This window comes from Ruditapes philippinarum, unplaced genomic scaffold (genome assembly GCF_026571515.1).
Source record: "Ruditapes philippinarum isolate M1 unplaced genomic scaffold, ASM2657151v2 ctg5004_1_1_1_1, whole genome shotgun sequence".
In the NCBI taxonomy this organism is placed as follows: domain Eukaryota; kingdom Metazoa; phylum Mollusca; class Bivalvia; order Venerida; family Veneridae; genus Ruditapes; species Ruditapes philippinarum.
This window is the reverse complement of record NW_026854255.1, coordinates 1-63,694: the sequence shown is the minus strand read 5'-3', so window position 1 is coordinate 63,694 and position 63,694 is coordinate 1. Positions and strand designations below refer to the sequence as shown.

The 63,694-nt window shown below is 34.2% G+C and overlaps 1 protein-coding gene across 1 annotated transcript; it reads left to right on the top strand.

Moving 5' to 3' along the window:
- The first annotated feature begins 21,664 nt into the window (after nucleotides 1-21,664).
- Nucleotides 21,665-61,911, top strand: LOC132739543 (uncharacterized). Its single transcript, XM_060727257.1, has 4 exons — nucleotides 21,665-21,808; nucleotides 37,408-37,598; nucleotides 56,293-56,353; nucleotides 61,807-61,911. The coding sequence occupies exons 1-4, from the start codon at nucleotides 21,725-21,727 to the stop codon at nucleotides 61,909-61,911; spliced, it is 441 nt and encodes a 146-aa protein (XP_060583240.1). The 5' UTR covers nucleotides 21,665-21,724.
- Nucleotides 61,912-63,694: the final 1,783 nt, after the last annotated feature.

Sequence of the window (63,694 nt, the reverse complement as noted above, 5' to 3'; positions counted from 1 at the left end):
ACATCCTGTGCATATCTTCCCTACTGATTTGTTTTAAGGTTCATTTAACAACACAGTGCCAAGGATAAAAACTTGCTTGCTAGATAACACTTATCCATAATGCCCCCATCTCAATCTAAAGCTTTCGTAAACGTGCGTATTTTGTGACTATGGCACCCTTGTTTAATATTGTGATTAGGCAACATTTCAGACTTTTTTCACCATACATATTACGTAATTAAAGATAATTAAGTCGCTGATTGAGCAAACAACAATCCCTGACACTGTTCCCTCCATAATTGAATTCCCGTTCATGTTCTTTAAACCACATGTTATATAATTGCTTGTTTATTAAAAAAGTTATGCCGATTCAAAGTGAATCTGACGCGCATCAAACGAAGTATCATAAATCGGCTGTTCTCTCTCAGAGTTAAATTATTGTATAACACGCAAATATCACACCAAAGGGGTGACACGATGCGGTAACATACTCTAACAACTTTTTATGACCCAGTTATATCTGACCAATTAAAAAGTTGCTGATAAATATCATTTCATAGCAGAATTTCTTCAAATCTTTACATGATTTACTGTCCGCACATGTTATCGGTAAAAATTGAGGCACTCAGTGGGGTAAAATGGAACGCATGCTATCAGGTAATCCAATTGTTTCACATTATAATTATCTAGCATCATCATCATCATTATTAAAATATTATATAAATGTATTCGTGAATACCTGTATATTCGTGTATGCAATTCCGTTAAAATAAAAATTAAAATAACGAAAAACTGCATGTGCTCCTGACAGACTTTTAAAGTCTGTGCATGGTACGTTGTACAAATAAGAACGGGATATTATATATTTTTGTACGATCAGTTCATATAAATGCTTGACACAATTAAATAGAAATAAAAGGTATTTCTCAATCATTATGATCTGACATTCTTGACTTTTATAATCCCGAATTTTACGGCATACATAGATTCAGTTTCTTCTGGGATATACAATAAATTGTGCTCGATTTACTGGTGAACAATATATTCAAAGCGTTCACTGAAAAAATATTTTTTATTGATTCATAAAGAATTAATCATCCGAAGACAGTCGTAAAAATATTTTAGAAATTTGTAAAGGACACCTGACCACCTGTCATATTTAGGCGTTCACATAAAAATGTTGTCTGTTTCTTTTGACATTGTTAGAAAACGAGGTTGAATGTAAAGCAAGCTCTTGAATCCGTATTTAAGTTCATAAACTCAATATAATGTCTATCGGATTACGGGATAAATAAATAATTATTTCACACATAATGGATAAAGGCAGCTACATTGTTTTAACCATCTCCACGGTCGTGCGATTTACCGCTATGCTAAATTATTTGTTACATATTGGCCGACAATTTCTTCATTTATAAAATGGCTACTTAAAATTAAGTTAAATGGTAGACGATATAATGTTGAAATATTCATAAAAGATGTACAGTATTTTTATGATACATGCATTACGAGAAGTATCGACTAATAACAAGTAAGCCGGTAATTCATGGATATATGGAACTACCGATTTCCCTCATTGATGCCTCAATAGGGGGCAGCGCGTTATCGATAATTGACAGGTTACGCGTATAGCAGATAAACAAGGTATAGGTATCGTTTAAAAACATAGTTTCTAGACTAACTGCTTCCAAAATTAAATCATGAATGTATTCAGAAAAGATTATTAAATCTACTTAGCAAAAAATCTCATTTTAGGTATTTTTAGTGATAATTGACTCCGTTGTCACCTTAACTGAGAGTTATGGCCCTTGATTAGTTATGCAGTATGCATATAGAGCAATAATCATTTCAGCCCTTCTTCTCTGCAACTACTGGCTGGAATTCAATGAAACTTTATGGGAACCTTCAATACCTTGCAAGAGGAGATGCTCATATCGTCGCCTTGTTCTGATCAGACACTTTAACTCAGAGTTATGACCCTTTATTAGTTATGCAGTATGCATATAGAGCAACAATTGTTTCCGCGCTATTTCTCTGCAACTACTGGCTGGAATTCAATTAAACTTTATGTGAACCATTAATTGAACCATAATTTGTTGCCTAGTTCAGACCAGACCAATCATCACAGAGTTATGGCCCTTGATTAGTTATGTAGTATGCATATAGAGCAATATTGCTATTTCTTTGCAACTGCTGTATTAATTTCACTGGATAAATGATATAAATAAAATATATTTTGACTTCATATGGAATGCTCCATCTAGAATAGAAAATAGCATTGTTTTTAAAGATCATATAGAAGGTGGTTTGAAAATGACTGATGTATTATCATATATGAATAGTTTATCACTAGGAGGTGATAATAAATGTTATGCATTAGCTAATGTTATTCAGGGTTCCCACGGTCAGGGAAAAGTCAGGGAAAAATGATTTTTTTTCAAGGTCAGGGAAAAGTCAGGGAATTTTGAAATTGGTCAGGGAAATTTGAAAAATAAGCAAAAGTCAGGGAATTTTGTAGAAAATAATGTTTGTCAAACAGCAAGAGGCAAAATCAGTAAAAGCTAAGGCAGTTTCTTCCATTATTTTGGGTATCTGTATTGTAATTTCTGATTATTATATAATATTCTTTGACTCTTAAAAATGATTATTCTTCTGCCTGAAGATTTTGTGATTAACAGTAACTATCTTTTAAAGAAAGAAGCTAAAAGGAGTTTAAGCATCCCTTGCCTCCTGGGCTATTTATGGTTTGTTCTTGTGAAAGAGGCTGATAATCTGCTCAGGAGACTGAAAAAAGATAAAAATGTGAAAGATAAAAATGGACTTCCTTGTGAAGTCAAATGCCAAGTGCAATGCCTTCTGGGTCAATGTCAAAGAAAAGTAATAAAAGAATCCAGTAAATATATTGAGAAACTTAAGAAAACACTAAGTGGACTTCGATTAAGTACCAATTATTTTAGTGCCATGTTGTGTTTTTGCACAAATGCATTAAACCATAACTTTGAGATACTAACTGTCATAGCTATTTTTATTAATAGTATTATTTGCTTTTACTGCATTTTGCTTTTTATGTAGCCACTTCATTACCATATGAGCACCGAGCCCCAGCTATGAAATAATCTGCAATATTTCAATTCAGTCATTTTACATAGTCACAATAAAGACATCTAAACATAATGTAATATTTAAGTTGAAACCAACCTTCATGTTACTGTTTCTTGTTTAACACTAGTTTCCATTGATTACTTTCATATATTTTATTAAAATGCAGGCCTTTTAGTTTTAGTCAATCCGCCATTGATAACACTGCTTTGTATTTTTAAGAGAATGAAACATCTTTTAGCATGACATGTATTATCAAATACTTTACATTTTGGATAAATGTACTCATACTTGCTGAAAGTTAACAAGACAAGTAGCTTAAATGACAATTGCTCGCTTATATTCATGCAGTTTTTATCTTGAATAATTAAAAATAAAGAATTGGAGAAAACAGGTTGGCTATTTGGGGAGGAGGTCGAAATACATGTATAAAAAATACATTAAATGCTCTAAGATTGTGCAAACTCAACGCTGTTATTGGTCAGGGAAAAATGGCTTTGGTCAGGGAAAAGTCATGGAAAAGTCAGGGAATTTTGATTTCTCTTTTTTGTGGGAACCCTGTTATTATAAATACTGAAAAATTGGTCATAAGCAGAAATGGTATATGAAAACTTAAACATTTCTTTTTGGAAATATGTTACATTGATTTTATAAACATTTTCCACAGGTTCTGTAGTATGCCATTGTTTTATATTAATATCTTTATAATGGATGATAAACATGTGTTTTTTAAGGATTGGTATGTAAAGGGGATTAGATATGTCAGAGAGATATTGGATGCTAGGGGAAATTTTATAACAAAGCATGAATTTGTTAGAAAAACTGGCTTAGATTCAAATTTCTTACAATTTGAAGGCTTCATTAGAAGCATCAAATACTTTTTAAAAGACAGAACAGAATTAATCAGTGACAAATCTATTCCCCACCTCCCCTTGATACCATATTCAATATTTAAAACCTATATTACTATGTAAACAAGGTACCTCTATTATTAACAATATATTAACAACCAATGATGAAAAAGCCTACCTCCCAAGCTGCAGAGTGTAGTTTTTGATATAGCTCCTTTGCAGCGGAAACATTTATACAGTTGAATTTTTACACCAACAAATGATACTTATTTGAAATGGTTCCAAACTAGGCTTTTGCATAGAATTTTCGCTACAAATACTTTGTTGAAAAAAAATGAATATTGTGACTGATGAAAAATGTTCTTTCTGTAAAATTGAGAATGAAACACTGCTTTACTTGTTAGCTCAACTGTTTTGTTTTTTGAAAAAAAAAGTAGAGATATTGTTATAGTCTTGGTGGCATTGCCGTTGCCATCCGCAAACTTGTACCTTGGTCATAAGTTCTTGGTGTATTGTTAGCTCACCAGAACAGAAGGTTCAGGGTGAGCTATTAGTATCAAAGGGGGATGCTCCGGCATCCGTCAACATGCGTCAACAATCGTCTTCTTCTCTGAAACTGCTGGGCAGATTGACTTAAAATTTGGTCTGTAGCATCCTTGTGACAGTCACACTTGAATTTGCTCATGTCATTTCAATTGGCCCCTTTTAGGGGTCAACAGAGCTAAAAATAGAAAAACCTTTAAACATCTTCTACTACAGAACTAATTGATGGATGATCACTAAACTTTGTCTGTAGTATTTTTAGGGAGTCTTTTATCAAATTTGCTCATATTAATTTGATTGGCCCCTTTAAGGGGCCGCTAAAGCTTAAAAAAGAAATATTTTTAAATGTATATTTCTACAGAACTAATTGATGAATGATCACCAAACTTTGTCTGTAGCTTTTATCAAATTTGCTCATACATTGTATTAATTAGATTAGATTGGCCCCTTTTAGGGACCTCTTAAGCTACATAAAGAAATATCTTTAAACATCTATTTCTACAGAACTAATTGATGGATGATCATCAAACTTTGTCTGTAGCATTCTTGGGTAGTCTTATATTAAGCTTGCTCATATTAATTTTATTGGCCCCTTTTAATAGGGGCAGCTAAAGCTAAAAATAGAAATACCTTTAAACGTCTATTTCTACAGAACTAATTGATGGATGATCACCAAACTTTGTCTGTAGCATTCTTAGGTACACTTTTATCAAGTTTGCTCATATTAATTTGATTAGCCTCTTTCAGGGGACACTTAAGCTAAAAATAGAAAAACCTTTGAACATCATCACAGGGGAGAATCACGCCGTTCGTTACCCAAACAAACAAGATGGCGGATGCAGCCAAAAAGTAGGTTTTCCCTTTTTTCTCTGAAATTCATGATGTTCTAATGTAAAGGTACATATAATAACCTTCTCCACAATTTTCCTGGCACACAGGATTTTATTTCATGATGTTTGTCCCATACTTCATCTGAAATGCGCGTCACTAGATTCGAAGCGAGAGAATTTTCCACCAGTTTGATCCTGGTAACGTACGGCTTCTTCTCTAAAATTCACTGTTTCATTTACATATATGTATATCAACTGAAACCACTGACTTTAAAAAATTTGTAATATGTCGTCATCTAAGCATTCATGCCAATTCTGTCTAGAATAACTTCTGAAAATATTAATATCGGTGCATTTTCCGGAAATGATAACAAAATATCAATGATAACGTACGTAAGCAAAATTGTGGAGAAGGTTATTATATGTACCTTTACACAAGAACATCACGAATTTCAGAGAGAAAAGGGTAAACCCTACTTTTTAGCTGCATCCGCCATCTTGTTTGTTTGGGTAACGAACGGCGTGATTCTCCCCCTTGATCATTTCCTACTGAAATAATTGATAGATGATCACCAAACTCTGTAGCATTCTTAGGTAGTTTTTTTATCAAGTTTGCCCATATTAATTTGATTGGCCCCATTTAAGGTAAAGCTTAAATGCTCCAGATCATGGCATTTCTTCAAATTATTGTTTGAACATATTCTATACTCAAATTTGATATTAGAAAATATTGACAATGGGTAATTTCCAACACTGAAAAGCAGTTGTTTCTGGTGAGCGACTCAGGGCCCTCTTCTCTTCATACTTGGCCACAACAACCCTTGGAACAAGACCTTTTAGTAGACCAGACTAACCTTGACCTTCATTCATAAATGACTTTGACCTTCAAGGTCAAATGTCCAAATTTTGCTTGTTCTTGCTGTTATTGGCTATAACTTTGTTATTTTAAGCTCGACTATTCGATAAAAATAAGTAGAGCTATTGTAGTCACCCGAGCGTTTGTGTCGGCGTCTTTGTAACCACTTATGTTAAAGTTTTTGTAATACCTCAAATATTTTCAAAGTCCATTGACATATGGCTTTGAAACTTTGCACACTTGTTCACCATCATGACCCCAACCTGTAGACAGGAGGAGGTAACTGTATCAAGTATTTTGACAGAATTATGCCCCTTTTTCGACTTCGAATTTTTGTTTAAGTTTTTGTAATACCTTAAATATTTTCAAAGTCCATTAACATACGGCTTTTAAACTTTGCACACTTGTTCACCATCATTACCCCAACCTGTAGACAGGAGAAGGTAACTCTTTGAAGCATTTGGCAGAATAATGTCACTTTTTCAACAGAGAATTTACATTTAAGTTTGCATACCACCTATTTTCATATTCTATTGAGATCTGGCTTTGAAACATGTTGAAATTTTATACTCTTCTTTGAGAGCATAATTATAGGACTCTCTTCAAGGCCTATAACTGTAACAAGGATTTAAAAAAAAATGCCCTTTTGTTAACTTAGAAAATTTTACATTATCAAGGCTTTTTTAGTATCAAGCACTAAGAATAGTCGAGCTTTGCTGTCCTACCGACAGCTCTTGTCATAATAATCTTCAAGGATATCTCTTTAAATTAACCAGACAGACGTTGACCTTCACTCATAAATGAACTTGACTTTCAAGGTCAAATTATTCAATATTAAAATTGTTTTGTTAAATTGTATTACAGTAACTACTTTTATCTGAATTGTACAATACATGTATATTGATGTTACATGTATATGACATGCATTAGTTATATAAACAAGAAAAATATTACATACATTTGTATGTATTATAGGTACACTTGCATACTACTTTGTGTGAAGACTTTTTATGTTTGCTGCATAAAGGTGTAATGTTAAATGAACAAACATGTCATGAGATATTTTATATCTTTAAACATTTCAATGGAATGTAATTAATGTATCATCATATTAAAGTTGCATGCCTTCAGATGACAAAATGATTTCAAGGAAATCAAAATATGAAAAGAAAATTCACTGTCTATTGACTGCTTTGAAGCATAATCACAAAACAAAATTACAGGAAATTAAAAACCTTTTCAATACATTAAAGGTAGATTTTCATTGTTAATCAGATTTGAGATATGATTATTTATTCATATGTGTCATGGAATGCAAAAATGGGGTTTCTTAACCAAATTTTGGATTTTCACTTTTTTGAATTTTCTGAATCTATGAAATATCAGAAGTAATTCCTGAAAATTTGAAGGTCATGTCTTTCTTATTTACAAAGATATACATAATTTTGTGTGTATGGTGTCCAGTAAGTAATTAGAAATAAACATAAAAAACTTTGATATTTATTTGTGATGTTTAAAGGTGCATGGGGAAAACAACTTATGAAGCTAAAATGAATGTGAAAGTCATTTTATGTTATTAAAGTTAATAAATCTTGTAGAATATTTCTGGAATACAGCCACCATAATTAAAGCATCATTTACATTTTGTTGCTTAGCAATGGACCTATTCCTGGGTTCTTCCTGGGCTTTTTATGTAAAAAGTCATGTGCTAGGTGTATTTTATAACACGTGCAACAATCAATACCAAATATATTCTTCTTCCACATTTACAAATGGGTCTATTGCATTTCTACAGAGTTAACAGGTCATAATACTGTTGAGAGATATCATAATACAACTCTAAAAGAACTAAACACAGTGTCCATTTATCATTCATTTATTAACCTTATTCAGACATTTACTGTGACAGTCAGACATTTACTGTGACAGAAGACAATAGTTTAATACAACAGTAAATGAAATATGACTAAAGTGTAACATCATAAAAGGTAGTTGTACCAAATAAAGGACATCATTACACAATCAAAGCACTGAATGTACTGATGGGGAGGCTATGACAGAATGTTTCAGACTTATAGTTTCTTTTCTTTTTGCTTAAAATGTGCTGTTAAATAAGAAGATATGCACATTGCGCCATTTATCGTTCAACCATTCATAAATATGGTTAATATGGTTGACTATTCATTTTGTTAATATTCCAGAACATTTTCGGACTGTTAATCATGCAAATTTTGAAAAACCTAAAAACCATTTATAAATGACATACCAGCAGGTATGACGACTGTTCATTATAAGACGTCCCCGATGCTATAATCTCGGACATATGGTTATTCCGGCGCCGAGAATAAATGAACTTAAAACACACACACTTTTGTTGAAAACAAAACAAAAAAAAACAACAACATATTTTCTGTAGTAATTTTTCAAGTGTTGTAAAATGAAAACGAAATTCGTCTTATGCCGCCAATTATTTTTAGAACACAAACATATAAGTTCTTTTTATTTGATTTATTCAAATAAACATTAATCACTTCAGCGCGCGCAAATATCGTTTTCAAATTAAAATTTCGTAAGATATGTTGATGAATTTCCGATGCTCGACTGTAAGTCATTCGTATATATATGCGTTTTTTTTTGTTTTGTTTTTTAAAGCTTCTTATTCTTTAATATTTTTATGTATCTCATAATCTGTATTGAAAATTTTATTACACATGGACTATCAAATTATGATTCGTTGCCCTAGAATTGAATAAACTTTCTAATTACACAATACGGAGTCATTCATTTGATTGAAGACTGATCTTTGCGTCTTTCTCTGAAATAATTATTTCCTTGTTAAAACATATTTGACCACATATTTCTGTCATTTAACTGTTCACTTTGCTTCCGATTTTTGTTGTACCGAAACACATGTTTCAATTTGTGTTTTCTATTCGAATCTATAATCAGTTTAATGGGATCACCACCGGGTAAAAGACTACTAGGTACTTTGGTCATGTTTTTACCCCAAATATTTGAATGTTTCTATTGGGATTAAAATGAGCGTAGATAATAACTAAACAACTGGTTGTATAAATCTCAATGTCGTGAATTTCCTTTTAATTGTATTTTATAATCCAAGACATTGGAAGAAAGAACACATTTCCTTCTTGAATATTAATTTAATTTATAACACAACACGTTTTAATCCAATTAAACTATTTTATTAAATCATCACAAATATAATCCAATTATTTGACTTATTTGACTTAAACAATTTCATTTAATAATCACAAATATAATCCAAGTATTTAATTTAACAACCTTTATTAACAAATCAGTCTAACTTATTTTATTTCACCCACAATTAACTATATTTATGTCCCTATATATATAGCAAAACTTTCCCGCCTTTATAATTAAGCATGGCAAGAAAAGCATGTAAAACATGAAAACATAAATATCTCGTGCACAATAATTCACCGTCGGAGAACTAAAACAATAGGTTGCACCTGAAAAACCTTGAACTGACTGATAAAACACGTGCAAACATGAATACATAAATATATCGTGCACAATAATTCACCGTCGGGGAACTAAAACAATAGAATTACTAAATGCACGTGAAAAACATTGAAGTAGCTGATAAAATACGTGCAAAATGCTACTATATCTTCACCGTCGGATAACTTAACAATAAACTTTAAAGACACGGTGATATATCATGTAACTTACAAAGAAAATATTTCTTGATAAAAATAGTAGTATATTAAAATACTTGTATATCGCAATATCTGCGACACCCTGACCTGTCTAATTCTAATTATGAGATTTGTGGATATATTAAGACTTTCACTACTAAATGATCAACATTATTTTTTGTCCAATCACATTGTAGTATTTTTCAAATTTCTGCTAAGTCTAACTTTAGTTAATGTGTATTAACTAAATAAAATTTACTTAATCTGTCGTCTAACCAGTCTAACAAATTTCAATAATGCATTATATTAGGGAAGAGTTAGAGGTGTAGTTTGCACTCTGAATTGTAAAATGTCAAGGTTAGCAAAACAATGCCAACGTAAAAAAAATAAGCGAGGTCAGGTGTTCTAAATGTGAGGATACATTCAATTAATTTATTACATAGACAATACATGTGGGGCACGCAGAGACAAATGATTACATAGCAACTTTTTATATCTATTTAACTCTTAAGAAAAATGCCTGTTATAAATTGCTGACTGATTTAAACTTTATATTTTCTAGAAAAGTAACCAAAATATTATTTTCTTTCGGTCGATAGTAACTGCATTAACAATCCTTGATATTAAGAATACAATGTTTACATTACATTTTTGGCTAGAAAACTAATTGTAAATGGACCCCCTCCACCTGTAAACCTAAATTGACATACAGAAAAAAAGGTCAACTGTTTTTCAAATGAGCAAATAAATAGGGATTTAAAATGTTAGTGAATAACTTGAAGCTAACAACGAATTTGTCTCACATTTTCCATTTATTTTAAAAGGATTTACACATTTCATTAACTCCATTGTTTTTACCTAATTGCATTTTTTTCCTCGCTGTTTTTTCCCCAGATATTTTATAGAAACATGATAGTCTTACTGTAGATAAAGGTATAAATTCTGTGACATTTCAGTAAAAAATGTGCCTAATTATATGTTGAAAAGGCCATTTATTTAGCTTTTCTAAATGTGACATGTTAGAAACTTGACAAGGTGTAGACATCTTTTAGAGCGAAAGGGCGGAGCTATCGGTGATTTAGAGAAATGCCTTGTTTTTGGTTGAAAAAAATAATGTTGATCATTAAATAGGTTAATGTTTAATAATACACATTAACAAAAATAACTGGTCGCCTGCCTGCGGCAGGCTTGACCAATTATATTTGTTAATATGTATTATTAAACACTAACCTATACAATATATTCCTAAACAAAAGAGAACATGTTTAAATTTATTCCTTTACAAATAAAAGATCAGAGTAGGGATCTGTCAATTGCCAGACATATTTTTAAAATATACTTTGATGTTAAAAGTTTGATTAATGAATTATGTAAGATGAAAATATAAGTATTGATTTTTTTATTTTGCTAATATTAAATGTAATCTTGTGGTGAAATTTTTGCCATAAATATGTATTGCTCTGTATGTTATTGTTTACAATAACCAATAAGCATTTGATCAAATGTTAATTTTCATATATTATAATAAATATATCTATCTGCTGTATAACTGGTTTACTTAATACCTGAACAATTAGAAAAAATCAATCAGTGTTGCCAAGCAACCACAAAATATTCCATAATTTTCTTTTAAATTTTACAAATTTTAAGTGCAAAACTGGCAATTTGAATAAAAAGATCTCAACATATGATGAACAAAGCAGCATGATTACAAAAACAAAATTATTAGAACTACAAATGCAATCTTAACATTAATTCTTGGATCAAAGTATCCTTAAACTCACTTTACCGTAGGTTTTGAATTTGTAAAGATAATAAACATATTTTCATAAAAGTATTTTCAGGAACATCTGGTGTTAACTACACTGTGGTTTCACAACAAAGTAAGGACTTTAAATTGACTAGCATAATTTTAATGACATAAAGAAATTCCTACCAAAAAAAGGTTACTTACTGTCTCTGTATATAATTAGGTTGCTTAGCAACCAATGAATAATTATTATTTTGTTATAAATTTCTAAATTTCCAAATTTTACAGGCATATAGGAGATTAAGTTACAATGAGATCAAACATATTTTTATTATGTTGCTCCTGTTAAAAATCCTTTCCAACTGAAGGGAATTTTGGTCGCCTAGCTACCATGGAATATTCTTTGATTTTGATGCTTCTTTTTCAATTTTCAGGATTTGTGATAATTTTATAAAGTGATTCAACTGACCTATCATTGTGATAGATAATATAGATTTCATATTCTACAACTATAAAATGTTTGAAACTTGACAACAAGTACTGAAGCTTATTACTTCACATTTTCATGCAGTCATTTTCAATCTAGGACACAGCTTAAGATCTGTTTATTAATCTTAAAATCAATACTATAAAAACCTGCAAAGACAGGATTACAGTTGATGAATTCATAAAATGCATAGGTTCAATGCAATTCTATAACTTAAAGTGAAATAACAAATGTTGTATTACACTAAACTCAATCACATGAAATTTTTTTAACATGATGGAAATGAGTAAATGGTAAGCTGACATCCAAAAATAATTAATATGTATACATCCATGATCCACATACTTTTTAATATAGCATTAGTCCTTAGAGCAGCAGTTATGCAACACCACACCAGCAGCCTTATCTTATGAAGCATAAAGACAATCATCTCACTTCTACTTGTATCATAAGCTATATTTGAAATGAAGAAAATAATGACAGTCCACACAGTATTTTAGCTATGTCAGATTTGAAGAACTGCCCAATTTGTTCAAATAAATACTATTGTCTTGCTGCATCATTACTTTACTTCAGGCAAGGCATTTGTTTGAGTTAATACATTTTTACCTCCTTAGAGTTAATATAGTCTTTACAGGTTATAACACCTGGCTTCATTGCACTTGCACAAAAATGGTGGTATTAGGGTAACTGCTTGAGGGGTTTTACTCAAGAAATGACTTCCAAGGGCTTTTTAGATCATCTATAAGCTGTGAGATATTGTGCCCATGTCTTGATGACTGCAGGACAGTACTGGCAACCTGCTGCATTGTTTATACAAAAGTGCCAAGCATGTTGAGACTGACACTTCCATGAAATCCTAAAATACATATAAATTCAGTGTTTTTTGTCCACCAAAATATTCGTCGAAATTTGGCCCCATTTCCCCCTCAAAATAGTATGTTTTTTCCCCCCTCAAAGCCTAAATTTCTCCCTTTATGGCAGCCCGAATTTGCCTGCAATAAATATCATTTTTAGCTCACCTGTCACAAAGTGACAGGGTGAGCTTTTGTGATCGCTTTTCGTCCGGCGTCCGTCCGGCGTCCGTCCGTCTGTAAACTTTTACTTTAAATGACATCTCCTCATAAACCACTAAGCCAGTTTCATCCAAACTTCACAGGAATGTTCCTTTGGTGGTCACCTTTAAAAATTGTTCAAAGAATTTAATTCCATGCAGAACTCTGGTTGCCATGGCAACCGAATGAAAAAACTTTAAATATCTTCTTTTAAAAAACCATAAGAGCTAGAGCTTAGATATTTGGCATGAAACATCTTCTAGTGAGTGTCTACCAAGTTTGTTCAAATAAAAGCCCTGGGGGTCAAAATTGGCCCCGCCCCAGGGGGTCATTGATTTTCCCTAAATGCATATATTAAAAACTTAAAAAATCTACTTTTAAAGAACCCAAAGAGCTAGAGCTTAGATATTTAGCATGAAACATCTTCTAATGAGTGTCTACCAAGTTTGTTCAAATAAAAGCCCTGGGGTCAAAATTGGCCCCGCCCCAGGGGGTCATTGATTTTCCCTATATGCATATAGTAAAAACTTAAAAAATCTTCTTTTAAAGAACTCAAAGAGCTAGAGCTAAGATATTTAGCATGAAACATGTTCTAATGGGTGTCTACCAAGTTTGTTCTAATAAAAGCCCTGGGGTCAAAATTGGCCCCGCCCCGGGGGTCATTGATTTTCCTTAAATGTGTATAGCAAAAACTTAAAAAATCTTCTTTGAAAAAAACCCAAATAGCTAGAGTTTAGATATTAAGCATGAAACATTTTCTAGTGAGTGTCTACAAAGTTTGTTCAAATGATAGCCCTGGGGTCAAAATTGGCCCAGGGGTGTCATTGTTTTTAACTATATGTGTATAGTAAAAACTTAAAAAATCTTCTTTTAAAAAACCCAATGAGCTAGAGCTTAGATGTTTAGGATGAAAGATCTTCTTATGGGTGTTTACCAAGTTTGTTCTAATAAAAGACCTTGGGTTAAAATTGGCCCTGCCGGGAGGGGGAGCAGCAGGGGGGATATCATTGTTTTTCATTATATGTGTCGTAAAAACTTAACATCATGAAACATCTTCTAATGGGTGTCTTTCAAGTTTGTTCAAATAAAAGCCCTGGGGTTTAAACTGGCCCCGCTACAGGGGCCTATATACAGGTGAGCGACCTCAGGGCCATCATGGCCCTCTTGTTTTTTGCAACTAGCTGCCGAAAAATGTTTTATTTAATGTCTGTAAGAGTTACTGTTAAGCAAGGTTGTTTACAAATCGTTCTCTGGCAGGTAAGGGGAGCTACTCCCGGCGTCCCAACAAGTTTAACATACGACACATCAAATTTTAGATCCGTGTATTAAGAAAAAGAGACATATTTTAAACTTGTGTTGCAAGAGTTGCTCCCCTTTTCCACCGAAAAGAAAACAATATACAATAAGTAAACAAATAAAATTTCCCCTCCTATTGCATTTTTCCCCCTTCAAAGGGCACCAACCCCCTTCCCCCAAAAGTGAAAAAAACCACTGAAATTAGAAGTTTAAAAAAATTGTAAAGGATATAAATAGTACTTAAAATTAAACTCAAAATTAAGATAATTTTCACTGAATATTCTTTTCGCAACTGAGAATACCATGGCATAGAAGAATAATAATAAAATATATGGCAAAGGAACACATTTGACATTAGAAAATTACAAAAATATACCTTTATAATATTCAAAATATTTTTTTACAATATGCTCATGAAAAAATATGTCAAAAAATGTTATTGGCAAACTAACCTGATCCCTCTGCACAAACACCAAATACATGGAACTTTCTTGGTGTCTTAAAACATATGGGACCAACCTGTTGAGAATGAGGGGATAGTGCAATGCTGGGCATAATCAAAAGGGTTGGAGTACTTTACATCAAGGTAGTTAAATTTATAAATTATGTATATCTTTTGATATACAGATTTTACAATTTTATATAACAGATTTTCCTGAAGTCCTCAAGTTTTGCTAAACAGGCATATGCCAATATTATTCCTTTAATAAATGTCCTTTCTACTAGAAAGTTTGCCATAGGGACTTTTTTTATCAAAATATTAGTTAAAATTCAGGCTTAGGTATTCATGAATGTGCTTCTAAGTGTGAACAAACATTTTGATATGACATCATATGCCTCGTACAAACATAGTGCAAATACATAGTGTTTCACTAAGTTGTGTCAATGAAAAATTATTCTTTTTCGCTTTAAACAGTCTTAATGTAGGATATGTGATTAATAGAATATTATATTAGTGTAGGTTAACTTAATATTTTACTGGTTTGAGACCACCAAAACCGGACAACCACCAAACCCGGACGACCCCGAAAATGCTTAATATATTTTTAAAATTTTTGTTCATTGGTTGTCGATCTCTCAGACATTTTTTATGCCTCCACAAAGTGGGGAGCATATAGCGTTGCACTTGTCTGTCCGTCCGTCTGTCTGTCCATATGTCCCTAAATCTTGTGAACGCAACTCCTCTTAAACTGGATGGCAGATTTTGCTTAAACTTCCAGGAATAAACAATCTTATTGTGTAGATGGTAGTAAAGGAAGGGATTTTTGCTGCGACCAAATTTAACAGAATTATGGCCCTTTGTTGATTTTTTCACTATATACAATGTACCATATAGAAATTTTGTGAACGCAATTCCTCTTAAACCGGACGGCAGATTTTGCTTAAACTTCCAGGGATGAACAACCTCAATGTGTAGATTGAAGTAAAGGAAGGAATTTTTGCTGCGACCAAATTTAACAGAATTATGGCCCTTTGTTAATTTTTTCACTATATACCATATATATGTTGTCAGTGGGGGCATCCGTGTCCTTTGGACACAGTTCTAGTTTAAGAACAATAACTGTATGTTTCTTTTTTAAGGAAGTAATTAAATTTATTTCAATGGTGATATTTTAATATCTATTTCAAGAATGCTGATGTTGAAAATTTGGGCGTTTAGAGTGCAATACCTGACCTGATATACCAGCTATAATCATTTGCAGAGTAAATAATAGAATATCCAAAACTTTAGCATTTGTTGCTAAAATATTGTTTATCATGTTAAAAATGAAAAATTAAAATACCAAAGCATTTAACAGAATTAAATCACATTATGTACATATCTGTCAGGACACACGGTACTGTAGTGTAGACAATTAAGGTAATTTTGACACCCTCCTTGACGAGCCTCAGATATAAGTGTCAATATATTCAGAAACAAGAGGGCCATGATGGCCCTAGATTGCTCACCTGACACATCAAACTCATCCCAACAATTACCTAGAATGTTTCATGACAGGTGAGTCAAAAATGTGACCACTAGAGTGTTAACAAGGATTATCCATATTTGTTCAGTGTGACCTAGTTTTTTACCCAGGTGACCCATATTCAAACTTGACCTAGAAATCATCCAAACAAACTTTCAGACCAATTTAGGATACTTGGATCAAAACAGTAGCCACTAGATTGTTAACAAGATTTTTCTATTTTTAGCTCCGGTGACCTAGTTTTTCATCCGATATGATCCCTGTTCGAACTAATTCAAGCAATTACCTAGACAAGCATCCTGATCATTTTTGATGATAATTGAGTCAAAAATGTAACCACTTGAGTGTTAACAAGGTTTTTCCATATTTGGGTGGTGTGACCTAGTTTTTCATCCAAGATGACCCATGTTCGAACATTACCTAGAAATCATCAAAACAAATTTTCAGACCAATTTACAGGATACTTGGATCAAAACAGTAGCCACTAGAGTGGTAATAAGATTTTTCTATTTTTAGCTCTGGTTTAAATCCGAGATGACCCATGTTCGAACTCATCCGAGCAATGACCTAGACAAGCATCCTGAAGTTTGATGATAATTGAGTCAAAAATGTGACCACTAGAATGTTAAAAAGGTTTTTTCCATACTTGGGCAGTGTGACCTAATTTTTGACCCCAGGTGACCCAGATTCGAACTTGACCTAGAAATCATCAAAACAAACTTTCAGACAAATTTACAGGATATTGGGATCAAAACAGTAGCCACTAGAGTGTTAACAAGATTTTTCTATTTTTAGCTCCTGTGACCTAGTTTTTCATCTAAGATGACCCATGTTCAAACTAATCTGAGCAATTACCTATACAAGCATCCTGACCAAGTTTGATGACAATTGAGTCAAAAATGTGACCACTAGTTTTTCTATTTTTAGCTCCTATGACCTAGTTTTTCATCCGAGATGACCCATGTTCAAAGAAAATTTCCTTTGGGAAGAGGCCTTTTATTCTGTCATATAAGAAGGAAAATCACCGGTGAAAAGTCCTGAAATATTTACAATGACCATGTCAACATTAAGGCACCTTACCATGATAGTCATACATGTCAGTAGAGTAGAGAAAATTACTAAATCGAAAAAAAATCACCGTTTCACCAGAATGAGCCAACAAAAATTAATAATACTATGACCACAGGAGATTTCGTACAGAAAAGTTATGACTTTCTGCAGCAACCATTGAATTCCATAGCACACAGTGACTTCAAATAGCAATTAGTGACTGTAATAGCAACCATTGACTTTAAAATTAGCAAACGATAACTCCCATAGCGACCGTTTCTTTTTCATAATAACCATTGACTTCCATAGCAACCAGAGACTTAATAGCAAAGTTTAAATTTCCATTACAAACAGCGAAAATCTTCTATTAATCTGCATGAGCTAAAGCTTAGTTTCCATAGCAACCAATGACTTTATAGCAGCCATTGACTTTTCATAGCAACTGTAAATTTTCAAAGCAAACATTAACATGCCATAGCAATGAGTAAATCTACTATTGAATTTCATAGCAGCACTAACTTCCAAGGAAACCATTTATTTTGTATAGCAAACAGTGACTACTTTAGTAAATATTGTTTTCCTTTAGCAATAGGAACCATTAATGTTTTTAGGCATGCACTATTTCAGATACAAAAATTAATTTTGTTATATTAGTCAACCAAGGAAATATGAATTAACGAGTAATACACGTCATATTAGTTTAAGATTTAGATGATATATCTGCTTTCATTTAAAGTTTACAGTATTACTTGTTCTTTCTTGTAGAGAGGGTATTATATTCAGCTGAGTGTATAGAGGTCATCATGGCCCTCTTGTTGAAATCATTTGTGTTTCAATATTCATGGTCCTGTGCTCGGTTCAATGACAATTTTTACTTTCTTGATATTTCAGATCTGCCGAATCCAACTGGAATTGGTTCAGTAATGCCAAAGGGTGCAGGTAATTTTCATGCCCACTTCTAGGGGGCTCTAGGGGTGAATATATATTTGCCCTTGTCCATCTGTCTGTGTGTGTATGCATCCATGTGTGCGTTCTCATGTGGTGTCACAAGTAACTCTAAAAGTGTTGAGCTAGAATCAACAAACTTTACAAGAATAGTAATCAGCATGTAAAGCTGTGCACCTGTGGTTTTGTGTGTGGATTAATTTAGTTTTGTCAGAGTTATTACCCTTAACTTATAAAAAATTTAATTTTCAATTTGTGTTGTGCGTAGCTCAAAAAGTATTTGACCTGGAGTCATAGATCTTTACAGAAATGTTAGTAAGCATGTGTGGGTTGTGCACCTGGTGGGTTGCTTGTAGTCATGCAGCTTAAAACAGTATTTGACCTAGAATCATGAAACTTTACAGATATGTTGGTCAACGTGTGAATTTGTGCAGCTTTGGGATTGCTTGTATATTTATTCAGAAATGTTGAGTAATTTGAGCAAAGCCCTAAATGAATTTGACTTTGAGTCATGAAACTTTACAAGAATGTTGCTTCTGGGGTTTGCTTGTGGATTTATTCAGTATTTGTAGAGTTTTTGTCATTGACTTGGTAAAAGATTTTCAGTTTTCAACTTGTGTCATGTTTAGCCCAAAAAATATTTGACCTAGAGTCAGAAGATTGACAAAACAGCGGAGTGTGGGGGCACCCCTGTCCTATGGACACATTTCAAGTTATTTTTAGCTCAACTTTTCTTAAAAAAAAACTCGAGGTATTGTTATAGTCCTGGCGGTGTTGCCGTTGCCGATGCTGTTGCCGTTGCCATCCACAAACTTGTACCTGATCATAACTTTTTTATTTCTTGGTGTATTGTCTTCATACTCGGCCACAACAAGACCTGTCAGTAGACCACAATAACCTAGACCTTTATCCATAAATGACATTGACCTTCCAGGTCACAGGTCCAAATTTTGCTTGTTCTTGCTATTATTGGCTGTAACTTTGAAGGTCAAATTATTAAAATTTTCATTTTTTGGGCTGTAACTGGCTGATCATTTGCCCTGATGATCATAAGAGAAACCGGTTGGCAAATAATTAAATAAGTTAACTCATGGACTGTTTTTTTGTTTTATTTATATGTGACTTTTTTCCGGCACTTGTTTTCATTTTTTGTGTGTATATATATATATATATATATATATATATATATATATATATATATATATATATATATATATATATATATATATATATATATATGCATATAAATGCGTATATATGTAAATGCGTCTATATATATACAATGTATATATATATATATATTTATTTATCTTTTTCATTTTTATATGCCCGAAAGAATTTCGGGCATATAATGCTATACCCCCTGGTGTCCGTCTGTCCGTTCTTACCAGAGCTACATTATGGGGTTTTCTTTTGTTATTTCTTTTTCTTCTTTTTAACCCCACAATGCAGAAAATAACCCCACAAGAGAAACGGAATGAATGACATCAAAGACATCTATTGTTATGAGAACAATAGACCAAACCCCATAATGTAGCTCTGGTTTGTACGAGGGGACTTTAGGTTTACCCTCCGTCCGTCTGTCAGTCCGTCCGTCCGTCCGTCCACAAAACTGGATCCCGCGATAACTTGAAAAGTACTGAAAATATTTTTATGAAACTTAATATATGGATAGATGGCAGTATGGAGATTATGCACGTCTTTTTCTTATCTTCCTATGTTCAAAATTCTGGTTGCTATGGCAACAAATAGGCTGAAAATTAAATATGGCAAATTTTAGACATAAACTGGATCCAGTGTATGTTGAAAAATCTGGTTGCTATGGCAACACATAGACTAAAAATATGGCAAATTTTACACATAAACTGAATCCAGTGATAACTCAAAAAGTACTGGAAATATTTTTATGAAACTTGGCATATGGGTAGATGGCAATCTGGAAATTATGCATGTCTAATCCTTTCTTCCTATTTTAAAAAAAATTGGTTGCCATGGCAACAAATAGGCATAAAACATGGCAAATATAACACTATTTGTGATTAGTCAAAAAGAGCTGAACATTTTTATGAAATTGCAATTTTAATTCAAGACTTATCGCCTCTTTAAGAATTTTGCTTTTAAAAATGTTATATTTTGGTAACAGGGATGTTTCAAATATTAACTTTAGAGTGTCCTTCAGTCCGTCTGTCTGTCGGGAAACGGACAAAAGCCCTCCCGGACAAAAGCCCTCCCGTGAAAATGACAGAGCGGACAAAAGCCCTCCTGTGAAAATAACAGAGCGGACAAAAGCCCTCCCATAAAAATGACAGGGCGAACAAAAGCCCTCCCGTGAAAATAACAAGGCGGACAAAAGCCCTCCCGTAACAAAAATAAATATGTATGTTGAATATCTGTGTTTTTTTTCAATTCACTCAACATATTAAAATTGTTACATATATTTCTTGTTGTTTTCAATTGGCCTAAGTATGTGTATGAGCTAGAACCACCTTTTATCCTGAAATGTTTAACTTTTTACACGAATGTCGTTAAAAACAAAGTCACTTTTAAAAGTAATTGACTCATTACAAGGCACATTATAAATGTCTTTAATTTTTAAGCTTCTTTTTTGTCATTTATTACTCTATTAATATTAACTTCACATAGGAGTAATCCTTCATATCTATGTGAATAAATATGCACTTACAGATTTTATAGCACTAATTATTCAGATGCCTCTCAGGAATGTGCTCAAGCCCATACCATACAAACACGGTTATGCCAATGGAAAACAAAAATATTCGTGATTACATTTTTAATATGTTGAGTGCATTGAAAAGAAAATATAATCTATTCAACGTACATATATGTATTTGCTGCGAGAGGGCTTTTGTCCGCCCTATTATTTTCACGGGAGGGCTTTTGTCCGCCCTGTCATTTTTACGGGAGGGCTTTTGTCCGCCCTGTCATTTTCACGGGAGGGCTTTTGTCCGCCTTGTCATTTTCACGGGAGGGCTTTTGTCCGCCTTGTCACTTTTTAACGGGAGGGCTTTTGTCCAGGAGGGCTTTTGTCCTACACTCCTGTCTGTCTGTTCATAAAAACTGTTTTCTGTGATCACTTTTAAAGAACTTTTCCAACAAATTTACTTGAAATAGAGAAAAATTGAAACATTAGTGAATGGCCAATGGCCCTTCAGAATGTTGATGGGGTTCTAACCGGTAGGGGACTTATGGATTGCTTGCAATACTATGATAATTGCTTGTTAATTAATTTATTAAAGTTATTTACGCAAAAAAGAAAGCAAATTTAATCTTGTTTCAGATACTAAATATCAGGCAACAGTGATTAGAACTCACCCGATGATTGTGATGGGTTGTCCTGGATATCAGAAGACTTTTGATGATTGTGATGGATATCAAAAGACTTGTGATGATTGTCTGAAGGTATTAAGCTTAGAACTTTGATATTTGGTACATAATATCATCTATAGGTCATAAAAATTGTTCAAATTTTGCCCCTTGTGTCAAAATTGGCCTGGCCTGGGGGTCATAGGTTTTTCTTATATGTATATATTTAGCATATAACATTGTGTGGTGAACATATAAAAAAGATTGTTCAAATTATAGCATAGGGGTCAAAGATGGCCCCGCCCCAAGGGTCTTTGATTTTCATTGTGTACATAAACTTTAAAAATACATTTTTCTTGTCTGAAGGGAAACAACTTATATTGGAATTTCCTTTTTACATGTTATACAATTCTCCTATAAAAAAAATCAATAGCTGGGAGTTAGTCTTAAGGTTATGACTTCTAGCAAGAGAAATTATATTTATGAAATGATTAGATATCATGAACACTAGCAAGAGAAATGTTTACTTTGCAGGGATATTAAATGAAACAATTTGAGCACATTATAAGGACATTATGATTCACACCATGTTTATAATGATGATTTTAAATTGTAAATATTTTTTATGTTTTTAAAAATTGGTAATGCTTGATTGAAAAGATAGTATTTAAGAAAAAGGAACTTTACCTGCATTTCAAAGTAAAATACAGCTATGTTATACAGTTAATACCTAATTTTTGTCAAGTAAAAATTCACTTCTTTTTGAATCAATTACTGCACTATGGCACTTGTATCTGAACATTAGACACATCTGCACTTTGTCTTTCATTTGATATGCTGAAATATGATTTGACCCCCAAATTCACTATTCCCTTCTGCATTATGATGGCAATATTCCACTGTATAGAAAAAATCTACTTCTGTGGCATAGCATTTTTTAGCTCACCTGACACAAAATGACAAGGTGAGCTTTTGTGATCACAATTTGTCTGGCATCCGTATGTCTGTCATCCTTCCCACCATCCGTAAACTTTCACTTTAAATGACATCTACTCATAAACCGCTGAGCCTATTTCATCCAAACTTCATAGTGGAATATTCCTTTGGTGGTCACCTTTGAAAATTGTTCAAAGAATTCATTTCCATGCAGATCTCTGGTTGCCATGGCCACTTAAATCAAAGGGCTGCAAGCTCTGTGGTATTTTCTGATCTTTGCAATCTAAATCATACTGACTATCTGTATGTTTTTTCCTATATAAGTTTATTTTTATATACTATAATTCATCTTACGCAGCGACTGCGTTAAGATTTTTTTCCTATAACAGTTTGAGATTGATACATATGGAATTTTGCATGACTAGAGTTGCATCAAAAATCATTTTTTATTACAGCCACACTTTATCCTTGCATATCGAGGCTACTTCCTTAAAAAGACACTTAAAAAAAAGTTGCCTCGACTAGGATTTGAACCTTAGGCCTCTCACACCCTAAACGAGCGCGATACGAGCGCGATACCCCTGCACCACGGTGAAGTAATACGTAATATGTAGCCTGAATAAAAACAAATACATTGTAATTCTAAATTGAGAATTTCCATTTCGTGTTTGTAATCCTTATCAATTTCGAGGTATTTTGTTCACGATAAACCTGTTTAACACTGATAAAAATAATTTAGCCAAAATCTTCTCGCCAAAACAGTCCGACATGTATATATTCCACTACTCGGCAGTCAGATTTATTTGTGTACTATGCCCTGGAGTATTCAGTAATCGACATAGCTAAAAATAGCATTTTCATTGATTAAAATGATATTCATTCGCGAAATTTGTGATTGTAACCTCATATTTCTATTGACTAATCTGAACTTTCAATGCACTGTAATTCGTTAAATGCCTACATTAAAAATTACTCTGTCTTTTAAATTGCTGGTTTTTAAGCAGTTTTGAGTGAGAACTACTTTGCGTTGTTAGGTCTGTTAGGAAATTTTGTGTTAGACCGTGGATGTTAGCTATGTATTTACTGATCTTGCGATCAGAAAATACAAAAATCTCCTATTACAAAACCCAATATATATATATTTATATTATATACATGTATATATAGCAAAAAACTTGTTTAAAAAACCCAAAGAGCTAGAGCATAGATATTTAGCATGAAAGATTATCTAATGGGTGTCTACAAAGTTAGTTTAAATAAAAGCCCTGGGGTCAGAATTGGCCCCGCCTCAATGGGTCATATATGTATATAGAAAAAACAAAACAGACAAAATCTTCTTTTAAATAACCCAAAGAGCTAGAGCTTAGATATTTATCATGAAAAATCCTTTAGTGGATGTCTACCAAGTTTGTTCAAATAAAAGCCCTGGGTCAAAATTGGCCCAGCCCCAGGGGTCATTGATTGATTTTCCTAATATGTATACATATCTTTTGGAACTGTTGTTTTCCCTTAGCAATAGCAACCAGTAATGTTTTATACAGGCACTATTTCAGGGGAGGGCCATTAATTTTCCTTATATGTATATAGTAAAAAAAATCATAAAAAATACCCAATGAGCTGAAGTTTAGATATTTAGCATGAAACATTTTCTAGTGTGTGTCTACCAAGTTTGTTCAAATAAAAGCCCTGGGGTTAAAATTGGCTGCACCCTGTGGGTCATTGATTTTCTCTATATGTGTATAGTAAAAACTTATAAAATCTTATAAAACACCAAAGAGCTAGAGCTTAGATATCTAGCATGATATCACATTTAGCATTGTTCAAATAAGAGCCCTAGGGTTAAAATTGGCCCTGACTCATGGGGTCATTGCTTTTCCTGATAAGTATACATTAAAAACTTTAAAATCTTCTTTTTAAAAAAAACCCAAAGAGCGAGAGCATTGATATTTAGCATGAAACATCTTCAAGTGAGTGTCTACCAAGTTTGTTTAAATAAAAGCCCTTGGTCAAAATTGGCCCAGCCCCAGGGGCCATTGATTGAAAACTGTTGTTTTCCCTTAGCAATAGCAACCAGTAATGTTTTTATACATGCACTATTTCAGATACAAATATGGACTTTGTGATATCAGTTTAAGATTAAGATTTTATATCTGCTTTTGTTTATAGTTTACAATAATACTTGTTCCTTCATAAAGAGTTTTTATATTCAGGTGAGCGATTTCAGGCTCATAGCCCTCTTGTTTGACTGATGTTTTCATAATTGTAGAATAGTAAGTTAAATGGTCTTCTTTCCTTTGGATTGAGTCAGTGGTCAGTTTGGTCAAGGTCTCAATTGCTAAAAATATATTTTTGTGCCCCCACCCCTTTGAAGAATAGGGGGTATATTGTTTTGCTAATGTTGGTTGGTCTGTCTGTCGGTCTGTCCGTCGGTAGACCACATGGTTTCCACTAATTATCTTGAAAACTATTTATCACAAAGTCTTCATATTTCACATAGTGATTGCTCATAACTAGAAGCTGACCCCTATTGATTTTGGGGTCACTAGGTCAAAAGTCAAGGTTACATGTCAGAATGGTTTCCGCTCATCTCGGTTACTTTATATCACAGTCTTCATATTTCACATATTGATTGGTTATAGTTAGTAGATGATCTCTATTGATTTTGGGGAAACTAGGTCAAAGGTCAAGGTCACAGGCGTCTTAAATGTCAGAATAGTTTCTGCTCGTTATCTTGAAAACTATTTATTACAAAGTCTTTTTAGCTCACCTGAGCTTGCTCAGGGTGAGCTTTAAGGATTGTTGAATGTCCGTCGTCCATCCACACTTGTTCGTTAACACCCTAGCGGTCACATTTTTGCCTCAATCATCATCAAACTTGGTCAGGATGCTTATCTAGTTGATAGCTCAGATGAGTTTGACCATGGGTCATCTCGGATGAAAAACTAGGTCACCAGAGCTAAAAATAGAAAAACCTTGTTAAGACTCTAATGGTGACATTTTTGCCTCAATCATCATCAAACTTGGTCAGGATGCTTGTCTAGGTGATAGCTCAAATGAGTTCGAACATGGGTCATCTCGGATGAAAAACTAGGTCACAGGAGCTAAAAATAGAAAAACCTTGTTAACACTCTAGTGGTGACATTTTTGCCTCAATCATCATCAAACTTGGTCAGGATGCTTGTCTAGGTGATAGCTTGGATTAGATCGAACATGGGTCATTACAGATGAAAAACTAGGTCACAGGAGCTAAAAATAGAAAAACCTTGTTAACACTCTAGCGGTCACATTTTTGACTCAATTATCATCAAACTTGGTAAGGATGCTTGTCTAGGACATTGCTCGGATGAGTTTGAACATGGGTCATCTCGGATGAAAAAGTAGGTCACGGGAGCTAAGAATAGAAAAATCTTATTAACACTCTAGTGGCTACAGTTTTGATCCAAATATCCTGTAAATTGGTCTGAAAGTTTGTTTTAATGATTTCTAGGTCAAGTTCGAACATGGGCCATTACGGATGAAAAACTAGGTCACACCGCCCAAATATGGAAAAACACGTTGATAACACTCAAGTGGTCACATTTTTTACTCAATTATCATCGAACTTGGTCAGGATGCTTGTCTAGGGAATTGCCCGAATGAGTTTGAACATGGGTCATCTCGCCTGAAAAAGTAGGTCACAGGAGCTAAAAATAGAAAAATCTTGTAAACACTCTAGTGGCTACTGTTTTGATCCAAGTATCCTGAAATTTGTCTGAAAGTTTGTTTTGATGATTTCTAGGTCAAGTTCGAATATGGGTCACCTGAGCAAAAAACTTGGTCACACTGCTCAAATATGGATAATCCTTGTTAACACTCTAGTGGTCACATTTTTGACTCACCTGTCATAATACTTGGTCAGAATGCTTGTCTAGGTAATTATATGGATGAGTTTAATGGGTCAGGTTCCATGTACCAATTTATGGCAAGTTTTATAACAAAATTAACAATTGTGTGAGTCAAGGGCTAGAAAGGGGGGGGGGGCATATGTGTTGTTTGACATTTCTTGTTTTTTGTTGAATTGTATTCAAACTTTGAGAAAGAAAATTTAAATTTATTTTGGAATAAATATTTTTGTTGTCCCAAACTGTTGACTTCAAACGTCTACATCTTACATATTTTGCATGTTGCATTTTGTGTATTTATTCAGAAAAGTTACAAAACAAATTGGCCCATCAACATAAACCCCTGCTTTAGTGATCATTTTACCCCCCCCCCCCCAAAAAAAAAAAAAAATAAAAAAATAAAACAAAAAAACAAAGTTGGGGGGGGGTATATAGGAGTAAACCAGTGATCGGTCGGTCCAGCGGTCCGTTGCATTTTCCTTGTCCATAGCATAACTTGAAGACTAATGGCTGGAATTCAATACAACTTCATACAATGGTCAAGCACATTGAGAGGAAGTGAGTGCACAAGAACCATAACTCCATCTTGACTAATTACAGAGTAATTGCCCTTTGTTACTTTTCCTTGTGAAAACTACTGGTGGGAATTCCAAACAACTTCATACAATTGTCAAACACAATAAGGGGAAGTGCAGTGCACAAGAACCATAAGTCTTTCTGAGAAATTACAGAGTTATTGCCCTTTGTTACTTTTCCATTGCTTTTTTTGTCCGGAGCATAACTTGAAGACTAATAGACTGAATTCAATGCAACTTCATACAATGGTCAAACACAATAACAGGAAGTGCAGTGCACAAGAACCATAACTCTATCTAAACTCTAAAGTAATTACAGAGTTATTGCCCTTTATTACTTTTCCTTGTGGCAGAGCATAACATGAAATCTAGTGGTTGGAATTCAAAACAGTTTCATACAATGGTCAATTATATTGAGAGGAAGTGCAGTGCACAGAAACCATAACTCTTTCTTGACTCATTTAAGACTTTTTGCCCTTTGTAACTTTTTAGTGTCCAGTGCATAACTTTAAAATTAATGGTTGGAATTCAATGAGACTTCATACAATGGTCAAGGGCAGTGAGATGAAGTGCAGTGCACAAGAACCATAGCATTATTTGGACTATTACATAGTTATTGCCCTTTGTTACTTTTTAGCTCACCTGTCACAAAGTGACATGGTGAGCTTTTGTGATTGCTTTTCGTCCGGCTTGCCGGCTTCCGTCCGTCAATCTGTAAACTTTTACTTTATAGACATCTCTTCATAAACTACTAAGCCAAGTCTACGATTTCTGTTCAAATTAGGGTCCTGGGATTAAAATTGGCCCCGCCCCGGGGATCATTGATTTTCCTTATATGTATGTAGTAAATCTTTCCTGTTAAAAAACCCAAAGAACTAGAGTTTAAATTTTAAGCATGAATAATCTTTTAGTGAGTGTCTACCAAGTTTGTTCAAATAAAAGCCCTGGGGACAAAATTGGCCCGCCCAGAGGAGGGGGGGGGGGGGGTCATTGTTTTTTCTCTATATGTGTAAAGTATAAAATTAAAAATCTTCTTAGAGCTAGAGCTTACATATTTATCATGAAACATCTTCAAATGGGTGTCTACCTTCGGGCATATTATGTTATACCCCTCCACTGTCAGTCCGTCCGTCCCTCTGCTCTCACGGGACAGTAATAATGTGGCTAGAGGGACAAAAGATAACTGTTCTTTCTCTTTGATGTCATTCATTCGGTAATGATTTTATGTGGCTATTTCCTTTTGTGTGGCTAAAAAGAACAATAGAGAGAACAAAAGAGTAGTCACATAATTACTGTCCCGTGAGAATGTCCGTCTGTTCGTTAGCAATTTAGTTTTTGGAACATAACTTAAGTTCCATTTGGCCCACAATATTAAAACTCCATAGGATGATTGTCCATATTAGGTAGAAGATCCCTTTTGATTTTGGGGTGACAATGACAAAGGTCAAGGTCACTATTACCTTAAAACTGAAAACAGTTTCTGAAGTATAACCAAAGTTCCACTTTGCCCACAATATTCAAACTTCATAAGATGATTGTCCATATTGGGTAGAAGATCCCTATTGATTTTGGGGTCACAAAGTCAAAGGTCAAGGTCACTTTTACCTTATAAATGAAAATAGTTTCCGCTCAATTACTTAAGTATTAGTAAAATTTCATAGGATGAACAGCCAAGTCCAAAACATGACCAATATTGATTTTAGGGTCATAAGGTCAAAGGTCAGGGTCACAATGATCAATGCACTGATAATTGTGCTTTCTAGAGCAAAACTTAAGTTCTATTTGGCTTACAGTGTTCAATTTTCTTAGGATGATTGTCTATATTGAATAAAAGATCCATATATATATAAATTGGGGTCAAAAGGTCAAAGGTCAATATTAAATGACCTTAATACAATTTAACAACTGTCAAACTTCATAGGATGATCACTTATATTGAGTACATTAATTATTTGCCCTAAAAATTTGCTTATATTATGTAATACCTCTGGCGTCTTTCCGTCTATCCGTCAAAGCATTTTTATTTACAAGATAACAAAGATGCTTTGGAAACAGCAACTGTATATATATGAAGGTTTTTCAGGGCTTTTTGAAGGAGGTAATAGTTTATATAATTCCCATTTCTTACAAATGCTTCATCCTTACTAAAAAAACCACTTTCAGGCATGTAAGGCTCTGCTTAGTGGTGATCTTGTTTGTTCAGTGTATTACTTGAAAACTAGTGGTTGGAATTCAATATAACTTCATACAATGGTCAAGCGCAATGATAGGAAGTGCAGTGTACAGTTACCATAACCCTATCTTCAGTATTTGTAGAGTTATTGCCCTTTGTTCCTTTTCCTTGTCCGGTGCATAACTTAAAAACTAATGTTTAGAATTCAATGCAACTTTATACAGTGGTCAAGCGCAATGAGAGGAAGTGGAGTGCTTTTTTCTTTTATATATTCTTTTGTTTCCTCCAATATTTGAAGTGCATAACATATATACATACAAAAAATACAAATATTTACATGAAATGAACAAAACATATTATGAAACACAGTATTAATAACAAGTGAAGAGAGGAAAATCAATCTTATACAACAGGAGTTATATTTGCTGTCAAATTATCTAGTATATCATATGAGCATGTTTCTTATAGTGTCACATATACTGTGACATTCGCAAAGTGCAGTACTTATCGAAACTAAACACAAGAACTGAACAGCGGATGAGACATGAAATTACAGTTTCATTTTTGTTTTAACACAGTCTATTTTAATGCAATATCGCGATGTATTTCCCTAAACTCTAAAGCTAAGACAATGCTTATCTTGAGATATCTGTAGTCACTTACAAAGCCTAAACAAATATGTGAGACATGAACATAGCCGGGCATCATAATCAAACGCAGAGTTATAATCTCTAAAACCTGACAAAATATCGCACAGTTGGTTTCTCTCATCTTGTAGAATATAGTCTAGATAGGCATTTATTCCGATACAATTCAAAATATATAACCACATATTACATCAATTGTATGGTTAACAGCACAATAAAATATCTTATGGAGAGTAATACTACTGGTTAAGAAATTACATTTGCTACAACACTCTATATCTGTATATGAGTATAATCTTCCTAGAATATAAACAGCATTGTAACATGCATCTTTCATTGAGCGATTCCCTTTACATAAAGACCAAAAGAGGCAAATATTCTCTCCCTGAAACACAGTGCTAATATGCTGATGTGACCTGAGCCCTTGCAAAGTTTCGTTTCTTTCATTGACATACCACTCATGAACTTTCCTTTTAACAGTGTTTTTCCAAGCTTGTTTCTCTGGGAATGTACCACATAAGGAATACACGTCTAGTACATGGAGCAAATTAAATTTATTTAATAGCTTATACATATCAGGAATATATCCAATTACTTGTTTATCCCCGTTCAAATACTTTATAAGTCTGCATACAAAGAATTGTTTTGCAATATATTTCTCTGGGAGTCTGCAAATCTGAGGCCCGCATGGAAGATCGGGAAACCGAATGTGTTAGCCTCATTAAATAAAGTCGTTATTTACTTTCTTACTTACTAACTTACTTACCAAAGAATATCAGTTTGCGCTTTGCAATTTCAGCTTCAATGGGAAACATACCTAATGCACCAAGGGAAATAACTGTCAATGTATTGCTGGGTATTTATTGTATACACTTAATACATTCTCTGTGGGCTCTCTCCAAGCGTAACATTGCCGATGACTGAACAGAATTCCACAGCTCGCAGCCATATAAAGTTTTTGGTAAAACAACCGTTTGATAAATGGTCGTAAGCCTCGGAGATATTAAACCATCTGGGTGAAGACCACAATTGAGAATACCATAAAATGTTGTCCTTAATTTACTAACTGCTTCGTCTCTGGAAGGATTCATGCATAGATTATTATCACAAAGGATTCCGAGACTTTTGTATTGGCTACCATATGGAATAGGTGAATTCCCTAGTAAGAAAGTTTGTTCGTTCACATAATTGTCGGGGGCAAAGTATTTCAAAACATAGCATTAAGAAGCATTGTATTCGAATGGCCATTTTGACACGTATTTGTAACATATCTATAGCATTTGTTGTAAATCTTTCCGAGAGAAGGAAACTAGCATCATGTCATCTGAAGCCGTTGGCGAACTTATCGTAAAGTTGTAAACACAGATCCCGAGACCACTTCGTTCTAATTCCATTATCAAGTCATTTATGAATAAGATATATAGCAGCGGTGAGCTTTTACTCCCCTGTCTTGTGTCTTGCAGTGCTCAAGAAGCACAACTCTTTCTGGAATAATTAAAAAGTAATTCAATAACAGCCATAACTCTATTTCAATTCTTTTACCAGGTATTCTGTCACTAGTAACTTTCTCATTTCCGAGGTAGTCTTGCGGGGGTATTAATCACATTTAATGATAGTTCTAGTTTATTCTGCATTTATTCTACATAGTCTCATTGGAACACACTTGAAACATATGTATTTTTAACAAAGCCTTTCCAAGATATTAGGACAAAAAATTTCAATTCATATAGTGAACAATGAAATGATGGTTCAGATGAGTGATCTTGGCCCTATTGTTAATATGAAGAAAAATACAAAACAATCATTGTTGTGTGATCTTGGCCCTATTGTTTTGCATGAAGAAAATGTACAAAATAATCATTGTTGTGTGATCTAGGCCCTATTGTTTATATGAAGAAAAATACAATCATTGTTGTGTGATCTTGGCCCTATTGTTTTGTATGAAGAAAAAATACAAAACAATCATTGTTGTATGATCTTGGCCCTATTGTTTTGTATGAAGAAAAATACAAAACAATCATTGTTGTATGATCTTGGCCCTATTGTTTTGTATGAAGAAAAATACAAAACAATCATTGTTGTATGATCTTGGCCCTATTGTTTTGTATGAAGAAAAAATACAAAACAATCATTGTTGTGTAATCTTGGCCCTATTGTTAAAATGAAGAAAAAAACAAAACAATCGAATGTTGTATGATCTTGGCCCTATTGTTTTGTATGAAGAAAAAATACAAAACAATCATTGTTGTGTAATCTTGGCCCTATTGTTTATATGAAGAAAAAAACAAAACAATCGAATGTTTTATGATCTTGGCCCTATTGTTTTGTATGAAGAAAAATTACAAAACAATCATTGTTGTTTGATCTTGGCCCTATTGTTTATATGAAAAAAAAAAACAATTGTTGTTGTGTGAGCTTGGCCCTATTGTTTTGTATGAAGAAAAATTACAAAATAATCATTGTTGTGTGATCTTTTGGCCTTATTGTTTATATGAAGAAAAAATACAACACAATCATTGTTGTGAAACTATATAACTAGAAGCCCAAGGTGAAGTTAAGCTTGACTTGCCTTTTGACAAGTTCTTTAAAAAATATTTTCTAACACTAGAAAACAGTTGTAACTGCTGAGCAACTTAGGGCCATTATGGCCCTCTTGTTTGACCAAGAATTTATGTTAAGGTATCCATACCACCTCAAATATTTTCAAAGTCCATTGACTAATGGCTTTGAAACTTTGCACACTTATTCACCATCGTGACCCCAACCTGTAGACAGGAGGAGGTAACTATCAAGCATTTTGACAGAATTAGGCCCCTTTTAGACTTAGAATTTATGTTAAAGTTTGCATACCACCTGAGATATTTTCATATTTCATTGACATCTTGCTTTGAAACAAGTAAATTATTTATACACTTCTTTGAGAGAATAATAAGACTCGCTCCAAGGGCTATAACTGTAACATGGATTTGAAAAAAATAATGCCTTTTTGTGAACTTAGAAAATTTTACATTATCAAAGTTCTTTTACTACCAAGCACTAAGAATAGTTGAGCGTGCTGTCCTACCGACAGCTCTTGAAAAATATTATTACTGACAAGGGGCATTTGTGTGTCATAAACACGTTCTTGTTTTTATATGCCCTAAAGAATTTCAGGCATATTATGTTATACCCCCTGGCGTCTGTCCGTCCGTCAGTTAGCAATTTGGTTTCCGGAGCATAACTTAAGTTCCATTTGGCCAACAATATTCAAACTTCATAGGATGATTGTCCATATTGGGTTGAATACCCCTATTGATTTTGGGGTTACAAGGTCAAAGGTCAAGGTCACTATGGCCTTAAAACTGAAAACAGTTTCCGGAGCATAACTTAAGTTCCATTTGGCCCACAGTGTTCAAACTTCATAGGATGATTGTCTATATTGGGTAGAAGACCCCTATTGATTTTGGGGTCACAAATCAAAGGTCAAGGTCACTATGACCTTAAAACTGAAAACAGTTTCCGGAGCATAACTTAAGTTCCATTTGGCCCACAGTGTTCAAACTTTATAGGATGATTGTCCATATTGGGTAGAAGACCCCAATCGATTTTAGGGTCACAAGGTCAAAGGTCAAGGTCACTATGACCTTAAAACTAAAAACAGTTTCTGGAGCATAACTCAAGTTCCATTTGGCCAACAGTGTTCAAACTTCATAGGATGATTGTCCATATTGGGTAGAAGACCCCTATTGATTTTGGGGTCACAAGGTCAAAGGTCAAGGTCACTATTACCTTAAAACTGAAAACAGTTTCCGGAGCATAACTTAAGTTCCATTTGGCCCACAGTGTTCAAACTCCATAGGATGATTGTCCATTTTGGGTAGAAGACCCCCATTGATTTTGGGGTCACAAGGTCAAAGGTCAGGGTCACTATGACCTTAAAACTAAAAACAGTTTCTGGAGCATAACTTAAGTTCTATGTGGCCCACAGTGTTCAAACTTCATAGGATGATTGTCCATATTGGGTAGAAAACCCCAATCGATTTTAGGGTCACAAGGTCAAAGGTCAAGATCACTATTACTTAGAAATTAAAAACAGTTTCTTGAGCATAACTTTAGTTTCATTTGGCCCACAATATTCATACTTAATAGGATGATTGTCCATTTTGGGTAAAAGACCCCTATTGATATTGTGGTCACAAGGTCAAAGGTCAAGGTCACTATTACTTAGAAATTGAAAACAGTTTTTAGAAATTGAAAACAGTTTCTTGAGCAGTTTTTGGGGCATAACTTAAGTTCCATTTGGACCACAATATTGAAACTTCTGCTATGCAGTGGCATATAGCGATTTACCTGTCTGTGTGTGTGCGTGCGTGCGTGTGGTCTATAGATTATATAGTGAACTTAAAAAACCACTAGTCCAATTTCGACCAAACTTGGCAGGTGAAGGGCTTCCAAATTTGTTCAAAGAATTTCATTCCATGCAGAAATCTGGTTGCCATGGCAACAAAAAGGAATTATAAGAATAAATTTAAAAAATCTTCTTGTAGAGACCCAAAAGGTATAGAGCTTAGATATTTTGCATAAGGCATTGTCTGGTAGACTTCTACAAAGATTGTTTAAATTATAGCTATGGGGTCAAAATCGGCCCCGCCCGGGGTCTTGATTTTCACTATATGTACATATAGTAAAAACTTAAAATACCTTCTTGTCTGAAGGTACAAGGCTTAGAGGTTTGATATTTGGTATGTGATATCGTCTATAGGTACTCTACCAAACTTGTTCAAATTTTTCCTCTAGTGTCAAAATCAGCCCCGCCCTGAAGTCTTAGGTTTTCCTTATAGGTATATAGTAAATCTTAAAAAATTTTTTTCTAGCAATGGACAAATGCTAGAGGTTAGATATTTTGCATGAATCATTGTGTACTAAACCTCTAGCAAGATTGTTCAAATAATAGCCCTGGGGTCAAAATTGGCCCGGCCCCGGGGATCATCGATTTTCACTATGTACATATACAGTTAAACTTTGTTCGTTCGAACTCAGATCGCTCGAATACCTCCCTTCGCTCGAACTCATCGCCCAGTCCCGGCAAAATTCCTATATAATAGATATTGTTCTACCTCGAATCGCTTGAACACCAATCGCTCGAACTCTCGAACCTGATCTCTGGTCCCTTCGGCAGAAATATAGTGAAAATCACACCTTTTCGGTCGAACAAAAAAAGTCAAGTCGACATGTCCTAAATAAATGACAGTCAACGACACATGTTTTTAACACCTAGTGATCGTGACAAAGGTAATTAAGGTTAATTGAAACAAAATAAGAGGTGTTGTAACGGATTCGTTTGTTATGATAATATTGTTGATTTGCCATTTTATGGTAACTATAAAAAGAAAATAACTCGTGAAATAAATTAAATATGCAAAAGTCAATAAAGAATGACGTTTACATGGACGGCTTTAATTACAATCGTGGTTCATGTAACGTGAATTGTAATAGTGCTATCTATATATAGAATGATACTTGTACGTGTTTATATTTTAGTAAATGACTACAAATAGATGCTGCTGTAAACGTTTTTTTTAAACTATTTATTAATTCATTTTTTAAAATAAAATTCATCCCATAATAAGCATATAAATATATTTTGAACATTGTTCAACAAGTTTGGTCTGATTGCCCAATCGAACTCAACCAATTATAAAATGCATGAATATAGATTACCATATTTAATTGAAAATACTGGGAAAATAATTTTGAATATGACATATTCGACGAACAGATGTATTAACAAACAATTATATTGCCGTATTTATCATTCCACCGGTTTGAGCTAGAAAACCTTTAGGCCTATGATCAACGTAATTATAGTTCAACCTTGGTTGGCTCGAACTACCGATCTCTCGAACTAATTTGCACAGGCCCTCCGAGTTCGAGCGAACACAGTTCGACTGTAGTAAAAAATCAAAAAATCTTATTGCCTGAAGGTACAAGACTTAGAGCTTTAATATTTGTTATATGATATCATCTATAGGTACACCTATAGGTACTCTACCAAAGTTGTTCAAATTTTGCCTCTAGTGTCAAAATTAGCCCCGCCCCAGGGGTCATAGATTTTCCTTAAATGTATATAGTAAAAACTTAAAAAATCGTCTTCTCTAAATTGACAAAGGCTAGAGGTTAGATATTTTGCATGAAACATTGTGTAGTGAACCTCTAGCATGAATGTACAAATTATAGCCCTGGGGTCAAAATTGGCCCAACCCCCTTGGGTCATTGATTTTCACTATGGACATATAGTAAAAAATTAAAAAAATCTTTTTGTCTGAAGGTACAAAGCTTAGAGCTTTGATACTTGATATATAATATCATCTATGGGTCCTCTACTAAAGTTGTTTTAATTATGCCCCTAGTGTTAAAATTGCCCTGCCCCAGAGGCGATAGTTTTCCATATATGTATAAAGTAAAAAATTTTCTTCTTTGAATTGACAAAGGCTAGAGGTTGTATATTTGGTATGAGACTTTGCAAAGTGAACCTCTACCAAGATTGTTCAAATTATAGCCCTGGGGTCAAAATTGGTCCCGCCCGGGGGGTCATTGATTTTCATTATGTACATATAGTAAAAAAAATTTAAAAAAATTTGTCACAAGGCATAGAGCTTTGATGTTTGCTATATTATTTCATCTATAGGTCCTCTGTCAAAGTTGTTCAAATTTTTCCCCTGGTGTCAAAATTTTCCCTGCCCGGGGGCATTGATTCTCATTATGTACACTTAGTAAAAACAGAAACTAAAACAAATGTTTTCTGAATTTGAGAAAGCTACAGCTTAGATATTTGACATGAAATATTGTTGGTGGATCTGTATCAAGATTGTTTTGAATTAAACCCTTTGGTCAAAATTTTGCCTTGCCCAAGGGGACAGTGACCTACTTTCTTGTCCTTTGATGTACAGCAATGAAATTTTGACCATGTGCACAGTTTTAGTTGTAAACTTGAACTTGATATCAGGTGACCTAGATTTTGCTGATGTGACCTACATTCTCGTCTTTTGATGTACAGCTATGAAATTTGAACCATGTGCACAGATTAAGATGTAAAGTGAACTTTGATATCAGCTGACCTAGATTTTGACAAAGTGTCTTACTCTGTTGTCCTTTAATGTAGTCATGAAATTTAGGCTGAAATATGACCTTCACCACCAAATTCACTAGACTCAACTGCAATGATATATTTCTACTCTGACCTTTTATTTGAATAACAATAGATTTAACCACAAATCTGATAATAAGAATTAGATAGGTCGGGGATCTATGCATTATGACAATCTTCAATTGAATAGAAACAAAAAGATCTGTCCCTACACTACTATTTAGTGTTGTATTAATGCGGTGGCATAGCATTTTTTTCAAATGCAATCTTGTTTTATTAATGTATAAATGAATTGGTAAGAACTGTTTTTTTTTAAATCATACATTTTTGAATGAACACAATAAGATTTATTTTCAGGCTAGTGACATTGATAGATGTAAGAAAGATAAAGTTAAGGAGGCAATTTTGACTTGTAATCAGTTAAAAGCTGAACAAAGAACAGTGACCAATACACCAAGAAAGTTAAGTGATGAAACAACATCCAGTGTTATCAAAGATAAGGAGAAGAATAATTTGTGTCTAGAAAGTGGTTCAGATGAATATGTCAGGTGAGTGAAAATGAGCAGATAATAGAAAAATAATTTTTTTAAGTTTTTATTATCATACAAAAGGAATGGGTGGTAGTTTACACTTTGGATCACAGCAGTAAGCCACTTTGAATTTACCAGAGCACAGTTGAGCCACTGCATTGTTCTTGGGCAGGCTTTTAAGCAGTTTGTTTACCGGTTCTAGTTGCCTTCTCTTTTGCAAGGAACTGCTGTACATGTCAGAGAATAGGGAACTTCTATACATGCCAGAGCATAGGTACAATGCGAATGACTGTAGAATGGATTTCATGAAAAACCACAGCAAAAGTAGCATGCACAATCAAAATTTTTGGCCCAGTCTGAGGAGGTTCATTGATTTTCCTATTATGTATATAAAGTAAAAAAAAATCTTGTAAAACAATGAAAGAGCTAGAGCTTATATATTTTGCATGTGGGTGTTTACCAAGTTTGTTTAAATAAAAGCCCTTTGTAAAAATTGACTCTGCCCCAGGAAGTCATTGATTTTCGTTATATGTGTGTCTTGTTAAAACAAAAAAATCTTATTGTTAAAAAAAAGAGCTAGAGCTTAGATATTTAGCATGAAACATCTTCTAGTGGGTGTTTACAAAGTGTCTTCAAATAATTGCTATATACATTGTAGTAAAAAAACAAAAAAAAAACTTCTTCTATTATACTAAAGAGGCTTAAGCTTAGATATTTGGTATGAAACATTGTCTAGTTGACCTCTACCAATTTTGTTAAAATTAAAGCTCTGGGGTTAAAATAGGCTCCACCCAAGGACTCACTTAGTTTACATAGACTTATACAGGGAAATTCATTTAAGACTTCTTTTGCAAACCTAAAACATCCAGAGTTTAGATATTTGACATGTAGAATTGTCTTATGGATTCTCTACTTAAGTTATGAAATTGAGGAACCTTGAATAAAATGTGGACCTGCCCTTTGGTCACTCATTTTATACAGGCTAATATACATATATGCCTTACAAAGCATTCAATTCTGGATTAATTACCTCCCTTTAATAAGATAAAGTTTTGCATTCACACCAAGAAAATAAAAAAAAAATCCAATTATTATCTTTGAATTTATGATGATTTAATGAATCAAAATTTTTTATATCAATAAAAAGAAAAAAAACTAGAGTCACACTAGAGGTTACGATTACTTGCGACCACCGGCGACTTGTAAAACTGACGCTCATCAGCGATTGTCTGCGACCAAAACCATTTTTGCACAGATAAATTTACTTCTGCGACTATCGTAAGACAAGTCATCATTGATAATCGCACGACAGGTCATAAGCAAACGTACGATGGTTTCAAGATTATGTGGGATTACTTACGACTACCCGTGACCTGTCATGCAATCACCTACAAATTGTCCTACGACCATCGCACGATAACTCAAGGTTACTCAAGATTATCAGTGACTAGTGGCAATTTGTAAAGACTGTCGTTAAATTGTCGCACTTCCGAACGACGATCGTGCAACAGCCTAATACCTTTTAAGATCACTAGCGACCTGTTTGATCGCAGGGAGGTTTTTGTGCAAGCTCAAATACCTCTCTACGACTGAAATTGGTCGTGGGACCTAAATAAGATAACCTGCGACTGTCTAAGATCACCGACGAACGTCGTAAGACGTTTTAAAGATTGTCCGCGACCAGAGGTCACTGGTGATCGTGAACTGGTCTTCACTGGTCGTAAGCGCTAATGTTACTGGGGCTTAAATCTGTAATTTTTTTTTACTTCAAGTGACTCAACAAGTACATGTATATACAATATATATATAGCTTGAATATCTCAATGGAATTGAAATGTTACCTAGGATATACTATACAGGCTTCTTCTTAGATATTTGGTATGTCAGGTGGACCTGCACAAAAATTGTTCAAATTACAGCCATTGGGTCAAAATTGGATCCACTCCAGGGGAAACCAGATTTTAATTTTATGCATATCATAAAAACTCATCTCTAAAACTACAAGAGCTAAAGCTTAGGTTTTTTTACATGAAACATTATCTTGTCGAGCATTTAGGATATCATCAACAGGTTTAGTATCATTTGATAATAAATAAAACTAATTTCCCGTATAGACCCAAAGTTTATTTTAGATGCTTTAGTGTAAAAAAATTCTTATGTTTGTATACTTACTTTCTTTATTTAATGCAATAACGTTCTAAAAGTACCAAGACTATGAGGGGCAGTTACCGACAACTGTAGGCATTTATCGACAGGTGAAGTAAATTAAAAAAAAAATATACATATAAAACCTGAAAAATTATCATAACATTTACTTTATTTCATTACTCATAATGATCTATTAGTTTATTTCATTACTCATAATGATCTGTGAGAGCATGTAAGTAACATTACTTTATTTCGTTATAATTGTCCCTTTAAATGCAGTACTCGCGATAGAAAGGATAGTTTGCAAGCTGATTTGCTGGAATTTCAAGAAGCACATGCCACTGTCTTGGGCATTTTTGGCACTTGACCCATTCATTATCATCATCAACGCTCCCTGGTGTTTTACATCCAGGGCAGTGTTTAGATTCATCAAAGGCATCATCAGAATCCATGAACTGCACTCGTACTGTATCACTCTCTGATGAACTACTACTGTCTCTTCTTGAACGTTTCTGTTTTTGTTTAAGATTTTTTTTCCACCTTCCTTTTTGTTTGGTTTCTTCTCTTTTTAATCTTTTTTCTTCTTTCATTTTCTCCTTCTCTAGTTTTTTCTTTTCTTTTTCTTCTTTTCTTTTAAACTTTTCAACCAATTTGATGGCCTTTATAGCCTCTCTTTCCTCGAACATTTTCAGAGCCGCAGATCCAGAAATAGTCTTAGGTAATTTTTCTGAAAATCGATTTACTACCTTCCGTTGCTTTGGCTCTGGAAGTTAGGCACTGAAAGGCTGGCGGAACAAAATTTTGCCTACAAGAAACTGTGTTTGGTAAGTGAACAGAAGATAAACGATTAATAAACGCAGTTTTGTAATTATCTGTAGCTAAGCTATTTGCAGAAGAGGCAGCTGGGCAAGTTTCACTTGTGGTACTTGTTACAGTGGTTGTGGGAACTGTTGCAGCATCTCCGCCGGCGGTGCAGGAAGGATTAGCTACCCTTGACTTCAATTAAGAAATGTCTATGCCATTGGGTTTCAACGTAAATAATCCTGAACGTCGAAAACCATGGGCAGCATTGCCAAAAGTGGTGACAGAGTCCCACGTGGATTTAAACACTCGCGGGAAATTCTTTTTTATAAGGGCTTCTCCAATGTGGTCAAGTTGCGAAAGTTTCACTTGCCTTTTTACAGGACGATTTCATGGGTGTGAAGAAACTGAAATCGCATGGTTGCAAAATATGCGTTGCGTTTGGCAAAAGACAATATAATATTATCCCGTTGTTAGCGCAGAATATTGCTGAAGCACGAGATACGTGTGTGGATTGTCCGTCCACAAACAAGAGAACTGGTTTATTGATATATTTAGCATCAATGAAAGCAGAAAAGTGCTGCAGGAATGCATCAAATAAGTCTGTGTCTATCCAGCCATTAGCACTGTTGCCATAAATTGCTTCTGGAAACTGATGAATACCAGTGTCTCGTAGCCGCACAAATACAAAGAATGGCGGAACATAGTAGCCAAAAGCGTTAAAATATACCAAGACCGTAAGTTGTGTTTTGTTGCTGGTAGTTGCATTATATACGTGACAAGCATCTTTTTTTGGCGAGAACATTTCCCGTTTTGAAACAAAGAGGCAAACCACTCTCTTCCGCATTGAATATGCGACGTGGGTCATTCTTTAAAACCTCGTGATCTGGTATTTCTTTTGCCAGATAATCAAATAATCCTGCAAACCACCCATCAATCATTGCCTTGTTAACGATTGCTCTCTGGTGGCCAAGAGTTGCATGGCGTTCGCGTAACTCTGGGTGTTGCCTCTTGAATGCATAGAACCATAGTCTTTTCCTGGCTTGTTATACCCCCGAAACAAAGTTTGGGGGGGTATATAGGAGTCACTCGGTGGTCGGTCGGTTGGTCAGTCAGTCGGTCGGTCCAGCTGTCCGTTGCATTTTCCTTGTCCAGAGCATAACTTGAAGACTAATGGATGGAATTCAGTACAACTTTATACAATGATCAAGCAGATTGAGAGGAAGTGCAGTGCACAAGAACCATAACTCCATCTTCACTAATTACAGAGTTATTGCCCTTTGTTACTTTTCCTTGTCCGGAGCATAACATGAAAACTACTGGTTGGAATTCAAAACATCTTCATACAATGGTCAAGCACAAAAAGGGGAAGTGCAGTGCACAAAAACTCTATCTAAAGTAATTACAGAGTTATTGCCCTTTGTTACTTTTCTTTGTCAGGTGCATAACTTAAAAACTCAATAAAACTTCATTCAATGGTCAAGCGCAATGAGAGGAAGTGCATGGTAAGAGCTGTTGCCAATTTTGTAGGAGAATATTGACGCCGCTTTTTAATAAACAGTTGGCCAGACATTCTGAAAGAAGTAAAAAATAATATGTATGAAATACAAAAATGATACTAAATTGAAGTATAAAGGTATTATTTCTATTTTATTAGCGTAAATTAATCTCTATTTTTCTTAATAAAATTTTTAAAAAAGCAACAGCTTAAATTAACACCAATAATAAGGATATTTCCATTAGATAGGTATATTTAATGACTTAACTTGGAGGCATACATGTCGGTATTTATCGACAACCGTGCTTATAATGACAAACATAATCTAAACAATATCTTTTCACTGCTTGTCACAGTTAAACGTTCATGCAATCGAATAAAATGACATTTATTGTGATTTCAACACTTTAAAGTAACTTGCTATCGTTGGGCTGTGTTTTCGGTTCTGCAAAAAAATGGCATCGCAGATTTCCAGGAGACTTGATGACATCATAAGTGACGTAAAATAACTATTTTGTACTAAATAATGGACATGATAATACATTTTAATTATTACTGTCCATAAATACCAATTGTCAGTAATACCGAACGTTGCTCTAGACCAATAAATACTAAGTTAAAGGCCTTAGATAATAAAAAGCCGCGATCCAGGGGGTGATTGATTTTTGTGTCGTCTCTACAGAGTAGTGGCGACATGTAGGGATCACTTCTCCGTCCTCTGTTTGTCTGTACAATCCCACGGTACTTGATTGTCTGTACAAACCCAGAGGTACTTGTGTGACATGGAGAACAACTTTTTTACTTGTGTGTCTTTTATTAAGCCTTGTGTGACTAAAAATTACTTTAAAAGATCAAAGGAATAGTCACATAAGTACCATTTCGTAAGTACGTCTTGTCCCTCTGTCTGTCTGTCATAAAAAACTTGTCTGGACTACTCCTCATAAACTACTGATGCAATTTTATCCAAACTTTAAAGGAATGACTAAGTTTTGCATATTGTCAGCATTTTCCGGTTCAATGATTTTTGCCAGAGTTATGGTTTATTTTTAAAGTTTGTCCGGACTACTCCTCTTGTACCACTAATGCAATTTCAATGCAACTTAACAGGATTGATCTGTAGCTCAAGTCCTTGCGCATATTGCACGGGTTTTCCGGTAGAATGATTTTTGGCCGAATTATGGCCCTTGAATTAAAAAAGATTGTTTTTATATGCCCGTTTGAAAAACAGGTCGTATTATAGTTTCCCCCGTGGCGAGGGCGGTCGGTGTGATTTTTCTCTGGAGCATATCTCCTACACCCATGGAGGAATTTTAATGAAACTTCATAGAAATGTTAAGCACTATGAGAAACCATGTCGCTCGTAGAAGTCAAAGTTCAAGGTCACACTTTGAGGTCATTGAAAAACACTTGTCCGGAGCAAAACTTCTACATGCATAGAGGGATTTCAATAACTTGGCACAAATGTTCACTATTGTGAGGCCGAATGTCGCATGCAAAATCTAGGTCCCTGCGGCCAAGATCAAGGTTACACATAGGGGTCAAAGTTCAGATAAAAATTTGAAAATGTGTATTGGGACCATTTAGTCATCATTTATTGAGGGACTGAAACAAAAATGGTCATTTTCATGACTTCTGGTGTGAAACCTGTAATTTAGGTTAATATATTCAAGGTCAATGTCACTAAAGATGATTGTCAAGGTCACTTAAGATGATGAAATATAAATATTTTGTCCAAAGTATATCTCCTACACATACGGAGGGATTCTAATGAAACTTCATACAAATGTTCACCACTATGAGAAGCTCTGTCGCGCGCATGAACCAGGCCTCTAGGTCAAAAGTCAAGGTCACCCTTAGAGGCTATAGAAAAACACTTGTCAGGAGCAAAACTTCTACATGCATAGAGGGATTTCAATATAACTTGGCATAAATGTTCACTATTGTGAGTATTCACTATTGTGAGGCAGAGTGTCAGCGTTCAAAATTTAGGTCCCTGCGGCCAAGGTCAAGGTCATACATAAAGGTCAAAATTCAGATAAATAAATCACTAGAGATGATAATATCCGGATATTTTCTGGATATTGCCCAGAGAATATCTCCTATATGCATATCTTTAATGCCCACATCTCTGTCAAAAGCTTCTGGCGACAATGTTGCCTTTGCTTTTGTGTGCATTGCCAGATACACAAAAGGCTGTCCAGTCACCTTCTCAAAAAAACTACTGGTGCAATTTCATCAAAACTTTACAGGAATGATCAGTACAAAGTGTAGTTGTGAATATCATGGACTTTTTGGTTCAATGATTTTTGTCAGTGTTATGGCCCTTTAATTTTTTTTTTAGCTCACCTGTCACAAAGTGACATGGTGAAGTTTTGTGATCACTTTTTGTTCGGAGTCCGTCCATTGTCCGTCTGTCGTCTGTTAACTTTTACTTTAAACGACATCTCAAAAACTACTAAGCCAATTTCATCCAAACTTCACAGAAATGTTCCTTTGGTGGTCACCTTTAAAAGTCGTTCAAAGAATTTAATTTAATTAATTTAAGCTTAGATATTTGGTATGAAACATTGATTTTCCCTATATGTATATAGTAAAAACTTTAAAAAAATCCTCTTTTAAGAAACTCAAAGAGCTAGACCATGAAACATCTTCTAATGGGTGTCTACCAAGTTTGTTCAAATAAGAGCCCTGGGGTTAAAATTGGCCCCACCCCAGGGGTCATTGATTTTCCTTCTATGTGGATAGCAAAAACTTAAAAAATCTTCTTTTAGAAAACCCAAAGACCTAGAGTTTAGATATTAAGCATGAAATTCTTGTAGTGAGTGTTCACCACGTTTGTTCAAATAAAAGCCCTGAGGTAAAAATTGGCCCCACCTAGGGGGTCATTGTTTTTCCCTATATGTGTATATTAAAAACTTAAAAAATCTTCTTTTAAAAAACCCAAAGGGCTAGAGCTTAGATATTTAGCATGAAACATCTTCTAATGGGTGTCTGCCAAGTTTGTTCAAAAAAAAACCCTTGGGTTAAAGTTAGCCCCACCCAGGGGCCTATATACAGGTGAGCGATTTCAGGGCCATCTTGGCCCTCTTGTTTAAAGTTTGCCCGAACTACTCTTCTGATACCACATATGCATTTTCAATGAAACTTTATAAGATTGATTGGTAGCTCAAGTTCTTGTGTATAATACACAGGTTTTCTGCTTATGATTTTTTTCTGTTTTATGAATTTTGACTGAGTAATGGCCCTTCTATAAGAAGGTAGTTTTTTGCTCACCTGAGCACAATGTTCTTGTTGTATTTCTTCATTTCTAACTTATAGTAAAAACTTTAAAAATCCTCTTTTCTTTTGAAGGTACAAGGCTAAGAGCTTAGATATTTGGCATATAATATCGTCTGTAGGTCATTAACTAAAGTTGTTCAAATTTTGTTCCTATTATCAAAATTAACCGGCGCTAATTTGTAACAAACAGCAAAATTGATGATGACGAAATTTTTACATTGCGTACACATGTGTACACAAATAAAACGTAAATTGACTTCGTTACCATGGTTTTATGTATATTTGCCATGATGATGCTATTTTTTAGTATTTTTATTATAATATATTATAACCTTTCTTGTTCCAGGCTTGTTATTATTTCACCCCTTTGCTTATAATTTAAAGAAACCTATCTCTACATGGACAAGGAAATTCACTGTAATCTTTAAATACTGTTTAATCCAGTAGTAAAATGCATGTTTATTTGAGTTATAACAGCAATAACAAAATAATAAATAGTCAACAAATGAACACAATTTATTTAATGCTTTTCAGTGGATTACTGATTTATCCGTGAAAATTATATTTGTTAATTTCACAGTGAAAATTATCAAAATATAATTTCACACTTTTCAATGACGAAACTACTTTCCTAAGATTTTCCCCATGTGGTACCTCAATTTTATTTTTGCTGACAGTTCTGACAATGTCAGGCTGTTCAGAGAAAAGCAAAGCTGAAATTAATAAATAACTTAAATGTCAAAAGTAATAAAAAGAAGAAAACTTACTTCTATCCATTCAAATAACCAATCACCAAATATCGTCTCTTATTTTTTTTTTCATTTTTACAGGCTGAAAAAATACGTTCCTTCCACACGCAAAACTGCTTTTGATGACATTTGGGCATATTTAAGTATCCTACAAGCAATAACTGCCGTATTCTTTATGAAAACTTGAAAAGCAATGACAGCCATCAGCCCAAAGAATAAGTAAACAACCCAGCTTTAGCAGCTTTTCGAATGTTTACACTTCTGTCAACACTTATTTATTGTCTGTTACAATCCTCAAATAAGTTTTCTTTCTTTTGAAAAGGTGTATGACTAACAAATCCAAATGATATCGTTCTGAATCAAACACAATTATTTTCCTCCCGTGAAATACATAACTTTTAAAAATGGCGGCCACTAACATTTAACAAAGCCAGGTCTAATATAAACTGCAATAAGTAACAAAAATATGGATGGATGGTTGGACTTTTTCTCCTACTAGAATTGTTTGTTTTTATTATTAAAACAAGCGATCATTCATATTTTTAATAAAATGAATAATATCACTACCATTTAATGTTGATTGTCGAACTTATTTTCAGCCCAAGACTTATTGTATTTAATGAGAAATTTGACTAAATGAGGCTCTCAATGGGTAAAACAGATTTTAATATTAACATTAATATTAAGGAAATTTCATTTTAACTTGCTTTTAAGCATAAAATAAAAAGAAAATTTGTTTGTTTATTGTGTAAGATGTAATTTTATTTCATCTAGTGATCTTTAAAAACAGTATACTCACTCATGGCTACGCCACTCGTGAGAATACTGTTTTTAAAGCCAACTCAATGAAATAAAATTTCACCTTACACACAAACAATCAGCAAAAAAAATTCTCTATATATGTACATGTACGCATCGTTCGTCTTCATTTTATCTAGAAAAGTCTTTAAGAAATTTAATTTAAGCGTTTCATTAAAAAAAATACCTTCTCCAATCAGGGATCGAACCCACGCCGAGAAAATTATGTTTTATGTACAGCCTGTTAAGTTATACGGGTAAAAATCGATACAAGTATGAAACCATCTTGTATTTCACTGTTTGTGATTATGTACACCCAATACCCTTTTGTGATGCTCGATAGGTTTATACCACATTTGTCTTAACAATTCACTCAAACAATTATTTTATAGGATCCAAAAAATAATAACCTTTTGTGATGCTCGATAGTTTTCCCACTTTTGTCAATCGATTTATTCAAACATTTATTTTAAAATAAGTGTTAGAAGTGTAAATATGAAGAAACTTTAAACTGACACATGCTCAGTATAGTACCCTATACGGAACGTGATTGACAATAGGCCTACTAGTATTTCATAAACTATATTAAAATGTGGATATTTATTTTGATTGCTATATTGACATAGAGTTATTTTGATATTTATAAAATACATGTAGTAGTAGTTTACTTAGTTTGTTTTTTAATTGCATTATGTCAATATTCATAACAATTCATGACTTCCTAAGAAGCTCTAGAAATAGAACATTTCCCTTCCAAACCCACAATCCCTTGCGTGAAATTCAATAATTAGTCATTTAAGTTGGTGGATATCTGCCACCTTGTTTTACGTAACCGATTGTGTTTATATTTACACTCAATACCAATAATAATTTATGTCTCCGTAAGCTTTATGTTTTTCAGTTCACCTGAGCACAACATGTCAAGGTGTGTTATTTTGATACCACTGTGTCCCTCTGTTGTTCACATTTTAAACAATATCTCCTCCTAAACCCCTGCACCTGGATAGTGATGAAACTATATTTACAGGAATGGTCCTTGGATGCTCCCCTCCAAAAATTGCTTTAATGGTTCTGGTCTAACTGAACAAGATTGCAAGAGCTAAAAATAGAAAAACTTTTAAACAACATCTCCTCCTCTACTATTGGTACAACTTTTGATGAAATTATACAAGAATGTTCTATAATAATTGCTCAAATGGTTCAGGTCTGTTGAACAAGATGGCTGCTAGTGCTTAAATAGAAAAAAAGTGTTAAATAACATCTTGTCCCAAATCGCCCAATATATTTTGATGAAACTCTACAGAAATCTTCATTGGGCAGTCCTTAACTAAAATTGCTAAAAATGTTCTTGTCTGCTGAACAAATTGGCTGTCAAAGCTTAAAGTAATAAAATCTTTTAATGAGATCTACTCCTTGATTATTTGGTAAATTTTGTTTCAACTCTATAGGAATATATTAAATCTTTGGTTGATGGTTCCATTTTACTGAACAAGATGGCTGCCAGAGCTAAAATAGAAAAACTTATAGAAAGATTTTGACGAAACTGTACAGGAATGATCCTAAGATGGGGCTTTATAAGAATTGCTTAAATGGTTTAGGTCTGTTGAACAAGGTGGCAACCAATGCTAATAATATAAAAAAAAGTGTAAAATAACATCTTGTCCACCCCATAATAGATTTTGATGAAACAAGAAATGATCATTGGGCAGTCTTTTTCTAAAGTTGTGAAAATTATTCAGGTCTCAGCTGAACAAGATGGCAGCCAGAGTTTAAAATACAAAAACCTTTAAACGAGATCTACTTTTTAATGATTAGGTAAATTATGATGATATAATACAGGAATGATCCATAAAAATTCTTCTAATGGTTCTGGTCTGCTGAACAAAATGGCCGTAGGAAAAACTTTAAATGACATCTCCTTAACTATTGGATAGATTTTGATAAAACTATGCTGGAATGATCCTTAGATGGGCCTTTATAAAAATTGCTCAAATTGTTCCAGTCTGTGTTGAACAAGATGGCATCAAGTCCTAACAAGGGTGCCATAGTCACAAAATACGCCCGTTTACGAAAGCTTTAGATGGAGATGGGGGCATTATGGATAAGTGTTATCTAGCAAGCAAGTTTTTATTCTTGGCACTGTGTTGTTAAATGAACCTTAAAACAAATCAGTAGGGAAGATATGCACAGGATGTGTGACCTTGACCTTGGTCGCAGGGACCTGAATTTTATGCACGGCACTCAGCCTCACAATGATGAACATTTGTGCCAAATTATTTTGAAATCCCTCTATGCATGTAGAAGTTTTGCTCCAGACAAGTGTTTTTCTATGAGCTCTAACTGTGACCTTCACCTTTGACCTAGAGACTTGGTTTATGTGCAGGGCACTACGTCTCATGGTGGTGAACAATTCTATAGAAGTAACATTAAAATTCCTCCATGCATGTAGAAAATATGCTCCGGACAACATCTGGATATTTAATCATCTCCAGTGACCTTGACCTTGCAAATATTAACCTAAATTAAATGTGTCACACCTGTAGTCATGATAGTTACCATTTGTGCAACAATCCATCAATAAATGATGACTAAATGGTCCCTATAACCATCTTCAAATTCTTATCTGAACTTTGACCTCTATGTGTAACCTTGACTTTGGTCGCAGGGATCTGAATTTTGCATGCGACACTCAGCCTCACAATGGTGAACATTTGTGCCAAGTTATATTGAAAACCCCCTATGAATGTAGAAGTTTTGCTCCGGACAAGCGTTTTTCAATGAGCTCTAAGTGTGACCTTGACCTTTGACCTGGAGACCTGGATCATGCATGGAGCAATACATATCATGGTGGTGAACATTTCCATAAAGTATTATAAAAATTCTTCCATACATGTAGGAGATATGCTCCAGACAAAATCTGGATATTTCACCATCTTTAGTGACCTTGACCTTGCATATATTGACATAAAGTACATGTGTCACAGCCGTAGTCATTATAATGACCATTTGTGTTACAATCCCTCAATAAATGATGATTAAATCGTCCCTATACACATCTTCATATTTTTATCTTTTTTTAAACGGGCGTATAAAAAGTACATGTAATTGTAATTTAATAACTAAAAAATTCTAAGATTTTATTCTAGGGAAATACATTTCATTACAAATCTTAATCTTTGAATGAGCTGAACTGATATTTACTTGAAAATTAAAATATAATTAAATTTCTATGAGAAAGTATTTACATTTGATAAGGTAATTACTGTATGATCTTTATGAACAAATACCAAGTCTACAGAACCCCATAGTTATCACAGTTAAGAATCTTGACCAATGAATGAAACATGTGTAAATAAATGTTACATTCTTTAGAACATACTCAAGTCCAAGAAAGAGGATTATTTCATGCCCTTTGATTAAATTCTATTTTTAGAATTGAAAGTGAAAGTAGATAAAGGGGAGTAATTGTGTAAGTCATTTATGAACAAAGTAATAACTTTGTTGTCGCCCTTTGATTAAATTCTATTTACAAAATCTGGATATTTCATCATCTTTAGTGACCTTGACCTTGTATATATTGACCTAAATTATATGTATCACAGCCATAGTCTTGATAATGACCATTTGTGTTACAATCCCTCAATAAATGATGACTAAATGGTCCATATACACATCTTCATATTTTTATCTGAACTTTGACCTCTATGTGTGACCTTGACCTTGGCCGCAAGGACCTGAATCTTGCACGCGACACTCCGCCTCACAATGGTGAACATTTGTGCCAAGTAATATTGAAATCCCTCTATACATGTGGAAGTTTTGCTCCGGACAAGCATTTTTCAATGAGCTCTAAGTGTAACCTTGACCTCTGACCTAGAGACCTGGTTCATGTGCGCGACACTGCTCCTCATAGTGGTGACCATTTCTATGAAGTTGCATTAAAATCCCTCCATACATGTAGGAGATATGCTCCGGACAAAATTGGACGCCGCCCGTCCGCCCGCCCGCCCGACCGCCCGCCCGGGGCGTTCCCATAATACGTCCCGTTTTTCAAACGGGCGTATAAAAAAATAAAAATTGTTAAATGACATCTTGTTCTCAACTGCACAAAAGATTTTGATGAACTTTGAAAAATTATCATTGGGCAATCCTTTAAGCCTGTCTCACACAGAACACGGTTGGGCACATGGTTTCCATACAGTATACTCGGTTATACATGGATTGATTGGTATGAGTATTTAGCTCCAACCATGCCTGGGAATTAGTTGACATGAGTGAGACTCAAATGTAGCACAATGTACGAATAATGGACAGATATACTCGGTCAAGGGTTGATCATGATTTGCATACAAATATATATGATTGTTGTACGGTTCCAAGTATGGCCTTGTACGATTAAACATGACTTTTACTCGATTTACTCGACTTTCACAGGGTTTACATAGGGTCCTGCCGACTTTTGTTTGAGTTATGCTCAAATTGTCACATATTCGTGTATGTGTTGATATGAATTGACCGAGCCTGATGGCTTGGTCTCATAAATTTTGGACTTTTCAACAAAGAACACCTATATATGTGAATAATAGTTATATAAATCAGAGCCAGATGCAACAGATCAATGACAGGATAAGGGAATTAGAAATCATGATAAGACTGATAGAAATTGGTGGATTCTTGTATTCCTTCTGTGTGAGGGAACCGTCTTCTTTGGATGCATTCTTGTATGAAGCAGCAAGTACTCTGGGTAGATCTAGCAGTTGAGGATGGCAGCAAGTAGTTGTGGTTTTCGTTGTACAGTTCGTGCTGACGTAGAGGCAGTGTAAGACCTTACGAGGCTGAGTGAAACTGTATACCCGTACTATACTGTGTCTGCTATGATTCATACTTGAACCATATTGGTTGAATGGCGATCATATGAAATCGTGTGTGCACTAGTGTGAATCGTTTTGTGATCATGTGACATTTTGGTGTTAAGCAGGTGTTGAATATAGGACTTGGGGACGGTCTCGAACAATTTCATATGATTTATATACGATCTTGGCTCGGTTGGGCTCACTTGTGGAGTGGACTTCAAATACGGTTGTATAAACGGTCTCATACGGTCTCACACGGTCTTTTACAGTCTTGTACGGGCATTTATATGATCATACACGGACATTACATCCGAACCAGTTTTAAAAATCATACACGGCTTACACGGATACACTCAAGTGGCCTGAGTGTAACTTAGATAAACTCATAGTTGGTTCGGTTGTATGAACGGTTTACACGGGTGGCTAACCGTATAAGCCGTGTGTTCTTTGGGAGACGGGCTTTACTAAAATTGCTAAAAATTGAAGAAAACTTAAAACGAAATCTGCTCAGTTTTTATAAGGTAAATTATGATGAAACTCTAAATAAATGATCCTTGGATAGTTTTCTATAAAAATTGCTCATATAGAAAAAAACAAACCTTTAATTGACATCTCCTCTTTAACTATTAGGTAGATTTTGATGGAACTTTACAGGAGTGATCCTTGAATGGGCCGTTATGAAAATTTCTCAAATGATTCTGGTATGTTGAATGCTGTTCAAAGTTTGCCGCTATTTTTAAAATGACCCTTACACTAATAACAGTATGTCTTCAGGTGAGCATTTTGGGGCCAATGGCCCCGTTGTTATTATTATGTCTTCCAAAATTTTTGGGAGACAGATTGCTTTTGCCTTTGCTGTCCATCTGTCCGTCCACATTCAGCTTGTCCGGCTTGCACAGGTCAAATTGCTGACCAATGAAACTTCACATGAGTTATCAGTACCATCCCTAGTTGAGCATATCGCCAACATGTTCCTATAAATAGAAAAATCTTGTCCAGTTTTCACACTGGTTGAACTGCTGCCAGGTTTTAAATGAAACTTCACAGGAATGATCAGTACCATCCCTAGTTGTTCATTTCGCCAGCATGTTACGCTTCACTGCACAAAATTGCCGCCAGATCTATATTTAGAAAAATCTTGTCCGTCTTTCACAGGTCAAACTGCTGGCTGGATTTCATTGAAACTTCACAGAAGTGATCAGTACTATCCCTAATTGTACATATCACCAGCACATTCCACTCTAATGCATGAAATGGCAGCCAGAGCTAAAAATAGAAAAATCTTGTCCGGCTTTTACAGGTTGAACTGCTGGTGGGATTTTAGTGAAACTACACACGTGTAATCAATGCAATCCCTAGATGTGCATATGGCAGGCACATTCTGCTTCACTGCACAAAGTGACAGGCAGAGCTATGAATAGAAAAATCTTGTCCTGCTTTCACAGGTTGAACTGCTGTCAGGATTTAAATGAAACTTTACAGGAATGATCACTACGATCCCTAGTTGTGCATATCGCCAGCATGTTCTGCCTTGCTGCACAAAATGGCCGTCAGAGCTGTAAATAAAAAATCTTGTCAGGCTTTCAAAGGTCAGTACCATACACTTTGAACTTTGTTGCGGAACATAACTCTAAAACTATAAGAGATATCAAGATGAAACATTGTAGGTAGATAGATCTCATTGAATAAAGGTGCAGTGCAAAAGAACCATAACTCTGTTAAGCCTCATTTTTTAATTATCTCCCCTTTTAGAAAAATCTTGTCAAGGACATAGCTGTAAAACTATAAGAGATGTCAACATGAAACTTTGTAGGTAGATATATCTCAATGGGTAGATGTGCAGTGCACAAGAATCATAACTCTGCCTTGCCTAATTCTGGAGTTGTTGCCCTTTGTTTATTTTTACTTTTTGAAGTTGTCCGGGACATAACTCGGAAATCATAAGAGATATCATCAAGAAACTTTGTAGGTTGATAGATCACATTGATTAGAAGTGCAGTGCAAAGAACAGTAAATTTGCCTTGCCTAATTTTGGAATTATTGCACTTTGAACTTTTTCCAGGGACATAACTCTGAAACTACAAGAGGTGTACTTTCCTGTGTCCAAAACCTATTCGGGGAGCATCACCCGGCTCAAACCGGGCTCTTGTCTAAAATAGTTTTGCTCAAGTGAAATAATTATGACCATTATACCCCCACCACAAAATGTAAGGGGGTAAGGGGGGGCTATAATGGATTTGCTTTGTTTCGTCTGTCGGTCAGTCGGTCCATCCGTCCGTCTCCATTTTCGTGACCCATGTTGCCCATGTGTCAGGTCAAAGTCACAATTGAAGGTCAAATATCAAACAATCATATATTAGACAGTATGTCGTGTCGCTTTGTAAGTCCTACACCAATTGAAAGATTTTCTTCAATCTTGGCTCCAATTTTCACCTCAACAAGGTTATGTGCAGAATTCATGTCACCCTTTTGTCGGCTTAAGGTCAAGGTCACACTTGAAGGTAAAAAATTGACTTAGAAAATATTCTTAAATTTTAACATGTATTTGAATATTTCTGAAACTAGAAAAGGTATTTGCTTGAAACATAAAATATATATGAGGTGTCACAATTTAGATATGCAGGTCAAGTTTCATAACTCTGTATTGCATTTTGACAAAGTTATGCCCCTTTTTATGCCACCACAAAGAGGGGAGCATATAGCATTGCACTTGTCCGTCCGTCTGTCCGTCCGTTCGTACGTCTGTCCGTCCGTACGTCCTGAAACCTTCCTCTCAAACCGGATGACAGATTTTGCTTAAATTTTCAGGGATGAACAACCTTAATGTGTAGATGGAAGTAAAGGGAGGAATTTTTGCTGCGACCAAATTTAACAGAATTATGGCCTTTTGTTGATTTTTTCACTATATACCATATAAAAATTTTGTGAACGCAACTCCTCTTAAACCGGATGGCAGATTTTGCTTAAACTTCCAGGGATGAACAACCTTAATGTGTAGATGGAAGTAAAGGAAGGAATTATGGCTGTGACCAAATTTAACAGAATTATGGCCCTTTGTTGATTTTTTCACTATATACCATATACATGTTGTCAGTGGGGGCATCCGTGTCCTTTGGACAAGTCTTCTGAAATTTTACATGTACTTGAATATTTCTAAAACTAGAACAGATAATCATTTGAAATTTCAAATATATACGAAGTGTCGCAAGTAAGATATGCAGGTCAAGTTTCATAACTAAAAAGAGTGGGGGGGATACTTTGTATTGTATTTTGACAAAGTTAAGTTTATTTTTATGTCTTTAAATTTATTTACTATAATATTTCTTAAACCAGAACAGATATTAACTTGAAACTTAAAATTTATATGAATGGTTACAAGCAAGCTCAGATGACGAAAATTCTACAATTCCATTGAATTATGACACAAGTTATGCCCCTTTTAGGCTTAGAAAACGTTCTGATATAACCATTAATACTTAAATGTTTCTGAAACTAGAACAGATATTCACTTGAAACTATATTATATATGAAGGGTCACAAGTAAGCTCAGTATGCAAAGTTTTTCCACTCTTAATTATATTTTGACATAATCATGCTATTTTCTTAACTTCACTTCTGTTGTTTGTTTTAGTACATTGGGAAAATGAAAGGTTATTTGTAACTGTTTCGAACATGATTTGACAATATATATTTATACTATTACCAGTACAATTTGTCTTTTTTTCACCAGAGATAATTTCTTTTTATGTATATGTATTTGTGCCACTAAAGTTATTCCCTTAACCAGCTTTCCAAGTCGTCTTCTGTCAAGGACATTGGTGGGGGTATAAATCGCATTCAGCGGTAGTTATAGTTTATAATCAGTTTTCAACATAATCACGCATGCTATTCCTTGCTAATCCTTTGAAAACTACAAAGTACGATTGATTGAAATGAAAAGAAATCTATATCTTTTACAAGTAAAAATCACCCTTAAAATATAATAGAAGATATTCAATATAAAAGGAAGGAAAAATCGAAAATCTTGTTTTTCTTAATCATGGAAAAAACAACAAAAAGCACTGAATTTCGAAACAAAATATTGTATTTTATGAGAAATTGAGAAAGGGAGTAAAACTAAAACTAAAATAGGAAAAGATTTTCAAATTCCAAAAAGTACGCTCTCTGTCTAAAAAAGAAATAAACGACTAATTTTTCTTAAAGAAATGCCTTTTAAAATTGAGGACAATGGTAAACAATCAGTTCGTTATATGTAAATATGTTCGCTATAAAACTCCTGATACAAGGAACTAATTCGCTATATGCTTACAAGGAACTCCGGAAATAAGGAACATATTTTAAATGTCCCAATGAGTTGGTTATAAGCGGAGTTTACTGTATTTGTTTATGATAACTTTAATTATAGTCATTAATTTTTAAATCCTTTTTTCTTTGCAAATTCAAGATGGCAGAACATATTGTCTAGTGAAATCTCACGAAAAATGTGAAATTTTGGAATAATTAATTGCTGATACCGGTTTTAAATGTATGAAATAATAACTTCCTATATCCATTCAAATATAGCTAATATTAACTGTCTATTTAAGCATGGGACCAAGTGAGGAAAAACCAGTTTGGAGTGAGAAGTATGATGATGGCAAACCACAGGTAACCTTTTGCAGAGATTGTTAGAATATATGCTGTCAGTTAAGTCTTAGAAAACTTTTGCCAGTCTTCATGATTTAGGAAATTTGTTGAACCAAAATGTTCAAATAATACTACTAGTGTCAATTTGATGTCATTTAAATGTATCATTCTGAAGCAAAGAATGAATTTAATAGACTCATTGGAAATTTTTAATGCTTTGTCATATCTGTCCTATTAAATGTTTATTAAAAAAAAGTAGGGTACAGGACCCTTAAAACTGGAATATAATTTTAGGGAATCCTCTTTGTCAAATTTAGAAAATTGCAACATTATCAAGGATCTAATTTTACTGTCAAGCAGTGAGAATAGTTGAGCACACTGTCCATCTGACAGATCATGTTGTTATATTCTTTTAGTTTAAGCTTGTCAGCTGTTTTAAAGAAAAAATCCATCTACATGTATAACTGATTGCTGGGTCATTGTCTTCATGCAAAAACTTAAAACTTATAAAGGTATTAGCAGAAAAACTTGTTTATCATGACAAGGTGAAGTTGTAAGACCAGGGTCTTTATTTGAAAGCTATTTTTAGCTCACTTGAGCACATTTTATGTTCTCATGATGAGCTATTGTGATACCCCACCGTTCGTTGTGCATGCTAGTGCATCTTCTTTAAATGACTGACATAACCAAACTTTAAAGGAATGATCCAAAGTTTCAAAGTTGTTCAAATGGTTCAGGTCTGTTGCATAAGTAGGTCAGAAAAGGAGTTTCTAAAATGCAAATGTGAAACACTTTCTTGTCTGAAAGTACAATGCCTAGAGCTTTGATATTTGGTATATGATATCATCTGTAGGTCCTCTACCAAAGATGTTCAAAATTTGTCCTTATTGTCAAAATTGGCCCCGCCCCGAGGGTCTTAGCTTTTTCTCATATGTATATAGTAAAAAAACTTCTCTAAATTTGCAAAGGGTATAAGTTAGATATTTGGCATGAAATATTGTGTAGTGGACCTTTACAAAGATTTTTTTTAAATTAAACCCGGGGTCAAAATTGGCCCCACCCAGGGGTCATTGATTTTCATTATGTATGAATTGGAAAAACTTGTCTGAATGTAGGTGGCTAAGATTTTTGTTATATGGTATATAAAATCATCTATAGGTCCTCTACCAAAGCTGTTCAAATTCTGCCCTTAGTGTTAAAATTGCCCCCCCCCCCCTTGACTGGGTCATAGATTTTCCTTATATGTATATAGTAAATAAAAAAACTTAAAAAATCTTCTTCTCTGAATTGACTTTGGTTAGAGGGTAGTTGTTTTGCATGAAACATTGTGTAGTGAACTTCTACCAAGATTGTCCAATTTAAAGCCCTGGGGTCAAAATTGGCCCTGCCACAGTGGTTATTTATTTTCAATATGTACATATAGTAAAAACTTAAAATATCTTCTTGTCTAAATGTACAAGGCTTAGACCTTTGATAGTTGGTATTAATATCAGATATTTGTCATTTGCCAAAGTTGTTAAAATTTTGCCCCTAGTGTCAAAATTGGTCCCGTCCCAGGGGGTAATAAGTTTTCCTGATATGTTTATAGTGAAAACTAATGAAAATTAATCCCGCTTGGGGATTCATTGAATGTCATTATGTAAAAGCAGAAAGTAAAAATATTTTTTTCTGAATAGTAAAATTGTTGTCTCTTGGAGCTTTATCAAGATTGTATGAATCAAAATTGGCCCCGCCCCAGGTAGTCGTTAATTTTCCTAATATGTAAAAAGAAAAAACAAAAAAAATCTTCTTTAAAAATCCAAATAGCTTGAGCATAGATAATAAGCATGAAACATCTTCTAGTGGGTGTCTATCAAGTGTGTTCAAATAAAAGCCCTGGGGTCAAAATTTGCCCCGTCCCGAGGTTGCATTGATTTTCCATATGTTTATAGTAAAAACTTAAAAGATCTTTTTTTAAAAAGCCTAAAGAGTTGGAGCTTAGATATTAAGCATGAAAAATCTTCTATTTCAGATACAAATATGAACTTTGTGATCTCAATTTAAGATCTAAATTTTATATCTGCTTTTTTAGCTCACCTGATCTAGCTCAGGGTGAGCTTTTAGGATCAATGAATGTCCGTTGTCTGTCGTCCTTCATCCGTCCACATTTGTTTGTTAACACTCTAGTGATCACATTTTTGCCTCAATCATCATCAAACTTTGTCAGGATGCTTGCCTAGGTAATTGCTTGAATGAGTTCGAACATGGGTCATCTCAGATGAAAAACTAGGTCACAGGAGCTAAAAATAGAAAAAAACTTGTTAACACTCTAGTGGAAACTGTATTGATCTTAGTATCCTTGAAAATGGTCTGAAAGTTATCCTTGAAATTGGTCTGAAAGTTTGTTTTGATGAGTTAAAGGTCAAGATTGAATGTGTGTCACCTGGGGTCAAAAACTAGGTCACACTGCCATAATATGGAAAAATCTTTTAAACACTCTAGGGGACACATTTTTGCCTCAATCATCATCAAACTTGGTCAGGATGCTTGTCTAGATAAATGCTAAGACAAGATTGAACATTTATCATTCCTGCTGAAAAACTAGGTCACAGGAGCTAAAAAATAGAAAAATCTTGTTAACACTCTAATGGCTACTGTATTGATCCAAATATCCTGGAAATTGGTCTGAAAGTTTGTTTAGATGATTTCTAGGTCAAGTTCGAGTATGGGTCACCTGGGGTCAAAACTAGGTCACACCACCCAAATATGGAAAAAAATTGTTAACACTCTAGTGGTCACATTTTTGACTCGTCATCAAACTACAGGATGCTTGTCTCAGTAATTATGTCTCCTAAAATGTTTGGGAGACATATTGTTTTTTCCTTCGGCATCTCTCTGTCCTTCCCTTCATCTGTCTGGTTGTCCATCCATCAACATTAAGCTTGCCGGCCTTCACATGTCAAACTACTGGTTGGATTTGAACCAAACTCTACAGGAGAGATAAGTACCATCCCTAGCTGTGCACAAAATGGCCACCAGAGCTAATTATAGAAAAATCTTGTCTGGCCTTCACAGGTTTAACTACTGTTGGGATTTCAGCCAATCTTTACAGGAGTGATCAGTACCATCCCTAGTTATGCACCTCACCTGCACGTCTTGCTTCGCTGCACTAAATTGCTGCCAGAGCTAAAAATAGAAAAATCTTGTCCGGCCTTCACAGGTTTAACTACTGTTGGGATTTCAGCCAATCTTTACAGGAGTGATCAGTACCATCCCTAGTTATGCACCTCACCTGCACGTCTTGCTTCGCTGCACTAAATTGCTGCCAGAGCTAAAAATAGAAAAATCTTGTCCGGCCTTCACAGGTCAAACTGCTGGTGGGATTTCAACCAAACTTTACAGGAGTGGTCAGTACCATCCTTAGTTGTGCACAACACCGGCTTGTTCCTTTTTGATGCACAAAATGATTGCCAGAGCTAAAAATAGAAAAATCTTGTCTGGCTTTCTCAGGTTAAACAAACTACTGTTTGGATTTCAACCAAAGTTTACAGGAGTCACGAATATTATCCCTAGTTGTGCATATCGCCAGCATGTTCCTCTTTGCTGCACAAAATGGCCCGAAATCTTGTGAACGCAACTCCTCTTAAGGTAGTACACCCCTAATGGGCACTATAAGGAATTGTAAATTTGACAACATAGGACAGTTATATGCCTTAAATGTCACCTGTTTGCAAAATTTAAACAACATTTACCGTGTGGTTTATGAGTTATGGACATTTTTATGAACTAAAACTTTGCCATTAGAAGGGATTTTTTCAGAAATGAGGAAACTCTAAATAATCTATAATATCATCATTATGAAAAATGTTTTTCTTTTGCTCATTGTTAAGAAATAAACAATGACATATAGGTAACAAATTAAACAAGCAAAATTATTGTTTTTAAACAAAATGTTTTTAATATGTATAAAAATGTAACCCTACCCCACCCACTTTTAACACTAATTTGACCATTTCCCTATGTAAAAAGCCTTATTTAAAATATCCCTAAAATTTTCCAAAATGAGGGGCTATTTTCAAAGTTTGCCTAAATTTTCTTTAATGTATATTGGTTAGTCTTGCAAAATATAAAATACTTTTACCGTTTAGTTTTTATTTTATTAAACTTTGAAAATATCTGGTATCATATTTGCTATTAAATTTAACATTATTTAGTAAATAAATACCTACAATAATTATATAATTAAAATAAAACACTTTTTTCTTCCATAGGGGGTCTGAGAGATTAATAAAAAATGTTAAAAAGAAAAAAAAAGAAAGAAAAAAAATTGCCCATTATGGGGCTTGAACCCACGCCCCCTCAGTTTCAATACACTTTACAGTGATTTAAGCCTGTTTGAATACTCTTCAAAGTGGATAAAGTGCATTAGGGGTGTACTACCTTAAACAGGATGGCAGATTTTGCTTAAACTTACAGGGATGAACAACCTTAATGTGTAGATGGTAGTATAGGAAGGAATTTTCGCTGCGACCAAATTTAACAGAATTATGGCCCTTTGTTGATTTTTTCACTAGATACTATGTAGAAATTTTGTGAACGCAACTCCTCTTAAACCGGATGGCAGATTTTGCTTAAACTTCCAGGGATGAACAACCTTAATGTGTAGATGGTAGTAAAGGAAGGAATTTTTGCTGTGACCAAATTAAACAGAATTATGGCTCTTTGTTGATTTTTTCACTATATACTATGTAGAAATTTTGTGAACGCAACTCCTCTTAAACCGGATGGCAGATTTTGCTTAAACTTACAGGGATGAACAACCTTTAGGTGTAGATGGCAGTAAAGGAAGGAATTTTTGCTGCGACCAAATTTTACAGAATTATGGCCCTTTGTTGATTTTTTCACTATATACTATGTAGAAATTTTGTGAATGCAACTCCTCTTAAACCGGATGGCAGATTATGCTTAAACTTCCAGGGATGAACAACCTTAATGTGTAGATGGCAGTAAAGTAAGGAATTTTTGCTGCAACCAAATTTAACAGAATTATGGCCCTTTGTTGATTTTTTCATTATATACTATGTAGAAATTTTGTGAACGCAACTCCTCTTAAACCAGATGGCAGATTTTGCTTAAACTTCCAGGGATTAACAACCTTAATCTGTAGATGGTAGTAAAGGAAGGAATTTTTGCTGCGACCAAATTTAACAGAATTATGGCCCTTTGTTGATTTTTAGTTTTCAACTTGTGGCACATGTAGTCCAAAAAATATTTGACATTGACAGAACAGTGGCGTGTGGGGGCATCCGTGTCCTATGGACACATTTCTAGTTTATAGTTTACAATATTACATGTACCTGTCATAGAGAGTTTCTATATTCAGGTGGGTGATTTCAGGGCCATCATGACCCTCTTGTTTGAAATATTGTAACTAAGAAGAATCTGAGCCGGGCCATTTGTGTTTAACAAACATGTTCTTGTTCATTTTATTTTAGCCACAGTCTTTTCAAAGCAAAGAACAACATATCAATGTAGTAAGCAACGTGAATGGTAAGTTCTTTGATTTTGTAACTCATGTGCTCACAGATGATCTTTTCTGATAGCATGATGTCTGTTGAGTATCATACATCGTAATCCACATTTTTAAAAACCATCTCCTCCTCAACTATTTGATTGATTTTGACCAAATCACAGGAATGATGCTTTGGTTACACTCTTCAAAACTTTTAAGACTTTCAAGTCTGATGGAGTGATGCACAAGTAGGTCATAATAAACTTTTAAAAATAAAATCTTGAAAAAACTTCTCGTCAGAAACAACACTACATAAAGATTACATATTTTGATGTAACATCATCTTGTTGTCCTCAAAAAATTTATCTGGAAATGAAACATTTTGGTCAAATTGGCCCTTGGTTTTAAGCTCACCTGTCACAAATTGACAAGGTAAGCTTATGTGATCACAACTTTACTGGCTTCCATCTGTCGTCTGTCTGTAAACTTTAACTTTAAACATCATCTCCTCATAAATCTCTAAGCCAATTTCATCCAAACTTCACAGGAATGTTCCTTTGGTGGTCACCTTTGAAACTCTGGCCCTATGTTCACTAAGAAAAGATCAGGATCAGGATCAAGTGATCCTGATTTTATTTTCATTGTTTTATAGTACTAAAATTAATCGTGTTTTGCTAAAATTTAATGATAGATATTCAAAATGTAAAAAATTCCTGATTTGCAAAGAAACCAAACTATTTTTGGATAAAATCAACAAATAACAAAACAAATAACTAAATTTAAGGATCAATTTTAGGATTAGGATCAAAATTTAGATTAACTGTATATTGCCTGTATCTTGCAAAAAATAACAATAAATTTATTCTAAAATTTCATGAACTTGCTATTGCAAGTCCAGTTCTATCAAATTGATATTAGATATTTAATCTATGAGGATGAACAATAAAGAATACTAGAGTTTTTAAATTTGATCCTGATCTTGATACTGATCCTTAAATGTTTGTGAACACGGGACCTGGTTGCCATGGCAACAATTTGAAAAAAACTTACAAAACCCAAGGAGCTAGAGCTTAGATATGTGGCATGAAACATCTTCTAGTGAGTGGCTACAAAGTCTGTTCAAATAAAAGCGCTGGTGTTGAAATTGGCCCTACCCCAGGGGGTCATTAATTTTCCTTTTATGTATATAGTAAAAACTTGAAAAATCTTCTTTTAAAAAAACCCCAAAGAGCAAGAGCTTAGATATTAAGCATGAAACATCTTCTAGTGAGTGTCTACCAAGTTTGTTGAAATAAAAGCCCTTAGGTCAAAATTGGCCCCGTCCCGGGGGTCATTGATTTTACTTATAAAATTATGTACTGTATAAGTGGTTATTTTTGCGTCACAAAAATTTTGCAAATGTCAAAAAGTGGACTTTTGTGTGCGGAAATATTTGCGAAAATATGATTTCTTGAATTTAAAACTGTATCATAAATTAACCAGGTACGTGATACGAAATGCTGTTAATGCAATTGTTCTATTGAGTAATTTAATACATACCTTTATTATTTATATAATTGTTTGAAATATACATTGTTAGTTTCATAAAGGACCTGGTCACACATTTCTTTGTCATATTTTGAAACATTCTTTTGTTATTATATGAAAACCAGTCAAACTTTGCATGTAAGATGCTGTATGAAAACGTTTTTTCAAATGATAGGGGAAAGTTTTCCTAAAAAGAAATAATATTTGCGTGATCAATTATTTGCGAATAATTTCAATTCGCAAAAATCGCAAAATATTTCCACGTCATTAAATTAACCAGTTATACAGTATATAGTAAAAAACATAAAATCTTCTTTTAAAAACACTCAAAAGAGCTTAGAGCT

What these genes read in the sequence shown, in the direction of transcription:
- LOC132739543 (XM_060727257.1), top strand. Translation starts at nt 21,725, where the DNA reads ATGATTGTGATGGGTTGTCCTGGATATCAGAAGACTTTTGATGATTGT. An exon ending in CTTGTGATGATTGTCTGAAG is followed by an intron (nt 21,809 to 37,407) that starts GTATTAAGCTTA and finishes ATTTATTTTCAG; the next exon opens with GCTAGTGACATTGATAGATG. An exon ending in ATGATGATGGCAAACCACAG is followed by an intron (nt 56,354 to 61,806) that starts GTAACCTTTTGC and finishes ATTTTATTTTAG; the next exon opens with CCACAGTCTTTTCAAAGCAA.